Source organism: Papaver somniferum, chromosome 6 (genome assembly GCF_003573695.1).
Source record: "Papaver somniferum cultivar HN1 chromosome 6, ASM357369v1, whole genome shotgun sequence".
NCBI classification, from domain to species: Eukaryota; Viridiplantae; Streptophyta; class Magnoliopsida; order Ranunculales; family Papaveraceae; genus Papaver; species Papaver somniferum.
The window spans coordinates 2,270,654-2,342,304 of NC_039363.1; the positions used below are offsets into that span (position 1 = coordinate 2,270,654).

Genomic DNA, 71,651 nt, shown 5'->3' on the forward strand with positions numbered 1-71,651 from the left:
CAGAATCTCAGTTTTAGTGAATGGAGGACCCTGTGGCTTTTTTAAAGTTGAGAGAGGACTTAGGCAGGGAGATCCACTATCTCCCGTTCTCTTTGTGATTATGGAGGAAGTACTTAGCAGAAATATCTCATCTTTGGTGGAAAAAGGAAAACTGCAACCTATGGTAACAAAAAAAAGTATTCATCCTACACATCTCTTTTTTGCAGATGATGTTTTCATTTTCAGTAATGGAGGTAGGAAGAGTCTATCAAATATGCTTAAAATTCTAGATACCTATCAAGCTTGCTCTGGTCAAGTTATGAATAAGCTTAAAAGTAAGCTTTTTGTGGATGGTACTACACAACATAAGAAATTTTTTATTAGTGAACTTGTTAATATGGAAATCTCTAAATTTCCAGATAAGTATTTAGGTGTGTATTTGTCACCAAGAAAGATCACTTATGCAATGCTATGGCCAGTAGTTGAGTTAATTCAGAAAAAATTGGCAGCATGGAAGGGGAGGTTGCTTTCATTTCAAGACAGGCCGGTTCTGGCAAAATCTGTCTTATGTAGTATTCCCATTTACAATATGTCAGTATACAAATGGTCTTTGTCTGTGATTAAGGTGTGTGAAAAGTTAATTTGAAATTTCTTGTGGACTGGTGATTTTGAGGTAAGAAAGTTTAAAACAGTTTCTTGGAAAAGAGTGTGTACACCATATGAGGAAGGAAGTCTTGGCATTAAAAGATTGGAAACAATCTATAAATTTTTGTTGATGAAACTGATGTGGAAGATTTTAACTTCAGATGAAGAATGGGCTCTATATTTTGCTGCTAAGTTTAAAGACAGAAATGGTCAATGGGCTAGTAATTGGAAACAATCTTCAGTTTAGAAAGGTTTAAAATGGGCTTGGAATACTCTAAAAGAACATATTAGATGGAAAGTGGGAGATGGTTCAAGAATTTCTGTATGGTTTGACAATTGGTTAGGTGGAGGTTCCATAATTGAAGATATTGGGTTCACAGATTATGTGAAGAATCATATTCATAAGAAAGTACAAGACTTAATTCAAGAAGATAACCGGTGTCTAATACCTGAATTACAACACTTCATTTCAGTGCAATCTTTGCCTGTAATAAAAGGTGGTAGAGATAAGTGTGAGTGGAATGCTAGCAAAGATCGCAATTTTTATACTGACATTGCAGTTGAGAAAATTAGGCATAAAGAGGTGAAGATAGCATGGCCCAAGTTTGTATGGCAACATTGTATTTATCCCAGCACATCCAGTAACATCTGGAAGTTACAGCAAGCAATATATGTAGATGACGAGGTTATGAGAAATAATGGCTTTGAAATGGTTTCCAGGTGTTGTATATGCTTGAAATCTCAAGACAACATGAACCACACTCTATGGGAATGTGATTTTAGTGTGGATATATGGAATTGGCTAAACACAGTTTTCTGTTTTGCAAATCCAACATCATTTGTTGATATTTGTGTTGCATCCAAGTATAAAAGTCCTTTAGTCAGGCAGATGTGGATGATTGCTGCTTGTGCAATCATGAAAAATTATGGTTTCAGAAAAATGCAAAATTGTTTCAAGAGAAGAGACCAAATCTTAATGGTTTTAAATGCAGAATCAAGCAACAGGTTCATGGAGGGAGATATAGGCTGAATGGAGTCAGCTGGAATCAATCTTAAGATTCTCAGGTGAGAAGTTTCTTTACAATCTAAAAGTCTTTGCAAAAATGTTTGTAAGAGCTATATTCAGGTTATGGGCTTAAGTGGATTGGGTGTGCTGTTTAATCTTCGGACATGTTGTAAGGAAAGTTGTTGTTTAGTCTTCTTGTTTTTTTGTTTTAAATTTGTAATGACTATAGAGTCAGTCCTTTAAGCTCTTGTTTCAGTTTTTCTATTAATAAAAAATTGTGATTCAGCAAAAAAAAAAATAAAAAAAATAATAGGTACAGAAAATTTAGACTAGCCAAAAAAATCAATTTTAAGCACCGTTAGGAAGCAATATGTTGAAATGGGATCGAACTAGTCTGACATGAATCGTGTCTAAACGCAATTCCCAATAAACTCGCATTTATGTGTTTATAGGTTTCTCAGTTTCTCTACTACGTTCAAATGCGTGTGAGCATGGCATTTCTGCTACCTGGTCGATAATAATTTGTCGTGATATAAAAAGTAAAGGAAATGATCATGTTTTATCACACCTCAAATACAATTCGATTTAATAGTATTCCAACTACAAAATATATATGATATATGAAGTAAGATGTTCGAGGAAACTGGATCTTTTAGTTTTCTTCGGTATATTTAAATTATAAATTCAGAATGTTAATAAAGGCATAAATGTTTGTTCCATTTTAGTACTTGAGATAGACTTATGATCCATAGATTTCTGACTTGTCTCCGATTTCTGTTTAGTTGTCCGATAAGTTTTGTTTAGTTTTTCACAATCTTTATTTCTTTTTTATATTTATAGCATGACAATTGTATCTCAAGACGAATATCTTTGCACCTTAGACTATTCTTTTTTAAGTTTCCTGGCCATAATTTTCATCAATATTAATAAATTGATTACTAACCCAAGTGTTTATTTTTGTTTATCAGATCTAATCCCTGAATTGTAAATCAAATTATTTGATATTTTCTATTTGTCTTGAATCATATACTAAGTGTGCTCAACTTAGCTAACTATGGAGTTGTCTGAGCCATATTACTTTTCAAATAAACTTTTGACCCATTTTACCATCTTATTTTTCTGGATCGCCAGCCAAGGCACGACGACATACCATACAGCTCTTATAAACCACTCACCAAATGGTGCTATACCATGACCCGATGAGCCAGACTCACTGACCATATTGTCAAAAATAATCACTAAACTTCACCAAATTTGAATCAACAGCAAGATAAAACTAAAATATTGATCAACAAAAAAAAAACACTGGGATTAGTTACATATAAATTAATAATTATTACAAATCTCTCATCACACGCATCTCATTTACATAGTAATTAGCAATCTACCTTACTTCTTAGCTATCCTCTTCTTGGTATTTTCGGCGGCATTAGTAGCATCAACTTGCATCTTAGCAATATGAAGATCGGCCTCACTTAATTCTTTCTCATTTCTTGCCATCAGTTTCATTGTGTTTCCTACAACAAACGCTTCCACATATTTGAGACCTTTTTGCACGGAAGCTGTGAATGATACAAATCCATTTCTGATTCCAGCCACGATCATCTGATAACAATGTTTAGCTAGTTACTTATCATTCTTTGTGGTGGTGTTTTCTGTAAGATTTTTAATAGCGTAATATCCAAACAAAGATGCTTTGGGTTACTTTTAGTACCTGACTAATATTCAAATGGTGCTCTACTGGTCAGTTCTTAAAAGTGAGCCAACTACATTTCTAATCACTCACCCGTCAACTAATCAAAATAAGTCATGGCATCTAAAATGGGTCAAAGATAGAATTGTTTTTTTGTTTATTTTTGTTCACTAAGTGCAGATAAACAGACATATCCTTAATAATCACGCATAACTTAGCCAAGAGAACAACTCCGGCATGCAATAGATAAGAAGCAAAGGTGTTGTCCACGTTAATCATGTCTCTATGCATTTCTTCAACAAATGAATTATCATACTCTTTTACGCTTTGGTAGTTTGGTTTGTCTAGTACTGTTTCCCAATATGTGTGAGCGTGACACTAGAAATCAAATGTTTGTTAGCCTGTGTGTACATTTTGTCCTTATATATATGTACCTGAAAACAATTAGTCTTGATTTAAAGGTAGAGATAGAAAATGATTCAAATTTCTCACATCTTATTAACCATGCATATTATAATATTTCAAATCACTAAATATATGAAGTAGGATGTTTGAGGAAACTGGAACCTCTAAGCTCTAAGATAACCCGTGGTACTGACAATCACATATGATATAAGTTATGGGATTGAGGAAACTGGATCCCCTAATATTATCAAGAATATTGGGTAGGTTCATGTCAGGTGAACTTTTAAGGGCACTTTAGAATTTGGAAATGCAACTGAAGTTGTGTTTTTGTTCCTTCCTTAAGTACCGTTAAATTTATATCAAATTGATCTTTGTTCACTGAGTTCGGCTCCAGTTGGATTGAGAAAATTTTTGATTGGGGTGATTTTGGATGGGGCATGGGGGATTAGTAAAAAATTGTCATTTATCAATAAATTTTCTAACTAAATACTCTTACGATTTTTATAATAAGGGTGTTTAAGGAAACATAACTGGTTAGTTTCAATTTTTTTTTAATACTAATGAAAGAAATAGCGAATGAGGAAAGCCTCTCTTCGTCTCCGTGGGTTTATAACATAGAACAGGGAAAAAGATCAAACAGGCGAAGAAAATCTAAATGACTCCAAGACTAAAGTTTTGAGTTGGATTTGGAATTTATTTACTAATTGTTCTTTACCGATTCTAAGTATTGTTTGTAATATGAAAAACTGTAATGTATAATTAAGAGATTAGGTTTTTACTTTTATGATATTAGATTTTGATCCTGACAGATTCTTTGATGCCAGCAAAGTCCCGACAATCATTAGTTTTGCCGTGATATTTTCTTTCTGAGATCAAAGAGTACACCAGTAAGCTTTGCCTTGCCGAAAAGATTGAAATATATGTTAATTTTACTTCTCCATTAATGGTGATTATCATCACAAGACGGTTGTTAATGGTAATAGAAATATCATCGGTGGTATTTTTAATTTTCTTTATTTTATCAAGGTCTTCTCTCTGATTATCGTTAATCAAATTAGCATGCATTTAACCTTTTTCCTATCAAAAAACAAAAACACCGGAGAATAATTAAGATTTTAAGGTTTATTAACTAGATAAAATCATTTAATCAAGATTGACAAATGACAACTTTTTAATGATCCCCCATGCCCCCATCCAAAATCACCCGGGTCAAAAATTTGGCTTAACTCAGCTTGCTAATTAAATTGTTTACCCATTGTATCATCATTTTTCCTAGATAACTCTATCCATATCATAAGATGTTCCCAAATTTCTCGTAAATAATCGCTAAACTTCACACAAGATTACTGCTTTCATATATCATTCAAGCTTAAAACCAAACCATCGAGATTAATTACACAATTAGCAGCACAAATTAGTAAATAATTACAAAGCTCTCAGCACACCGGCCACATCTACAGAGTAAACAATCTACTTATTCGCTAACCTTTTCTTGGTATCTTCAGCAGCATTAGTAGCATCAACTTGCATCTTATAAGTATGAAGATCAGCTTCACTTGATTCTTTCTCATTTCTTGCCATCAGTTTCATTGTGTTCCCTACAAAAAAAGCTTTCGCATGCCCAAAACCTTCCTGCACTGAAGCCGTGAATGATAGGAATCCATTCCTTCCTCCACACATGATCAACTAATCCCAATAGCAGCTGCTAGTGCTTGTTCACACTTTGCAGTGGTGGTGACGGTGGCAGCCGTGTCGGTGTTTTGCGGATGATTTTTCACAAATAATAGAAGGTATTGGGTTATTTTACTATTTCAGTAGTACATGTTACCGATCAAATGGTGCTCTCTACTGGTCGGTTATCAAAGTTGCGCCAACAACATTTCTAATTACTTATCGGTGGGCATCCCTCCCTCCTAACAACTGACTAGTGGGTACAAAAGGATCATGGAGTCTAACTGGGACAACCGAGTCAAATTCAAACCGAGTCATGAGACTCAGTGCAGACAAGTGTCACAATCCCTTAAAATGGATCCGAGATTAGATCGAGTGAGATCAATCTAGATAAAACTAACATCAAAATTAACATTTAGGTACTCATCAAAGATCAATGTGTGTCGTGTTGAGCCGTGTTTCAGGACGCGTTATGATGTGCCGTGAATATAATAATACTGTGCCGTGCAACGTTGTACCTCATACATTTATTTTATATTCTTCAAAGTAAATCTTTTCAAGATATTTAGACGTCGTGTGTTGTTATAGAAAACCTCAACATAACGAAGATAAAATATGAAGAATTGGCTAGAATGTACACTCTTTCTTTGAAATATAAATAAAATATGTTGTATTGTACATATTTTTACTGTTATATGTACGTGGTGACGCGCTTTTCTAATATGTTGTGCCATGTGTCATGCTTTGCCAATCTGCCGATCAGTATAGCCCAGTGCAACACATGAAGCTGTTGTATTGTGCCCTGTTAGGCTAAGTCACATGTTTAGATGTGTTGGGCTCAAATTTAGCATCCTGGGCTGGACTATGCTTGTGTTGGCATGGCCCAACTTACACCTCTACGGCTCTATGTCACCGTATCAAATTTGGTACTTCCAGTGAGTACATTCATGTAAAATAATGTTACCAATTTTTAAGTGAACTTATCTCGTATAATTCTCGTTTTCATTGTTCTAGTTTTTGCATGCACCGAAGGCGCTAAATGAAATTTTTTTGTATGCACGGAAGGCGTTAAATCAAAAATGAGAGTATAAAATGATCAAACACGCTTTCAGGTCTTTTCATTTCCACATCCAGAGGTTGCTCTTGTATGTTTTTCCATATCTTACGGATAGAATAACCCTAAGAGCTGAGATGTTCGAGGAAATTGAGTTGAAGACTGGTGGCTTATTTCAGTTGCAGTGAATACGACACTCATGTCTCTCTATGGTCCAACTTAAACTTTACAATTCTACCAATGTTTCAAGAACTAGAAAATCCAAAGTAAAAAATCACAAAGAGATTTAGAGTTCAGTGTTCCCTCAAAATTTTAAAACGCAACCGGTGTAAGCATATTTCTTTTATAAGTATCAAATATCTCAGCTTTCTCTAGAAACAAAATTAAAAATGTAAAAAGACTAAACTCAAATGTATATTAGGAAAAAAAATAGTATGGGTTGAGATCTTAGTCATCTTTCGATTAGTTTCCTCCAATGTTTTAATTATCAAACTCCAATTTCCGTCTTTGCATTCAACTCCAAAATATAATCCTTTAACCAAATCTCTTTTAACAAATTAGTAGTATTTATAACAAAGGGAAAGATGTAATGAAACCCAATGTTCATCAATACTTTGGGAGACTTAAAGCTGGATTACAGGGAAACATGAGTTGGTTTTCATCTTTTACTCATGCATGGTGTTCATCAAATTCTGGAAAACTTATATGTTTTAAGAACTTTAGTCTATAATGTTGAAATAAATGTAAAGCCTGTCCGAATTGTTTGTCGCAAAATCCAGGCCAGAATGACTCATTAAATAAAATTCAGTATAAGCCAATCGCCACAGTAAGAATTTTTTTTTGATCGGTCAATAGGAAAGGATTCATTGAAAAAAGGTACTTAAAGGTACCTCAACTCAATAAATAAACCGACACTACAAAAGGAGACCGATTTTTGGGATCGATCACCCAAAGAAGAGAAAAACGAACAAAGAGCCAAAAGAGAACAATAGAAAAATAAACACCAAAAGTCTCATATCCAACTCAAAGAGGCCGGTAGAAATATGAGTCCCATAAAGCTGTCACCATGTTAGCCGTCAAGCCCAACATTTTAGTATTTGACTCCGCTCAAAAATAAGCTTGAATCTTTATCTCTCGAATTTGACTTTCCAAATTTCTCTTATTGAGATTGAAAATTTTAGAATTCCTTTCTTTCCAAATGTACCACCATATTGCAACCAGTAAGTTGTTCTATATACGGTCAAGTATTTCATCACCTCAATCGTGACTCCAAGTTTTTATAGTTGCCGAAATATTGCTATTGTAGCTCCAATTGAAGTTGCATCTGTCGTAAAAATAATGCCAAACTCTTTGTTTGCCAACAATCATAAAATAAATGGAAACTTGTTTCATCTTGTTCTTCACAAAACCGGCACACCCTTTGAACATCCATACCTCTTCTAACAAGCTTGTCCGTCGTCATCAACCTTTCATGGTAAAGAAGCCATAGAAAAAAATTTACTTTTGCACGGATAATGACGACTCTAAATAATCTCACTTGGGAAGCTAATATCTACTTGGTCACAAAGAGAATAATACCCGCACTTAACCGTATAAGCATCAACCATATTGTCTCTATCCACCATCCATAATCTTGAGTCTAAGACCTATTCTTGAATATTCACCACTTCTTGTAATGAGTTTAAGGAAGCAATTTCTCTCATTATGGCTTGAGAATATCTACTTCGGTGCATGAACTTCCATTCGATGTCGTTACTCGAAATCTCATATAATTTAGCCACAACTTTCCCTTTTGTTCTTGAAGCTTCAAAATCCAATGGAAATCTATTGTATAAAGCGACATCTCCAATCCACAAATCTTCCCAAAATCTAATTTCATTTCCCGCACCGATCTTAAATTTTACATGTTTGCTGAAATCCTCTAGCTCATTATAAATATTGTGCCACATATTACACCCCTTAGGTCCTTTTGGTTTAAAATTTCTCATCCGGTTGATGATTCTCCAAATTTCTCCATAATCATCTTCCTCCAAGAAGCATTCTTTTCCGTTCCAAATCTCCACCACCACTTTTTGGGAAGCGCCGAATTCATTTACTTAGACTTCCGGATTCTAATACCACCACCTTCTCTAGATTGTACGATTATGGACCGCCCGCCATTATGAATTCTTTTCTTATTAGAATCATCATCTCAAAGAAAGTTTCTTATTATCCTATCATTCTTATTAGTAACGGAGCATGGTTCAAGAAAGATTGATAAATAATAAATGGGTAAACTAGCCAAAACACTTTTGATGAGAGTCAACTTACCTCCTCTTGATATCGTTCTCCCGTTCCAAGAGGAAAGTCTCGAATAACATAATTCAATAATCACTTTTGTGTGCCATTATCTTTATCATCCAAAGGAAGACCAACATAGATACTTGGAAAATTTGACCTCTTACACCCCAACATATTAGAAAATTGATCAATGTCTTCAACAAGAGATACTTCAAACAAACAACTTTTATCAATATTGATTTTTAAACCTGAGGTTAACTCAAAACATAAAAGTAAATACAGAAGAGAATCTACTTGTTCACGCTTCACATCAAGAAAGAAAATGGTATCATCGGCAAATTGGAGATGATTAACTTTAGTTCCCTCGTTCTTCACCGAAAAACCCGATATTTTACCAACTTCTTGTGCATTACTCAACATATGACTCAAAACCTCTCCAATAATGGTAAAAAGACAAGGAGAAAGAGTATCACCTTGACGAGTGCCCTTCTCACTACCAAAAAACCCATGAGTAGTACCATTCACAAGAACCGAAAATTTCGAATAAGATAAGCAATTCCATATCCAAGCACGCCAAACCCCTACAAATCCCATTTTCAATAAGACTTCATTTAAGAAGTTCCAATTCACATTATCAAAAGCCTTCTCAAAATCTAATTTGAATACTAGTACCGACAATTTTTGGCGGAGTCTAGAATCCACACATTCATTTGCTATCAAAACTCCATCTTTTGACGTCCCTTAATAAAGCTAGATTGATTGGGAGAGATTAGAATAGGAAGATATACCTTTTGACGCTCCGCTAATACTTTGGAGATAATTTTGTATACGTTTCCTATAAGGCTAATAGGCGGAAAATCCTTCACCTCCTCCACACCAATCTTCTTACGAATTAGCGCTATAAAGTTATTCTTTACAGAAGTATCGAGAATGTTGTTATCATGGAATTCTTGAAACACCTTCACCAAGTCTTCTTTAGTGAACTCCCAACTAACAATATAAAATTTCATAAGGAAGCCGCCGTACCTGGAGATCTATCCACTCCCAAATCAAGAATAGCTTTCTTCACCTCTTCTTCATTAAAAGGCCTCTCTAACCAAACTCTAGCATTCTCGTCAATACTCTTTAAGAACATATTCTTAATTCTCGGTCTATGATTAGAAACTTCCTTGAAAGCTAACTCAAAGTGATTCATATTGCTCAAAATCCAGTATTTCATGAATGAACTAAGCATATTGAAATGAATTGTTATTTCGTTCGTGAAAACCTACTTAGTGGATTGATTTTGCCTAAACATCTTCAATCTGCTGATGAACTTGCGGATGTTTTTACGAAGCCGCTAGGAGCTCCACAATTTGGTCATCTGGTTGGCAAGTTGGCGTTCGTTCTGGCTCTACCGCTTCAACTTGAAGGGGTATTAAATCTCACGTGTACATACATATTTTAGATACGTGCAAGTTGTTATAATCTTCCCTGGTGCTCCAATTCTTTTGCTTTGAAGTCCTGTTCTATAGCTGTTTAGGTTTAGTCTGGTTGTAAAGTATGCTTCTACTGATGTACCTATTCTTTAGAGCAACTGCAGTGGTGCGATCAAAACCAAAGATCAAAGATCAAAAAAAAGACCAAATTTTGGGTTTAGTCCGTGTTGTGACGCAACGGTACATGATTAAAATTTCGTCAGGCGGACTTTAAAAGTCCGCCCCATTTTTTGTAACTTTCATCAGGCGGACTTTAAAAGTCCGCCCCATTTTTTTTTCGTAAAATTTCATCAGGCGGACTTTAAAAGTCCGCCTCATTCTTTTTCTTTTTTATTTAATATGAATTTTCATCGGGCGTAATTTAACTCTCCGCCCGTTAACAAGAGTACTTTAAATTTACGCCCAGCAACAAGCGTACTTTAAATTTACGCCCGACTATATTAGAATTTGGGATTTGGTCGCGACCATATTTGGTCTGGAATTTGATCTTTGGTTGGGATTTGATCTTTACTCCGTCCCACTGTGTTACGATCTCATCCCAAATTTTTGGTTATACTCGCCCACTGTGATGCTCTTAGTTAGTTCTGTTTTCGTTTTCCCATCTGTATTCTCATGTAATTCATATAAATACTCTTAATGAAATCAACCTCATCATGTTGTGAGAGAAACTTCAAACCAGTATTTGTTTAATTGGAAAATGGATCATTTGTCCAAATATTTTTAAAACATGGTTCAAATGGACGAGTAAAAATTAGTATGGGTGAAATGGACAAAAAGAAAACAGCAAGGATGAAACTGGATTCATCATGGCTGAAATTTAAAAAATAACAAGGATGAAACTAGATCCATCCTGTGTAAATTAAAAATAAGAAAAAGTATTTGAAAATTGGCAGGATGAAACTGATTACATCCTGACAATTTTTAAATTTTTGGTCATTTAAACAGTATCAAAAATCTAAGTGTCCTTTTCACCCAAAAATTATTGATTTTGGTCTTTCTAACAAATTTTGTGTTGTTTAATCGTGGACTATTTTTTTTGTTTTGAAGTATTAAACAATTTGTTGGGGTCAAAGTTACCAAGTTCGCCTTCTTCTGGACTAGCTAGAATAATCAATATCATCTTCACTATCCTGCAATGGTTGAAAAAAGTTGGAAGCAATAGCAATACACTTGTAAAATTTGATGTGCTCATTAGCATTGAATCGATAATTATCACACACAACCGACGTATTCTATTTTTTGAGCTTTGGAGGATCTATCATGCATGCGCACGCACATTTAGTGTTTAATCGTGAGACCAGAAACTAATAAAATTCGTATGTACTATATGTCATATATATTCCGTTAACCAGAGCAGATTGGGGAAATTGATCCAAACTCCAGATTCTTCGCACATTCCATATTACCGTATATATGTATGATTTTTAAGATTATAATAATCTTTGAAGTTTGTGGATAAGATGTTCGAGGAAATTCAGTCCTTAAAATATCTAACATTCAGTCTTGAGACGAAGTATTGTTCTTTGTTAGAGGCGAAATGTTGCATGTCATTAGCGGGATGTGATACAAAGAGTTGACAATATTTAATTGTTATTAGCAGCATACGATCCAAAGACATGAATCCCTCCGTAGCAATGAAATGTATCACTTCTTGCTGGTAATTCGATCCAAAGACATGAATCCCTCAGTAGCAATGAAATGTATCACTTCTTGCTGGTAATTCGGTCTTTTTTTCCTACTTCGATAGTATATAAATCCCCAGAATGGGCTAGCTTTCCGTTTTAATTTATAAATCAATAAATGATTTTGAACTGCAACCAAACAAAAGTTTCTGTTTTACTGATCTGCTGAATCAAAAATGTGACCAAGTCCGACTCGGTGCCCAAAATGCCCAAACAATAATCACAAACAGTAATGATTATCACCATCTTAATCTGTAATAAACACCAAGATCAAAACTAAAACATCGTAGATGAATTTCACACTTAGTACATAGTTACAGATCTCAAATCACATCTCATCTACATAGTGATTAGTAACATGTTTTCTTTCTTAATTAATTTAGTAAATCTACTTATTAGCTAACCTCTTCTTGGTGTCTTCAGCAGCATTAGTAGCATCAACTTGCATCTTAGCAGTCCGAAGATCAGCTTCACTTGATTCTTTCTCATTTCTTGCCATCAATTTCTTTGCGTTTCCTACGAAAAAAGCTTTCACATGCCCAAAACCTTCCTGAACTGAAGCTGCGAATGATACAAATCCATCTTTCATCCCAGACATGATGATCAACTAATAACGGTAGCAGCTACTCGCTTGTTAAGATGTTCTACTATGGTTATCTGAACTTTGTGCTGATGGTGGCGTGTATGATTTTTATGCACAGTGTACATTTACATGGTCCCTGGAAAAACTTACACGTGTGTCTTGGGTAAAGTGATCTCGTATGTGTCGTTTTTTTAAAGGTGTGGTGGTGTGGTTATTCTAGTACTCGTCACTCTTCCACTGGCCAGTTTTCCTTCAAATGTGAGCTAACCACATTTCTTATTACCAGCTGGTGGTCCTTCCTTCTTACCACATGTCACTAGTGAGTAAAAAGAGGCCAGTCATGTCGACTAATATGTGCCAGATGGAGGTGTATACGAAGTGTAAGCAAAAATTCGGTGTTAATTACCTGAAAAGCATAGGGCACTAAAATAACAAAGCCGGTGTAGATGGTTCACAAATTCTACATGAAAAAACCAGCATTTAATAAGAAAATATATGGTTTATTCCTTTTTTAGGTGGTCTTGTCTGGTCCTTTTAGAAATTATTTTTTTTTGGTGCATAATTATTTAAAAATATTAAATAGATCAAAATATCTTTATGCATTAATTTCTATTTATTTTTTGTATTTGTTCTTTCGTCAAAATGAACTCATGTTAATTTTTACTTATTTTTCAGAAATCACCTTTTATTAGGAGTTCATTCGTCAAAATAAACTCCTGATAAAAACATATAAACCAGAGATCATTCGTCAAATGAACTCCAGATAAAAACCAGAGTTCATTCCAAAAATGAACTCCTGATAAAAACATATAAACCAGAGTTCATTCTAGAAATGAACTCCTGATAAAAACATATAAACCAGAGTTCATTCCATAAATGAACTCTTGATAAAAAAAAAACTATATAACCAGAGTTCATTCCAAAAATGAACTTCTGATAAAAACCTATATAAATCAGAGTTCTTTCCAGAAATGAACTCCTGATAAAAACCTATATAAACCAGAGTTCATTCTAGAAATGAACTCCTGGTAAAAACATATAAACCAGAGTTCATTCCATAAATGAACTCTTGATAAAAAAAAACTATATAAACCAGAGTTCAATCCAGAAATGAACTTCTGATAAAAGCCTAAAAAAAAGTTCATTTTTTTGTTTGCATGAACACCTAATAAAAAGATGTAATATAGAGTTCATTCTTCAAATCTTTATCATCTTCAACAACATCAACAGTAGCAGAGAACAAGAACACAAAAGATCATCATCATTCACCATCCTCTTCATCGTCAAAACTTAGAAAAAACGGAAGAAGAAGATTTTTTTCATCGTCGTCTTCATTATCACGTCATCATCTTCATCATTATCGTCTTTGTCATCTTTAACATGAGTTCATCTTCGATTTTTATAATCAAATCAATATCTCCGTACTTGAAAATCAAAATCTTTAAAATAAATAACCAAATTGGTTTCTGTAACCAACTTAAATATATCTTCATCCTTAATCTTAAACAGTAGCAGAAAAAAAAAAAGTAGATCTGGAAAAAAAAAAGAGGTGAGAGAAATTATAAATCTGAAAATTATTCTCTTGTCTATATATATGGTCCCTATTAAAAGAGTATTTCTGCCACTACCATTTGACAATTACCTTATCCATGACGTCATCCCGCCTGGATATTACTCATCCTAGAACCAAACAATAATTTATTGGACAAAACAGTAATATATATTTAAAAAAAAAACAGATAGTTGACTAAGTCAACAGGACCAAATTAATTCTAATATATTATTTTTAGGACTAACTGGTATTGCCATCCAGATAAGTTGTAAAATAGGCTTGGCCCTAACTCGGGAAGTCGGGCTAAACCCTAGTTTAATCCCACCATAAAGGTCCGGTTTAAGCCCACCATAAAGGTCCGTCCGCGTGTCAACCTTTATGACCTCCGGTCATGTAAAATGTGCTGCCACTTTTTATGTGGACTTATCTCATACTATAATTAAGAAGGTTATTATTGGGGCGTGACACTTCTTTAGAGGGGTTTCACCTAATAAGATAAAAACGGGTCATCCATAAGTAATATAAAAAATCTTTTATTTTAAATAATTTTGTAATGACCAAACAACCCTTATTTAGTTAATTTTAATCTAATTTAATTATTATCTAATCAAAATTAAGAAGGTGGATTTTGTTATATATTTGTGAATTCTGATTTTGTGGGAAAAAACTAGAGAGAAGAGGAAAAAGAAAAAAAGTGAAGATTTCTTTCGAAACCTAGATTTTTTTATTCACTCAACAAAAATAGATGAAACAAGTTATCAATTCTAGATGGGTGAACCTCTGTATGATAGAGAAAACAAGTTTTACATTCCTCATGTTGGAGACCAAGAGATGGATGATTTGTTAGATGGTAGAGAGGGTTTAACACAAAGTGATGATGAATCTCAACCAATTGAAGAAATAAATCAACAAAATGAAGAACTAATGGTTGAAAATCAACAAATACACCTCTAAACTATCTCCCACGGGTTCGATTTCGTTCAAAACTAGCTTAAGTACACAAAGAGTTTGAGATTTTTAGACTTTCATGGAAAATTACGGTTGGGTTTAGCTTCATTGCCAACCGTAATTTAGGTTTACGTCTAGGTTTTGGAAGAACTCCAAACCGTATCTGGTTTCCGATAGGACAAAATTGAATTACGGTTGGTAATATGTCATGCCAAACACTTCAAAAATCCAGACGTGGGAGAATACGTCTGGAAAAAAATTTCACGAACCTAGACGTAGAAGATTACGTCTGGAAAAATTAGAACCTAGACGTAATCCAATTTGAAGCTTCTTCTAAAACATCCAGGAAGAATTACGTCTAGGTTAGCCTATGAGATAAACCTGGACGTAAATTCATTTTCTACGGTTGGAATTAAAAGGAACCTGGACGTGATTTCAATTTCTACGGTTAAAATGAAGAGAAAGCTGGACGTAAACCAACATGCAAGCTAATTCTACGGTTTGAATTCATCCAAACCTGGACGTAAGTTCTTGAAAAACTGAAATTACGGTTGGTGAACCTAGACGTAATCGCAACGATGAAGTGAATTAAAGTTGAATTGAATTGAAATTACTGAGAAGAAAGAGGAGCAGTTTTTTGTGAATTAGAATAAAAAAAATTAGGTTTTAAAATTTTTATTTTTGTTCAAGGGTAATCTAGACATTTTGTTTATGTGTTAGGATATCCCATATCCTTTTTTTTGGACAATAAAAATCCAAGTGAAGCCCCTCTAATAGAGTGGGATGCCCCAATAATAACCTTCATAATTAATTCTCGGTTTCATTGTTGCACTTATGTGTGCAATAAGGCGCTAAGTGAAAAATTAGAGTATAAAATTATCAAGCACAGTTTCAGAACTTGTATGTTTTTCCATAAACTTTATAAACCAAATAATCGAGATGTTCGAGGAGATGGAGTTGGTGATTGTTGGATATTTGGTTGTACAGACTACCATACACCTGATTTTCTGTGTCATCCAATGTTAAGCTTCCTATTTCACCGATGTGTTTTTGAAAATAATTTGTCTAGGAACTAATAACGTCAATTAGTAACAACCATTCCAAACATAACTTGGAAAATAAGTCATTTGTCCAAATATTTTTAAAACATGGTTTAAATGGACGAGAAAAAATTAGTATCAATGAAATGGATACTAAAAAAATAGCAAGATGAAACGCTTGACTTAAACTTAAAAAATAGTAAGGATGAAACTGCCTGATGTAAATTAAAAATAAGAAAAAGTATTTGAAAATGGGTAGGATGAAACTGTTTATATCCTGACTATTTTTACATTTTTGTCCATTTAAAAGTATCAAAATCTAAATATTTTTTTCACCCAAAAATTGTTGATTTTGATTTTTTTAACCAATTTTGTATATAAAACTCCCAATACAGTTAATTTTACATAGATGCAATACATGACTCCCTGAATTTGTTCGGAATTATTGATATTTAGCAATGACAAGTTGTAAGCATTGCTTATTTTATTTATTTTTGTAATAGTTTTTGCGTATTGTTAAGTGTCTGGCCAATAGACATGGTATACTTCTGTTAGATCAGGTTGATAAACTCCTAAGTTTCTCTCGACCCCTTCAGTCTTTAGATTTTCCTTATACATGGAAAATATGTATGTCTCCAAATCATGGCGTGGTCTCTTTGGCGACCCTTCGTTTATGAACAATGTGCCAAGCAGATTAGTGATATACATTTCAGCATTTGCCACCGTGGCTATATCACCGTTCCCAGCTGAAGGCCAACCAGTTTCAGTCACGACGATTTGAACTTTTTTGTCCACCAGCCTTTTCCAGAGCCGAAATGACGGCATCAACCATGGCGAAAAACACATTCTTGTATTGAAGGTCTCCGTCTTGAACAACAACATCACTAGTATTGAACATTGCATAATCAAACCTAACCTGCTCAGGGTTATTAGCATACGCAAAATAAGGATAAATGTTAGCAAAAAGAGGGTACTGATTTGTTTCTAAGAAAGCTGTGATTGTTCCCATTATTGAGACAGAATCGTTACTAAACGCCCCTGCAGATGGTGGAAATGACAACCCCAATGTAGGGGTAAAATATCCGCAGAGCCAGGTGGCAGAATCCTAAGCTAAGTTACACCAGAGACCGAAGGAAGAAAATCACCGAATATACCAGGCACACTCGAAAGAAGAGAAACCACGTGGGTCGAGTGTGACACCCGCCCAACTGTGGGATGTGACTGGTCGGCAACCCTCTGACAGAAGTGACAGAAGAACAAAAGGTGCTCGGTCAAACAAAAGGGGGGACGAGTCCAAATGAAAGGACGAGAAAGGAGAAAACAATATCGGGCCAAATAACATCGGGGGGTCGGCCTCGGGCACCAATTCATCGGGAAGCTGGATCGCGCCAACCCAATCCACTAGTCAGAGGAACATCAAGGTCGGCCCAAGGAGAAACAGCGAGATGGATACACCAGGACTTGCACTGTAATTTTGTTGTATCTCGGTTTAGGCCTATAAATATAAGGGCTCGGAGAGAGTAAAAGGCAAGTCGTAAGAGAGAGGGGAAATGGACCATACTGAGAGAGAGAAAAGAAACCCTGGGAGAGAAGAAATCACCACTTTGTAACTTCACTTGAGTAATAGTAATCATCCGTTTCATCCCCTGGACGTAGGTAATCATGCCGAACCACGTATATCCTTGTGTTCATGTTTGCCTCTTGATCTTTATCTTTCCGTAGTGTAGTTTTGATCTTTGGATGTGGTATGCGATTTTATGCATCTACATTCTGGCGCCGACTAAGGGGACCGTCTAAGTTCTCCGAATACCCTGTTTTCGTCCACTAAGTAAGACAGTCCAAAGCTCCTAAAAACACCTAGTGTGTTAGTTGAAGCTAGGATATCAGCTCTGTGGGTGTGACTCTTTCCGTCGGTACATGTTTCTTACGCGACCAAACTCTAAGATAGCTCCCTAGTAACACCACCGGTGTTTGGTTATAGCCATAGCAGAGGCGGCTCACTTCGAACAGTTGTGAAAAGACCTAAGTTTATTTGGATTTGTTTTAGTTTTTTTTTTTTATCTTTGGTGTAAATGACAGACTGAAAACGGACTTCCAATATGCTCCCTGATGGCATCTTTGATGCTGGGTTGTAGTCATAAGGAGTCCCAAGTCAGCGCTATCAGTTTTTCTGAACTTCAAAAAACCTATTCCGAGCTGGTCGACTCTAAGTCATGGAGCAAGATCGGAGATCCGGGAACAAAGTGATTGGGAGGCCAGGAGTTCTGGGCAAGACATCCCTATGAATTCCTAGGAAACCGCTGCGTTTTTTTTTATTAAGTTGAACCTTCTCGGCCGGTACGGGGCCAATCTTCCAAAAGAGTACGGAACTCCAGCGATTGGAAGCATATGGAATGTAGGACAAACAATAATTAGTACGGCACTGAAAACAACTCATCATAAGGTTCAACTTGAGAGAACTTAGAGTTAGGATTCGATAAAGCAGTGGGTCCAGTGGGGCCCGAACCTCCGGAAGTTTTGGTTGATCAACAAATATTCGGGTTTGAGAACGCCCTAGGAAAAACGGATCCGATTTGGATCGCCATGTTTACGGAAAAACCGCAGACCTTGAAAGAAATGAGAACAATGCAAGAGCATTATATCGCCTTAGAATAAATACAAGAAGAATCCCGAGATCGAGGAGTACAAGAAGCGAGTGCAAGAATTCCCACGACCGAAGGTGAGCCCTCTAGGCGATCCGAGAAAAGACCTGGGCCACTGCCACGAGGAACCGGGAATGGAGGAGGGATGGTCCGAGGAAAGAAACCTCGGTGCGAAGCAAAAGCATACACACCCCTGAACTCACCCCTGGAAGAGATCTTCAAAGAAGTCGAGAAGAGAAACAACATCATCTATCCCAGTTCGAGAGGGGTACAATTCGAGGGAACCAAGGATCACCCCGAATACTGTCACTATCACCAATTTTGGGGCCATTCCACTAACGACTTCCGAGAAGTGAAGGACATCGTACAACATCTCATCCGAGACGGGTACTTAAGGAAGTTCGTCCTACATGTCCCACCGGTACCCACCCCGCTAGACGCTCCGGTCAATCAGGTACGAATCGATAAATCCACCCGATTCGTCTGCAACACCATCTCACACTCTACCATGCAAGAGTATGACTTGGGCCCAGGGATCGCCTCCAGAATTCACAAAAGAGACCATGATGGAAGAGAAATCTTTAGTGTGGCCAAGACCTTGCCGATGGAACCATGGATGCTGCAACCCATATCATTTTGCGCCAAAGACGTCCCGATGAATGGTCAGTCCCACGGAGACCCTATGATCATCACCTTATTGATCCAACAGTGGGGGGTGAAGAGAATACTGGTGGATAGTGGAATCTCGGTCGAAGTACTTTTCTATGACACCTTCAAGAGGTTGGATTTATCGGACGACATCCTCATCCCATCGACGTACTGCATTTACGGTTTCAACGGGGCAATCACCGTCCCAAAAGGCGAGGTAGCGCTAAAGGTATCGGATGGGGAAGGTTATCTTGATACACTTACCACGTTCTGCGTGGTCGATGTCGCCTCACCCTATGAAGCGATTATCGGAAGACCGTGGATAGCAGGGATCAAGGGGGTGGCGTCGGCTTACCATCGAAGGTTGAGATTCCCAACCTACAAAGTAGTGGTGGAAATCGTCGGGGACCCCCAGGACGCCCGAAAATGCATGAAGATTGATATCCAGCAAAATGAGGAGAGGCGGGCACGAATAAGGAGAGAGAAGAACAAGTCCAAGGAGGCCGAGGCGGTGCTAGAATTGGAACAAGTAATATCCAAAGCGGTCGTGGGATATGAGGCCACTGAGGGCGAAACTTTATAGCAATCACAGGGAACGGCCCCGACAAGGGACCAGAGAACAAATTTCTTGGCGATAGAACCCACTCGGGAGATAAACTTGGGAACCAACAATGATCTGAAGGTGCTAAGGATCGGATCGTTATTATTAGAAGAACAAGCAAGTCAACTCATATCCCTTCTCAGAGAAAACTCGGATGTATTTGCATGGAACGCGTATGAAATGGAGGGAATCGACCCGAATGTGTGTAGTCATCACCTAAGAATAGACCCGAGCTTCAGACCGGTGCGACAAAATATGAGGCGAATCGCCCCAGAATTGCAGGCGGCGGTCGAAGAAGAATTGAAAAATCTAGAAGCGTCTGGAATAAATAGGAAGTCTCAATACCCTAGGTGGATATCAAACATGGTAATCGTATCCAAGTAGAAAGAAGGGGTCAGGGTATGCATCGACTTCAGCGACCTAAATAAGGCCTGCCCGAAAGACAGCTTTCCTCTGCCAAGTATCGACCAATTAGTAGAATCGACAATGGGGAACGAGGCGATAACATTAATGGACGGTTACTCGGGGTATAATCAAATCCCACTAGCTCCGGAAGACCAGGAGCATACCTCGTTCTTCACACCCAGGGGCCTGTACTGCTACACAAAAATGCCATTCGGGCTAAAAAATGCAGGCGCCACGTACCAGCGACTAGTGGAAGAGATGTTCGAAGATAAAATCCATGACACCATTGAAGTGTACGTGGATGACATGCTAATAAAGAGCAAGATGGCAAAAAACCACATTCGGGATCTTCAGGAAACCTTTTAGACGATGAGGAAGTTCACACTGAAAGTCAACCCGGCCAAGTGCGACTTCTGGGTTACATCGGGAAAGTTCCTAGATACATCATCACACCCAAGGGAATAGAGGCCAATCCCGACAAGGTAAGATCCATCCTCGAGATGCCCTTGCCAATAACGGTGAAGTATTTCCAGAAATTGAATGGAAGCCTGGCAGCGCTAGGACGATTCATATCTCGGTTATCGGACAAGCGCAAGAGCTTCTTCGGCACACTCAAAAAAGGAGAAAAATTCAAATGGACGGATAACTGCGAGAAAGCCTTCCAAAACATCAAGCTGCACCTCGCCAGTCTCCCGGTGCTGCAGAGGCCCGAGCCCAATGAAATCCTAACCCTGTACCTAGGAGCAACCCCATACGCCATAAGCGCTGTGCTGGTAAATACAGAGGAAAAGGGAGAAAAGCCTATCTACTTCATTAGCAAGACGCTGAGCCCAGCTGAAAAGAACTACACGAGAATCGAGCAAATAATCTTGGCACTGACATTTGCCACCCAGAAGCTGAGAACTTACTTTCAGGCTCATCGCATTCGGGTGTTAACCAAATCACCACTTGAGGCAGTCCTGGATGGCGTGGGGCGATCCGGTAGGATATCCAAATGGGGGGCCCAAATCAAGAAGTTCAACGTCTTTTATGAAACACAAACAGCCGTCAAAGCTCAAGTGTTTGCGGATTTTCTGGCCGACTTTCCGTTAAGCGATGAAGACGAAGTCGAGGACATACCAGGCATGGAGGAAGACTGAGAAGATCCGGACGATCTTTTAGAAACATATAGTCCGACACGATGAGAAGTATTTGTAGATGGATCTTCTAATCGGGAAGGTTCGGGTCTCGGAAGAGTCTTTACAACACCGAAGGGGAGGAAGATAGTCTATTCGTTCAGGCTAGAATTTAAGGTAACAAACAACGTCACCGAGTACGAGGGAGTAATTCACGCCCTAAGACTTCTCGTCGAGATGGGCATACAAGATTCCAGGATAACTAGTGACTCACAACTGGTCATCCGACAAATAACCGGACTATATGCGACACACAATCCGCTTCTGCAAAAATACTGGGAACTCTCCCAAACATACATCATCCAAATCCCAAATATCGTATTTCGTCATATATGCCGAAAAGATAATCGACACGCCGATGCCCTATCATTCATCGCCTCGATGTTAACGGAATCGAGCGTGGAGGGAATTCGCGTCACAAGAATCCTCACACCCTCCGTATCAGAAAGACCTGATGTACAAGTCCACGTAGAGGAGACCATGGCTGAGAGATATAGAGAGGGTAACGGGTGAGTTACCCCGAGGTCGTCCAGAAATAAACAAGATCAAGAGAAAATCGTCTTCCTATGAGCTAAGAGACGGCGTTCTCTATAGAAAGTCCTATCTGGGACCGCTCCTGAGATTCCTGAGTAGAGAAGAGGGGCAGTCAATCTTGAATGAGCTCCACTATGGCGCCGCAGGAAATCACAGTTCCGGGAGAAGCCTAGCAGCCAAGGCAAAAACAATGGGATATTTCTGGCCTTACATGAACGACGACGCAAAACAGATGGCCCTCGTCTGTGAAGAGTGTCAGCGATTCGGTAAAAAAATCCACTCGCCAGCGGTGAGCTTAAACTCGGTGATTAGTCCATGGCCTTTCTCCAAATGGGGGGTTGACATCGTGGGACCCCTGCATCTCGGGTCGGGGCAGAGAAAATATCTAATCGTGGCTACGGATTATTTCACCAAGTGGGTCGAAGCAGCACCCCTAAAGCACATCCGAGATAAGGACGTCTTCAAATTCATTTGGGAGCACATCATATGTCGGTTCGATGTACCAGCAGCCATCGTATCGGATAACGGAAAGAAATTACAAGGGAAAAATATTGATCTATTATTCAACACCTACAACATCCGGAAGAGTAAGGCCACCTCGATCTATCCTCAGAGCAATGGGCAAGCCGAAATCACAAACAAAACGATCGTTGATAACTTATAGAAAAAGCTGGATGGAGAGTACGGAGAATGGTGTGAAGAACTTTTCAATGTCCTATGGGCATACATGACAACTCGTCGGGAGGCCACCGGACTATCGCCCTTTATGCTCACCTATGGGACGGAAGCCATACTTCCAACTGAAGCAATGATACCCACCACAAGAACAGAGGCGTGGAGGCGAAACGTCTCGGCCGATCTAATTCTATCCAAGCTCGACGATTTGGAAGAAACGCGTGAAATGGCGCTGCAAAAAATGGAGAATTATCAAAGGAGACTACAAAGAGAATATAACAAACGGGTCTGACTGAGGGAATTTCAACCTGGACAATTGGTACTGAAGGAATTACCCAGTTACGAACGCGACAAAAAAGGAGGTAAATTAGCGGCAAGATGGGGTGGACCCTATACAATCGTGTCAAAGGTGGGCGAGGGAGCATACCAGATGCTGAAACCCGACGGAACACCCGAGCCTCTCCCATGGAACATCCGCCACTTGAAACTCTACCACCCTTGAAGGGGCGAGCGAAAACCGGATACGATACACTGTCATTTCCTTTCGTAAATGCGCGCGGGATGGAAAGGAGGACATAAGAGACTAATGGTCATTCGAACTCGGGGCAATGGAAGTGAGCAAGTGCCGAGGTGACTTACACTCGACGGGATATTCGAACTCGGGGCGGTGGCAGTGTGCAAGTGCCGAGGTAGCCTAAGGGTTCTGGTGGTTGGAAACGAGTTCCAAAGGTTGTTAAGATACAGATTCTTCTCAACCAGGTAAACTACTTACACTCGAAAGGTTACCCCCATCGCAAGTGGCCGTGACCACTTTCCCGAGAGGGTTCACCGATAACCCCTCGGGAGCGACTGACCTAGCATTTAGGCACGACTATCATACTTCCGCTAAATCCACGAGATTAATGATGAGATGCCTCGGGCGGGACATGGCATCGGGCCCGATGACCCTCCCTACCGAGAGCGTTCAACAGAAATGTCTTAGTACTAATCAAACATTATGGATAACAAAAAATGCAGAACATAGGATACTAAAAGCGTCGAGAGGAATTTGGAAATAAACAACGTACAATAAACCAACATACCCCAATGAAAATGGGAATTGCGAAATGTAAAGAACAGAAAGAAAATTGTGAAGTGTCAAGAAAAGAAAGCAACCATGAACACGGCGACGCAACACCCCATCAAACAAAGGATATAAAACAGACGGGTCAAAGTGTTTAAGCGAATTACATCCCGATACTAGGGGCAAATGAGTGGCGCAGCACTACTAAAAACAACATCACTCTTGAGGGGGAGTAGCTTTGGACCCTCCCTTCTTCATAGCGATATCCTGGCGTTTCTTCTCAATGTACTGATTAACACCAGCGGTAACCCTTTCAGCAATCTCGGTTTGATGGGCAACTCTCTCCTCACTGATCTGTCGGCACAGCTGCTGAGAAGCCGCCTCGGCAGTAACAATATGCTCCTTAAGCTTCACGACCTCTTGCTCGGCAGCAGTGGCTCTCACCTTAAGACCAGTCTTGTTCTTCTTCAGCTCCTCGATTTCCAGCTCCAGGCTTCGGACTCGGCCTTGTTCAGCTGCAAAACCACCACAACAACATGGTCAGTTCAAGGACGCTACAACCATAGAGATGAAGATAATAAGCTATCCTAGACTCAAAGACGACCCAACTCATTCCCAAGAGACCTGAAAGGGCGGGTAGAACCATCTGTAGCGACTCCACTGACTTAGTTAGCTCATCCTCCGCCTTCGAAAGTTTCATAGTCAGTTTATTATAATGTTGTTCATTGAATTCATTGCTGGGGCAATACTTCTTGTGGTCACTCCAGTCGGACTTTTGACGATCATGAGATATCTGAAGGGTCGACAACTGGGCTTGTGTCCAATATAAATCTTGGGTTACCTTTTCGAAACGCCCGACCTTATCACACAATTTCTGATTTGCCTGCTCAACTTCAGCCTTCTCCTTCAAAAGCCGTTGTCGATCCACACGTAAATCCCGAATTTGAAGCCTCAGTGAATGAGTCTGACTTTCCAGATTATCGGCCAACAACGTTTTGTCAGCAGCGATTTTCTGAAACTTACCCAGATGGGCCCGTAGTTGATCCATCTCATCGGGCACATACTCAAATCTCTGACATCGTTCCAAATCCCCCTTCAATCGATCGATTTCCTCCTGAAGGCGATCTATCTTTCCATCCTTGTTGGTTACACGCTGAAGAAGATTTTCTACATGACCCTTCTCAATATCCCACTTCCTGTTCATCAGGAGGTATTCCGAAGCAGCATCTAGATCTAGACTAGCTATCTCGTCTAATAGGATAATTCTGGACTCAGGTCTCTGACGCAAAAAATTCACCCAACAATTGTAAGACTTGAAAGAAACATACCTTACGCAGAGGCGAGCTTGAGCTCCAGCCCTCGAGATCGCTCCTTCTCCAGCTGCAGCTCAAGCTTGACAGCCTCTATCTGCTGACCACTTTGTCGCCGAAGGGAAGCCTCCAACCTCACCCGATTCAGGATCGAGCGATTCATCGCCCAACAAAAAACGAGTCAGCCAAGATAAAGGAAAATAATCAAAACACAGGAGGCCGACCGGGGCACTCACCAGGGTGTCAAAAGTGACAGAAATATCATTGTACTGGGGCAGGGCAGTAAGCATCTGCTCGTCAGTAAAGGATCCAAAATTCAAGGAGGTCAGCGCACCGAGCGAGTTGCACACGGGGCCTGAAATGGTAAAGGAAGTATGCACACCGGAGGAAGACCCAACATTATCCTAGGGCAACCTCGACAGCACCCCGGTCTCAGCTTCCGGAACCTCATCCACCGCAGGAGCGATAACCGGCACACGATCGCCAGAGGATGAGCCCGAGCCCGCCACCACGGCAACCTCACCCTTCATCGTCTCCTCCTCATCATCAGCACTAAAGATATCCTCGTCGTCATCGTGATCAGATATATTGACCACGATGTCCATCCTCTGAGGAAGAATTTCCTCGGCAACAGACTTTCCCCGAGAGGGGCCACGCCTCAAGTTCAGCTCCTCCGTCTGAGCGGCAGCACCTACAACGACAAAAAATAAGGTATTAGAATACCCTCACCAACTACTCCAACAAAAACACAAAGGATAGCGCCGAGTTTCAGATTCCTCACCGCCCGGAACATCGGATCCTCCAGCAACTTCTTCGCCACATCGGGGCATTTTCTGTACGAGAATCTTCGTCAGCACAGGTGAAGGCAAAAAACAGGGCAAGTACATGTACTTAATACTGAAAGTAAGATGTTTGTTACCTTCCCCTGATCTTCATCGATTCTCACACTAGCAACCCTTTTCTTAGAAATAAGGGACGACTTAGTAGAGTCGCCCCGAGGCTTAACCTTGTCATCATTAATAACCCAAAAGGAATAAGAATCGGCAGAAACATCGGATGGAGCAGAACTTCCAAACAATATCGGCCCACGAAAAAGAAGGGGAACTCGGTCCCAGCAAGGGTCGTTCGTATGACGATCTCGCCTGTTAGAGCCTTTGCCGACGGGATCGGCGTCCATCATTAGCCGAGCAACGCCATCAGGAAGAACCTTATGGCGATGAGGGCTAGCGGCGAATCCAGCAAGGTCGCCATTGGTGGATGTGCCGCTTCGATAGTTAGCCACAAAGCTAGCAGAGGTATAGGCGGGGGCATCCGACGGTTCGTAGGTTGACCATTCGGCCTCAGTACATCGGACCTCGCCTCGCCTTTTCCACTCATTCATCAGTCGGAAAGTATTATTGTTACATTGAGTGAGACCACGAGGAGGGCGAAGCTGCGATAACACCTCATAATAGAACGAGTTCTCAGGATTATAGAGCGGGAGGTGAAGACCAAGCTCAAGATGTGCCTTTGTAATGATAACTTCCTCATGCGATTGCTTGAACCTATCCACATCGGCTTTCTTCAAAACACCGGTCTGGCCCGAGACGAGAGTCACTTCATAGCCCTGAAGACCAAACTCTTCCTTCAGCTGCTCGATGAACTCTGCATCATACAAGTCCCGTAGGACCCTCTTGTCAGCCCTACATAAAGGAGAACTATCAGGAAAAAGGGAATTCATGGCACGGTAATCATGGCGGAGGGACTGTCAAGCAAAAACAAAGAATCAATAGGGACAGAATCACCATCGGAAAAAGTATCACTCACGCACCTCTTTTCAGTCATGGAAGGAGATGAAGACGCCGTTGCAGGAAAAAGGACTCAGAAACTAGAACGACAGGAACAAAAGCTTGAAACTTAAAAGCAGAGGAAGAACACTGAGAAAGAAAAACAGACTAACCACGACAGTTGTTGTTGACGAAAGGATCACTGAAGGCGATGGATACAGCAGAAAGATCAAAACCGCCGGAGATATGAACGGAAGAGAAGAAGAATAGGAAACAACGAAGAGAGCTCAGCGAAAAGTGGGAAGGCGTGAATGAGGATCGACAGTGGAGGAGAAAGATTTTATACTGAGGAGAATAACGGCTGCACGTCGTAAATGGAAGTTAATGGGAAACCGCATGGCGGGATTTGCGGCATGGAAAGAGACGTGGGAAGCCGTACGATCATTCTTCCACTCGTGCACACGAGTGAAAGAAGGGGCATAAATGTAGGGGTAAAATATCCACAGAGCCAGGTGGCAGAATCCTAAGCTAAGTTACACCAGAGACCGAAGGAAGAAAAACACCGAATAACCCAGGCACACTCGAAAGAAGAGAAACCACGTGGGTCGAGTGTGACACCCGCCCAACTGTGGGATGTGACCAGTCGGCAACTCTCTGACAGAAGTGACAGAAGAACAAAAGGTTCTCGGTCAAACAAAAGGAGGAACGAGTCCAAATGAAAGGACGAGAAAGGAGAAAACGATATCGGTCCAAATAACATCGGGGGGGTCGGCCTCGGGCACCAATTCATCGGGAAGCTGGATCGCGCCAACCCAGTCCACTAGTCGGAGGAACATCAAGGTCGGCCCGAGGAGAAACAGCGAGATGGATACACCAGGACTTGCACTGTAATTTTGTTGTATCTCGGTTTAGGCCTATAAATATAAGGGCTCGGAGAGAGTAAAAGGCAGGTTGTAAGAGAGAGGGAAAAAGGACCATACTCAGAGAGAGAGAAAAAACCCTGGGAGAGAAGAAATCACCACTTTGTAACTTCACTTGAGTAATATTAATCATCCGTTTCATCCCGTGGACGTTATTGCTCTATACTAGCAGGAAAGCTGTCTAGGAGCCGTCCAATTTTTCGATTCTATATAGAAGTAATTATTGAAATTGCTCAGTATTCATGAGATGTGTCGTTGTCTCAGCTGAGAGACTACACATCTACATATACTCTGAGAGACAATATTCCCAGTCAGAGATTTCATGGCACGAGCTTTCATGCTTCAATGAGAGACATGAGCCTCGATACTCATCTGATTGCTGGATCAGGAGCATGTGTAATTATGGTTTTACGATTTTAACCTTTGTCGAAAATCCACCATCTACATTAAGTCCCCTGCTTAGTGAGGGACAGTCATGTTCCTCAGTCAGCACTGAATGGTGATTTTCTTGTTACAGTTACAGCCGAAAATAAGTAGTTGAACTTAGTCGTAAAATAAGATATTACCGGATTTTCGACTGCATGAACGGACCATGGCTTGAACGAAGATCCCACTGACATGATAGACCGTCGTCTACTGAGCCTAAATTGATGTAGAACCGCTGGCTTGGTGATGAAACCTTGTTTGATTTAGGATTCATGGGTCCGAGCCCACCGAACCACGTATATCCTTGTGTTCATGTTTGCCTCTTGATCTTTATCTTTCCGTAGTGTAGTTTTGATCTTTGGATGTGGTATGCGATTTTATGCATCTACACCCAACACGGCTGATGAAACAACGGTGCTAACGGGAATCGTTCGTCCAGTTGATTTAATAGCAGCGTCAAGGTTCTTCAGAGCTTGAGGGAGAGAATTTGCTAGGTCACTAGGGAATGGAATTTCATTACCGAATATTATATAACTGAAAGTAATATTTGGGTACGCCCCAATATTGGTGTTGACCCATGTTGCTGCAAAGATTAGGTCACTTGCAAGTTTTGTAATATCGTCGTTGAGTGTCCCAAGCATGATTTGAAATGCAGGGTTACTGTTCACGTATGCTAGAATATCAGGATCTGGTTCAAAGAGTCGGACTCTATGAACATGTCTCTCTTGTAACTTGCCGAATCCTTGTGCTGGAGATGGAAGATTGTCACCTTTTGTTCCGTACGCCACACCAATTGACAGTGCCCCTGTAGGATATTAACTCCGATATGAACTTCGAAACCATACACATGCAAAAATGAAATTAACCTGAAGGAGTGATATGTTGGGATTGTTGGTTAAACTTCAACATAGAAATCACTAACAAGCTGGTTAGGACAAGATTAGGAAATTGATGTAATCCTAAGGGAATTAGAAGTCATCTAGTTCTAAGAAAAGGAAAGACATGTAATAAGGTAATAGGATATTAACTCCGATATGAACTTCGAAACGATACACATGCAAAAATGAAATTAACCCGAAGGAGTGATATGTTGGGATTGTTGGTTAAACTTCAACATAGAAATCACTAACAAGCTGGTTAGGACAAGATTAGGAAATTGATGTAATCCTAAGGGAATTAGAAGTCATCTAGTTCTAAGAAAAGGAAAGACATGTAATAAGGTAATAGGACTAGGAAAAGGAATTCATAATTCTATATATATATGATCACCAAAGTTGTGGTTGATCATATGAGCAAGATTAGAGCTTGTGTTTAGTTTTGAGAGATTTTCTAAACATCAATAAAGAGAGTTGTCTTTATATAAGCGTCATCTTGCAGTTGCCATTAGGGATATGAAGAGAGAAAAACAAACAAAAACTATGAAGAAAATATTCATTGGTGCAATGTGAGCGAGTAACCCGATGGATCGGATTATGCGTTTCAGATGAATATGAAGAGATCAAAGTTTTGCGGAGATATATAAGGGAGGGCCTAATATATTCTCTTCATGGCCTCATAAGGTAAAAATTGATCTTCTGTGATTTGCTGTGGATAAGTAGTAATTTACATCTGGTATCATCACTTTAACGAGATCTTTTTAAAGATTTTGCTTGGAATAATGGTAGTACGCACACCAAGAAAAAATCAACTGAATGCACAGAATAACCTTTGCTGTTTATTTAACCCCATTATAAATAAGATTCTCAGTTGGCAGTTTTTCATCGTAGATCTGGAGAACATTACATTTTACTTTGGAGAATAAATAATTTTTCATGTCTCAGTGGTTCCTAACATCCGAGGATCCAGTAGGCAGTAACATTATACACCTCTAGTAGCCCAGCTGATTGTGTCGAAACAGAAAAACAAATATGATACACCTCTGTTAAGTCCGGTCAGTTTCCTGACTTCAGCAGTATAGTGATCATATAGTTGATGTATATTTTAGCATGTTACTCCACCGGGGATGTGCATATGTATATATGCATTTGTGAAATTTAGTCATCTATGAACTTGGAAACAAAAAACATAGATGTTTTTAAGGTTTTGTTGTAGATATTTACTGATTTACATTTGGTGCACTGACGGACCCACAGCTGGGCTAATCCGGGCTATATCCCAGGTAGTCGTCACAGCCCAATTACCTAAAAATTGAAATGCTATATTGGGCCAAGGCTATTAGCCCAGGCTGAGAAAAAAAATTAGAACTTATTGGATCCGTCCCTGATTTGGTGTCTTCAGTTTGACAAAATCTTAGAGATTTTCCTGGAGTAATGACACTACACACATCGAGATAAAATCCATTGAATGCACGGAATACACTTTTGCTTTTTATTTAACCAAAGATATGTCTAGACATTACATTGTGGTTTGCGGTATAATATAGAATACATTGTTCTTTCAAATATCACTTAATCTACAATATTACCCAAGTTAACTGTCTCATTCCATTTAGGCCAGTCTACGTGATATACTTCTGATAGGTCCGGTTGATAAATTCCAAAATTTCTTTCAACTCCTTCAGGTTTTAGATCTTCGTTATACATAGCAAATATATACGTCTTCATAGGGTATTGTGGTCTTTTCGGCGTTCCCGATTTCATAAGTGTAGCAATCAAATTGTTGACATACATCCGAGCATGTTCAACAGTCGCTATATCACCATTCCCAGCAGAGGGCCAACCAGTCTCACTCACCGAAATCTGAACATCTGGTCCTCCTGCTTTCTCTACAGCCCAAATCATTGCATCCACCATAGAGTAAAATAAATTGCTGTATTGAAGATCTCCATCTTGAACAACAATATCAGTAGTGTTGAACAATGCGTAGTCTAGCCTAACTTCTGCAGGGTTATTAGCGTAGGCGAAATAAGGGTAAACATTTACTAACAGTTTGTACTGAGGGCGGTTTTGTAAGAAATTTACGACGCCTCTCATTACCTCCATGGCATCCTCCGTGAACACTCCTGCAGAAGGTGGATAGGACACTCCGAGTACATTCATAGCCACCGCTGTGGTTACTTGTATATTCTGTGTAGTACACTCCTTTATAGCTTTCTCCATGTTTATCATGGCTTGAACGACAAAATTACCTATTGGACCAGGGATTACTTCATTGCCAAGCACAATATGGGTAAAAATTGTGTTTGTCCAGGGGACTATGTTGTTTTGTACCCATGAATTTGCATAGTTTTGGTCGTCCGCTATCTTTTGGACATCGTCATTGAGCGTCCCCATAGCTACAGCGAACGTATAACCTTGTGTTGGGTAACTTCTGTTAAGATAATCTAGGACGCCATTATCCGGCGCGAATATACGGAGTCTCCAAACGTAGTGCACTAGAGGGTTTAGCGCTTTATCTGGTGTTGGAAGATTGTTTGCTTTTGTTCCATAATTCAAACCAAAAGCCCCCGTCATATCGTATTGCTGCGCTGCAAAGTAAATTGGAAAAAAAAATAACATGTGAATTCTAAGTTATGATAAGTATATACACAGGGATGAATAAAATCCAGAAAGAAAATGGAAAACCAAAGGGGAAAGAGATGCAGATTATATAAAATGTACCTCTTGTAATACTAATGTACTGAGTGATGAACAGAGAAAATGAAAAACAAATAAGAAACAAACTTTTCATTTTGCTGCTATTTTTTTTTCCTGAAACGTATTACTAGAATTTTGGGGAATTTATATTTAAAATCTAGTGAAAACTTAGAAAGAAAATTGAACCTAAAAACGATTGACTTTGTCATTATTAATTCTATTTAATTCGGAGAATCTGATTAGTCTTTAGTGCATTATACTAAGATTACACAACAATTAATATTTACTTTTTACTTTTAAGATTTTTTTTTTTCCTTTGTATGTAAACAGCAGTTTTGAAACAAGTTCATGTCCACAGACAATGAACTTTCAGTTTTGGTAACCCATCGTAAATAAGATTTTGCATGGAAAGGACACCAACAATATATTTTACCATCATAGTAAAAAACATGTATTTATTTTAAGGAAGCTAAGTTTTTGCCCAATGCTAAAACATTACAATCGTGGATTTGGGGTATAACATAAGAAGGAACACATTGTTATCTCAAATATCACTTGTGTAAGATATTTTCTAAGTTACAGCGCCCACTCCATTTAGGCCAGTCTACATGATATACTTCTGACAGGTCCGGTCGATAAATTCCAAAATTTCTTTCAACTCCTTCAGGTTTTAGATTTTCGTTATACATGGAAAATATATGCGTCTTCATAGCGTGTTGTGGTCTCTTCGGTGTCCCTGATTTCATTTGTGTAGCGATCAAATTGTTGACATACATCCGAGCATGTTCTGCAGTCGTTAGGTCACCATTTCCAGCCGATGGCCAACCAGTCTCACTCACAACAATTTCAACATCTGGTCCTCCTGCTTTCTCCACAGCCCAAATCACTGCATCAACCATAGCATAAAACAAACTGTTGTATTGAAGATGTCCATCTTGAACAACAACATCAGTAGTGTTGAACAATGCATAGTCTAGCCTAATCTCTGCAGGGTTATTTGCGTAGGCGAAATAAGGGTAAACATTTAGAAACAGTGGGTAACCCCAGGTTTGTAAGAAATTTACGACACCTCTCATTACCTTGATGGAATCTTTCCTGAATATCCCAGCTGAAGGTGGGTAAGATGTTTTAAGCACATTCATGGCAACCGCTGTGGTTACGTATTGTTAAAACTTTGGTAAATTCCTTTCTTAATATATACCACTTACCTTATCAGTCTCAAGTTCGTGACTGATATGGACAATACTTTCCATAGACTGACCACTACGGTCTTGGAAAGTATTACCACTTTCCTTAATACCCCCCTCAAGACGGAGCATGCAGGTCACAAATGCCCATCTTGGACAAAAGACCTTGAAACTGAACTCGGCCTAATGCTTTGGTGAAGATATCCGCCAACTGTAACCCCGTGGGCGTATACGAGGGAGAAATAATTTTCTGTACTATCGCATCCCTGATGAGATGACAATCCACTTCTATATGTTTAGTTCTTTCGTGAAATACGGGATTCTGAGCAATATACAATGCCGACTGACTATCACAAAGAAGACTCATTCCCTGTGTATGACGAATTCCCAAATCACCTAGTAATTGCTTCAACCACTTCAATTCACAAGTAGCTGCAGCCATAGATCTGTATTCTGCTTCAGCTGAACTCCGAGAAACTGTGTACTGCTTTTTAGTCTTCCAAGACACTGGTGAATCTCCAAGAAGCACAAACCATCCTGTCAACGATCGTCTAGTCAAAGGACAGCTTGCCCAATCTGAATCACACCATCCTTTTAAACTTAAACTACTATCAGAGCGCAACAAAATTCCTTGCCCAGGATTCTTTTTCAAATATCTAACTACCCGAAGTGCAGCTTCCCAATGTTCTTGTCTTGGATGCTGCATAAACTGTGACAAAATATGCACAGAATAAGCTAGATCCGGTCTAGTCACAGCCAGATAAATCAATCTTCCGATCAATCAACGATACCTTTCTGCATCACTCAACAACGGCCCTGTTGCTAAAGCCAAACGATGATTGGTTTCCATTGGAAACTCTGCTGGTTTTGCTCCTAATAACCCCGTCTCCATAATAATGTCTAAGGCATATTTCCGCTGACAAACATAAATGCCTTGTTTACTGCGAGCTATCTCCAAGCCCAGAAAATATTTTAATTTTCCCAAATCTTTCATCTTGAAACACTGTCCCAAGTATGTTTTAAATTTATTTAGCTCCACTATATTATCTCCTGCAACAATCAAATCATCCACATACACCAAAACATTAAGTTGCACCTTTCCTTTTATCATAGTGAAGAGAGAATAGTCTGAATAAGATTGCCGAAAACCATAATTCTTCAAAGCTGTTGATAGTTTTGCAAACCAACAACGTGGAGCCTGTTTCAAACCATACAATGATTTCTTCATTCTACATACCATATTAGGATTTCCTTTCGCAAATCCAGGTGGTATTTTCATATACACCTCTTCCTCCAAATCTCCATGTAGAAACGCATTGTGTACATCCATCTGATGTACTTCCCAATTTTTAACAGCTGCAACAGCTAGAAAAGTGCGCACTGTTGTCATTTTTGCTACCGGTGCGAAGGTCTCTTTGTAGTCTAAGCCTTCCACCTGATGATTTCCAAAGATCACCAATCTTGCTTTTAAGCGAACCAAATTCCCATTTTCATCATACTTCTCTGTATATATCCATTTACTTCCTAGTGCTCTCTTGCCCTCCGGCAATTCTTGCAAAACCCAGGTATCTTGTTCTTCTAATGCTCGTATTTCTTCTTCCATTGCTTTCCGCCATCCTGGATGTCTCATTGCTTCTTTAAAATGGCGAGGTGCTGAACTCGCAGTTATAGCTGCAAGAAATTTCTTATATGGTGTAGAAAATTTTTCACAACTAACATAATATGTCAAAGGATACGGCGTACCTGAGGAGGATGATTGTGATGTATGAAGATGAGATGGACCATTTTCTCTAGTGGTGTGCGTCACAAAACCCTTAAGCCTACTCGATGGAATTTTCATACGCTTTCCTTTACCCATATCACCTTCTACGGCAACACTATTACCCGGACTGACTGCTTCAGCAGATCTCTCTTGGACTGCTACACGTTCTTCTTCCGTCGCAGTCATATCTTGAACTATTTCACCATCTCCGTTTGTCGCAGTTGCATCAGGTATGCCTACAGCGTCTCCTGCTGTTGCTGTTATGCCTACAGCGTCTCCTGCTGTTGCTGTTACGCTTGGTACTGCCACACTCTCACTTGCTGTCGCTGTTGCTGTTAACTCTTCATCATCGCTCCAGTCAAACGCTGGATTCAACTGAGCAGTCTCAGCTAATACACCAATCTCCTCGGTCTCAATATAATGACCAGGCTGATCACTCTCGGTGCGAGTTGCAACTGTTGGCTGCTGCACCACAGACGTTGCATTCTTATATGGGAAACTATTCTCACAAAACTGGACATCTCTTGACACTAAGAATTTTCTTTCATCCAAGTCATATACTTGCCATGCCTTTTTACCAAATGGATATCCAAGAAAAACACACCGCCTTCCTCTACTTGCAAATTTATCCCCTTTGTTATTTTGATCATGCACATAACACAGGCATCCAAACACTTTCAACTGATTATACGGAGGTTGCTTTCCAAACAATATTTCATACGGCGTTTTATTTTCCAGAATAGGTGTAGGAGTACGATTAATCATATACGCAGCTGTCAATGCGCATTCTCCCCAAAACCGTATTGGCAAGTTGGCTTGAAATCTCAAAGCCCTTGCCACATTCAATATATGTTGATGCTTTCTCTCCACTCTTCCATTTTGTTGCGGAGTGCCTACACACGATGTTTCAAAAACTATCCCATTAGTCTTAAAATATCCACGTAATGAATTAAACTCGGTACCATTATCACTTCTAACAACTTTGATATCTTTATCAAATTGTCGTTTCACAAGAGCAATGAAATCAAGAAACGTTCGTTCAACTGCCGTTTTATTTGGAAGTAAATGAATCCACACACCTCTTGAAAAATCATCTACTATTGTTAAAAAATATTGTGCTCCACAAGACGATGTAGCCCTATAAGGACCCCATAAATCTATATGAATCAACTCAAAAATACAACTGGATTTACTTAGACTACTAGTAAAGCTACTCCTATGCTGTTTCGCTCTTGGGCAAATATCACAAACTTCATTATGCTTCTTCAATCTACTCACACCCGGCAACCTTTGCAATACTTTTTCTGATGGATGTCCCATTCGTCGATGCCACAGCTCGTATGATTCTCCACTGACTGCCATAACTTCAACTCGAGGCACACCACAGAAAATATACAGTCCACCTTGTCGTTCACCCATTCCAATCACCTTCCTCGTCAACCGGTCCTGTATAAGACATAAACTGTTAGTACATTGTACCGTACACATTAATTCATCAATAAGTTGTGTGACTGAAATTAGGTTACAAGTTATTTGAGGCACATAAAGCACATTATTAAGTCTCAAACCGCCCTGCAGAATAATAGTCCCTATTTTCTCAGATTGTGCATATTTTCCATCTGGGAGTCCAACAGTACACTCCACAATATCTTTCACATCAATCATGTCATCTCTTCTACACGTGACATGATTTGTAGCTCCCGTGTCAATAATCCAATTCGGTTTAGTTTGCTTACCTTGAAGTTGGGACGTATTTTTCTTTGCATTCAAAAACTCAAGCACCTGTCTGAGTTGTGTTGCGGTTACTCCCATCAAATCTGAGCCGTCTAAGGAATATGGACCATTTGACTGCTTTGTCTCTGATATATTTAGATTATGTGCTCGAACCTGATTGCCCGTTCCTTGTCCTCTACCACCTCTTCCATTCGCAAATCCTAGGTGATATACTGGATTCTTCTTTTGCGTATCATAATCTATATTCTTGTCTTTGCTTGATTCTCCATCTCCACCCATTCTCAACGATTTTTTTTTTTTTTCAGTTTTCAACCGGCTCGTGATGCCATGTTAAAACTTTGGTAAATTCCTTTCTTAATTTTATTCATAGTAGTTCTATAGATATTTATACATGACCGATAACTTGAGACTCAAAACTTTCCTAAGACACGGATTTGAGACTTTCCTTATAAGTCTCAAAATCATGACTTACATGGACAATCCTTTCCTAGTATATGACCACACTTTCCTAAAATATCACTTACCTTATCAGTCTCACATTAATGACTTACATGCACAATACTTTCCATAGACTGACCACTACGGTCTTGGAAAGTATTACACTTTCCTTAATACCCCCCTCAAGACGGAGCATGCAGGTCACAAATGCCCATCTTGGACAAAAGACCTTGAAACTGAACTCGTCCTAATGATTTGGTGAAGATATCCGCCAACTGCAACCCCGTAGGCGTATAAGAGGGAGAAATAATTTTCTGTACTATCGCATCCCTAATGAGATGACAATCCACTTCTATATGTTTAGTTCTTTCGTGAAAAACGGGATTCTGAGCAATATACAATGCCGACTGACTATCACAAAGAAGACTCATTCCCTGTGTATGAAAAACTCCCAAATCACCTAGTAATTGCTTCAACCACTTCAATTCACAAGTAGCTGCAGCCATAGATCTGTATTCTGCTTCAGCTGAACTCCGAGAAACTGTGTACTGCTTTTTGGTCTTCCAAGACACTGGTGAATCTCCAAGAAGCACAAACCATCCTGTCAACGATCGTCTAGTCAAAGGACAGCTTTCCCAATCTGAATCACACCAGCCTTTTAAACTTAGACTACTATCAGAGCGCAACAAAATTCCTTGCCCAGGATTCTTTTTCAAATATCTAACTACCCGAAGTGCAGCTTCCCAATGTTCTTGTCTTGGATGCTGCATAAACTGTGACAAAATATGCACAGAATAAGCTAGATCCGGTCTAGTCACAGCCAGATAAATCAATCTTCCGATCAATCGTCGATACCTTTCTGCATCACTCAACAACGGCCCTGTTGCTAAAGCCAAACGATGATTAGTTTCCATTGGAAACTCTGCTGGTTTTGCTCCTAATAACCCCGTCTCCATAATAATGTCTAATGCATATTTCCGCTGACAAACATAAATGCCTTGTTTACTGCGAGCTATCTCCAAGCCCAGAAAATATTTTAATTTTCCCAAATCTTTCATCTTGAAACACTGTCCCAAGTATGTTTTAAATTTATTTAGCTCCACTATATTATCTCCTGCAACAATCAAATCATCCACATACACCAAAACATTAAGTTGCACCTTTCCTTTTATCATAGTGAAGAGAGAATAGTCTGAATAAGATTGCCGAAAACCATAATTCTTCAAAGCTGTTGATAGTTTCGCAAACCAACAACGTGGATCCTGTTTCAAACCATACAATGATTTCTTCATTCTACATACCATATTAGGATTGCCTTTCGCAAATCCAGGTGGTATTTTCATATACACCTCTTCCTCCAAATCTCCATGTAGAAACGCATTGTGTACATCCATCTGATGTACTTCCCAATTTTTAACAGCTGCAACAGCTAGAAAAGTGCGCACTGTTGTCATTTTTGCTACCGGTGCGAAGGTCTCTTTGTAGTCTAAGCCTTCCACCTGATGATTTCCAAAGATCACCAATCTTGCTTTTAAGCGAACCAAATTCCCATTTTCATCATACTTCTCTGTATATATCCATTTACTTCCTAGTGCTCTCTTGCCCTCCGGCAATTCTTGCAAAACCCAGGTATCTTGTTCTTCTAGTGCTCGTATTTCTTCTTCCATTGCTTTCCGCCATCCTGGATGTCTCATTGCTTCTTTAAAATTGCGAGGTGCTGAACTCGCAGTTATAGCTGCAAGAAATTTCTTATATGGTGTAGAAAATTTTTCACAACTAACATAATATGTCAAAGGATACGGCGTACCTGAGGAGGATGATTGTGATGTATGAAGATGAGATGGACCATTTTCTCTAGTGGTGTGCGTCACAAAACCCTTAAGCCTACTCGATGGAATTTTCATACGCTTTCCTTTACCCATATCACCTTCTACAGCAACACTATTACCCGGACTGACTGCTTCAGCAGATCTCTCTTGGACTGCTACACGTTCTTCTTCCGTCGCAGTCATATCTTGAACTATTTCACCATCTCCGTTTGTCGCAGTTGCATCAGGTATGCCGACAGCGTCTCCTGCTGTTGCTGTTATGCCTACAGCGTCTCCTGCTGTTGCTGTTACGCTGGGTACTGCCACACTCTCACTTGCTGTCGCTGTTGCTGTTACCTTTTCATCATCACTCCAGTCAAACGCTCGATTCAACTGAGCAGTCTCAGCTGATACACCAATCCCCTCGGTCTCAATATAATGACCAGGCTGATCACTCTCGGTGCGAGTTGCAACTGTTGACTGCTGCACCACAGACGTTGCATTCTTATATGGGAAACTATTCTCATAAAACTGGACATCTCTTGACACTAAGAATTTTCTTTCATCCAAGTCATATACTTGCCATGCCTTTTTACCAAATGGATATCCAAGAAAAACACACCGCCTTCCTCTACTTGCAAATTTATCCCCTTTGTTATTTTGATCATGCACATAACACAGGCATCCAAACACTTTCAACTGATTATACGGAGGTTGCTTTCCAAACAATATTTCATACGGCGTTTTATTTTCCAGAATAGGTGTAGGGGTACGATTAATCAAATACGCAGCTGTCAATGCGCATTCTCCCCAAAACCGTATTGGCAAGTTGGCTTGAAATCTCAAAGCCCTTGCCACATTCAATATATGTTGATGCTTTCTCTCCACTCTTCCATTTTGTTGCGGAGTGCCTACACACGATGTTTCAAAAACTATCCCATTAGTCTTAAAATATCCACGTAATGAATTAAACTCGGTACCATTATCACTTCTAACAACTTTGATATCTTTATCAAATTTTCGTTTCACAAGAGCAATGAAATCAAGAAACGTTCGTTCAACTGCCGTTTTATTTGGAAGTAAATGAATCCACACACCTCTTGAAAAATCATCTACTATTGTTAAAAAATATTGTGCTCCACAAGACGATGTAGCCCTATAAGGACCCCATAAATCTATATGAATCAACTCAAAAATACAACTGGATTTACTTAGACTACTAGTAAAGCTACTCCTATGTTGTTTCGCTCTTGGGAAAATATCACAAACTTCATTATGCTTCTTCAATCTACTCACACCCGGCAACCTTTGCAATACTTTTTCTGATGGATGTCCCATTCGTCGATGCCACAGCTCGTATGATTCTCCACTGACTGCCATAACTTCAACTCGAGGCACACCACAGAAAATATACAGTCCACCTTGTCGTTCACCCATTCCAATCACCTTCCTCGTCAACCGGTCCTGTATAAGACATAAACTGTTAGTACATTGTACCGTACACATTAATTCATCAATAAGTTGTGTGACTGAAATTAGGTTACAAGTTATTTGAGGCACATAAAGCACATTATTAAGTCTCAAACCGCCCTGCAGAATAATAGTCCCTATTTTCTCAGATTGTGCATATTTTCCATCTGGGAGTCCAACAGTACACTCCACAATATCTTTCACATCAATCATGTCATCTCTTCTACACGTGACATGATTTGTAGCTCCCGTGTCAATAATCCAATTCGGTTTAGTTTGCTTACCTTGAAGTTGGGACGTATTTTTCTTTGCATTCAAAAACTCAAGCACCTGTCTGAGTTGTGTTGCGGTTACTCCCATCAAATCTGAGCCGTCTGAGGAATATGGACCATTTGACTGCTTTGTCTCTGATATATTTAGATTATGTGCTCGAACCTGATTGCCCGTTCCTTGTCCTCTACCACCTCTTCCATTCACAAATCCTAGGTGATATACTGGATTCTTCTTTTGCGTATCATAATCTATATTCTTGTCTTTGCTTGATTCTCCATCTCCACCCATTCTCAACGATTTTTTTTTTTTTCAGTTTTCAACCGGCTCGTGATGCCATGTTAAAACTTTGGTAAATTCCTTTCTTAATATATACCACTTACCTTATCAGTCTCAAGTTCGTGACTGATATGGACAATACTTTCCATAGACTGACCACTACGGTCTTGGAAAGTATTACCACTTTCCTTAATACGTATGTACCATGTCGATTCCCCCAATTCTTAAGAGCTTTCTCCATGTTTACAGCCCTTTTGGACCAGGAATTACTTCATTGCCAACTACAATATGGCTAAAAATTATATTAGGGAAAGCGATTATGTTGCGTTGTACCCATGAATTTGCATAGTCTTGGTCGACAGCAATCTTTTCGATCTCTTCATTGAGGGTTCCCATAGATATAATGAATGTTCCGTCTGTACGGTTAAAATAATTTAGGATAACGGTATTTGGCGAGAATAGACGGAATCTCCAAACTACTTGTCTTAGAGGGTCTAGACCTTTATCTGGTGTTGGAAGATATTCTGCTTGTGTTCCATAGTTCAAACCAATGTTGCATTCGGGATCATAGGCCCCTGCTGAGTAAATTGAGAAATAGATGACAACATGAGTTTAGGCTAAAAGTATAGATGCAGTGATAAAAATTACTAGGTAATAGATACCAGTAACCTAAATTCTAAACTCTCAAAAAAAAAAAATTGTTAAAGATATTTGTTAAACAAAAACAAAAGGAAAAAGAGATGAACATAATATGAAATGTACGTACCTCTGGTGAAACTAGTGTACTGAGTGATGAAGAGAGAACAAGCAAGACAGATAAAAAAGAAACTTTTCATTTCTGCTGTTTTTTTTTTCTAATCGTATTATTGATCGTGGTTTAATATGAAGCAAAGGTATGAGAAATGGGGAATTTATATGTAAAACTTTACTGAACATTTAGAAAGAATAAAAAAACGTAAAAACGTTTGATTTCGTGATTAATTCTTATTAAATTTGGAGAATTTGAATAGTCAGCTAGTATTTAATTTGGAAAAAATAATGCCATTACTTTGTTTCTTATAAAGGAATTTGGTTGAAGAATGTATCCAACAGTTTCAAAACAAGGCAATGAATTTTGGTTTTGGAAATTCATCATGAATAAGATTTTTAGAGATGATACCGTGCTTAGAAAGAAAGATCATCGCCAACATATTTTTCCATCATAGTCACAAGAATATGTAAAGAAGAAAAAGGAATGAGTTGTAATTTAAGAATTTAAATATCTGATTCCAAATATGAAATTCAGATCCTTTAACTAGTTTTATAATCCAAACTAATATGGAGTTACCAATGGCAAATTATTACTATGTATTGTATTTTTACGCATGGCGAATATAAGTTGGCTAATATTTTATTTCGTGCGGCCAATAAAAGTTTGCTAAATTAGCAAGATAACTTGAATCTTTTTAATTGGGAAGATGAAAATATTTATGAGTTTTCATATACTCTTGGTCCTGTTGGATAAATCTTGATTCCAACTAGTCCATTTATTTAACTAAACTCTTTAACTTGACTTCTTGCAAACCTAGCTAAAAATCCGAACTGAAGGACATTTGAGGGACTAAGCCAGGCTGCGGTGGTCACCTGATTAGTTACCTTAAAACCATATTTTGAGGACCACGGTTTTTTTTGGAGGGACCATGATTTCAATTTTAGGTGGACATTTAGAAATAAAGTGAAACTATCCCTTATCACATATTTTAGTTAATGATCAAAACACCCTTGTGTTATTTTAATTTTATTTATTATTTTAAATAATTTTTTTTGAGAATACTTTTTTTTAAACAAAAATTGTAACTTTTTAGAAATTCTTATTTTTCATTTTTTTAAATATTTTCTATAAGAATAGGGTTTAAAGTTTTTAACAAGAAATTGGCGGGGAGCGTCGCTACAAATTGCGCTTCAACATCCTTTTTTAAAGAACACGTGATTGTAGGACATAAAAAACAATTGGGGAAGTAATTTGTATCCCCCGATTGGTTTTTATATCCCTCAATATCGCGTTCTTTTTAAAATTTTATTTTTCCAATTTCAATTTTTTTCCTCTTTTTTAATAGCTTTAGTTCGACATGTGCAAATTCACAAATATTTTTTGTGCAAAACCTTTAGCTATATGGAAATTCGGAGGTATTTTCCAACAAACCTATTGCTTTTAATTTATTTTTGATTGAAAAAATCGATTAGAAATCATCAAATTAGGTTTGAAATGTTAGTTACAGAGTAATTTTAGGTTAGGAGTAGTTTAAAAAAAAAAATTCTAACCGAATTCCATGAGACATAAAACACCAAGAACACGATCGGTTTGAACGGAAAATTTCTAGTTCGGTCCATTCGCAATTTTTTTAGAAAATTTTTACTTAGCCAAACTCCTATCTGAAATACACTGAACAGGGTTCGGTTATATTCATAAAAATCTTTGCATACCGAACTTTCAGTTTTGTGTGTTCGCAAAAGTTTTAGAAATCTTTGCATACCGAATTCCTATCTATAAAGAGTCTTTTATATATTTTCTCTTAACCGAACTTCAAGTTCGACTAGATTTTATTATTTTTCCCTTAGCTGAATCACATACAAAAAAATCCAAAAAAATAAATAAATATTTAAAAAAAGATACTTAAGAAATTTGAAAAAAAATAAAAAAAATAAAAAATAAAAATTAATTAAATATTTATTTAATTAATAAAAGGGTAACTTAATCATTTTCAGCTTTTAGGTCACCCCTTATAATCATAGGGAAGGTGGCCTAATCAAATCATGGTCCCCTCAGAAAAGTCATGGTCCCCAAAAAATCGTCCTGCCTACCATGAAGGCATTGTTGAGTTACCGGCTTGACTTTTGATTCAGCCCACGTAAGACTTGCTTAAGAGGCTTCCTAAGACCATCGTTCAATAGTTGTTTGAGAATGGTTGTTTTACCTTTAAGAATCTCCTCACACTTTTATTCCAACACTATTTCACACGTCATTTTTATAAATAAAAATAAAACGATTACGAATTTGAAGGTAATATTTTTGGGAATATAATCCTCTTACAAAGCTCTATAGTATCACCAAAAATGAGTTTATTCCGAAATGTATAACAATAAAGTTACCAATTAGATCTATCAATGTTGATTTTTTTGATGAGAGATTTACTTTCAAATCTAGAAATAGTGATGATTCTATACCTAGTATTGATTCTGAAACTAGATCATAAGAACCTAGAAGTGAAGAAACTAGGCTCACTGAAGTTGAAAGCAATAAAAGATCTAGTACTAAGACACAAGATCCTGATTTTTACTTTTATGCAATAGGAAGAACCTTGTAATTTACAAGAGACATTTAGTTCTTTAGAGTCTAGTTTCTGGAAAGAAGCTGTAGATAATTAATGAGATTTTCATATGTCTAACGGAACTTGGCTTGAAAATGAAACTCAAACTTGTGGGAACAGTAGCTAAGTACAAGGCTAGATTGGTTGTTAAAGGATTAGGCAACGAGAGAACGTAAATTTTTTGATACTTATTCTCCTGTTACTAGATGAACTTCTGTACGTGTTTTTTGATTGTTGTTGCTCATAATTTTGGTATTCACCGAGTGGATGTTAAAACTGTTTTTTTAAATGGCGTACTACAAGAGGAGATTTACATGGCACAACCTGAAGGTTTTTTATTTCATTGACAAAAAAAGAAAGCATGTAAGCTAGAAAAGTCTCTTTATGGTTTTAAACAAGCTCTTAAAAACTGACATGAGAAATTTGGTAACTTAATGACTTAAAATAATTTCAAAAAAAATGAGGGTGACAAATGCATCTGCTATAAATCTGAGAATGATGTGTGTGTAATTGTTTACTTGTGTGTAGATGATTGTCTGTATCTGAAAAGGACCACAAACTTACGTTTATCCTATGAAAGGTATCCCGCAGTCCTTCAAGTGTTTTGTGATATGCTGATTGGAACATCCTTTCAGATGATTCCAAGAACACCGGTGGATATGTTTTCAGCATTGCTGGGGGCTATATCTTGGAAATCAAAGAAACATATAATAATATCCCAATCTACAATGGAGGCTGAATAGATGTCACTTGCAGCAGCTAGCAGCTAGTGGAGAGGTGGGATAGCTGAAAAGTTTGTTATGGGACATTTCGATAGGGAAAAACTGATACCAACAAAAGTTTTTGAGATACCAATCGACTGTCATCTGGGATTTAAATGTCTGACAATTCACTAAAATGTCTTTTATTGCAAATAAAGCATCTCAAAAGAAAAAAAATCAATAAAATTGAACTTGTATTTTCTTGATGCGTAAAAGCAAGATCCTTTCGGTTTTTTCACTAACCACATATTTTATGTAGATATATTTTTTTTCTTTAAATAGAAATATATTATTGGAAACAGAGCTGGCTAAGATGTATGTAGACATTACAGTCATGGTTTTGCGGTATAATAAGAAAGCACACATTTCTTAAACATCACTTGATTTATATATTTCCTAAGTTACAGCGTCCACTCCATTTAGGCCAGTCTACATGATATACTTCTGATAAGTCAGGTCGATAGATTCCAAAATTTCTTTCAACTCCTTCAGGTTTTAGATTTTCGTTATACATGGCAAATATATGCGTCTTCATAGCGTGTTGTGGTCTCTTCGGCGTCCCTGATTTCATTTGTGTAGCGATCAAATTGTTAACATAGATCCGAGCATGTTCTACAGTCGTTATATCACCGTTCCCAGCGGATGGCCAACCGGTTTCACTCACAACAATTTCAACATCTGGTCCTTGTGCTTTCTCTACAGCCCAAATCAATGAATCGACCATCGCATAAAACAAATTGTTGTATTGAAGATCTCCATCTTGAACAACAATATCAGTAGTATTGAACAATGCATAGTCCAGCCTAATGTCTGCAGGATTATTAGCGTAGGCGAAATAAGGGTAAACATTTATAAACAGTGGGTAACCCCCGGTTTGTAAGAAATGTACGACGCCTCTCATTACCGTCATAGAATCTTCCCGGAATTCCCCAGCTGAAGGTGGGTAGGACGTTCCAAGCACATTCATGGACACCGATGTAGTTACGTATATATCATGTCCAGTACACTCCTTTATAGCTTTCTCCATGTTTATCATGGCTTGAACGACAAAATTAGCTATTGGACCAGGGATAACTTCATTGCCAACAACGATGTGGCTAAAAGTTATCTCTGAGAAAGGAACTATGTTTTGTTGTACCCATGAATTTGCGTAGTTCTGGTCGACCGCGATCTTTTCGATATCTTCATTGAACGTTCCGATAGACAAGACGACTATGCCGCTGTCAGAACTGTTAAGATAATTTAGGATAGCATGATCCGGCGAGAATAAACGAAGTCTCCAAACAACTTGTCTTAGAGGGTTTAGTCCTTTGTCTGGTGTTGGAAGATTGTCTCCTTGTGTTCCATAATTCAAACCAAAATTGCACTCCATGTCATAGGCCCCTGCAAATTAAATTGAAAAATAGTTTAAATCTTAAAAAAAAAAAAAAAAAAAAAAAAAAAAAAAAAAAAAAAAAAAAAAAAAAAAAAAAAAAAAAAAAAAAAAGGAAAAATCAACAAGTAAACAAAGGATCAAAGGAAGAAGAGATGAAGGTACCTCTAGTGAAACTACTGTGCTGAGTGAGGAAGAGAGAAAATGAAAGACAAATAAGAAAGAAACTTTCCATTTCTGCTGTTTTTTTCTGAATCTTAACGACTGTGATTTAGTGTGAACAAGGTATGAGAAATGGGGAATTTATAATATGAGATTTACAGAATATTTAGAAAGAAATTAAAAACGTAAAAACGATGGATTTCATAATTAATTCTAATTAGATTCTAAGAATTTGACTAGTCATTTAGTGTTTTGTATTAAAGTTACACAGCAATTATTATTTATTTTTTTCGTATGGAGAAACTTGGCTGTACGTATACAGCAGTTTCGAAGCAAGGTCATCAGTTCATGACTAAAAGCAATGAATTTTGCTCATAATAAGTAATAGAGATAATGCCGAGCTTTGCATAGAAACTAAGTTCACCGCCAACATATGTTGCCATCATAGTCAAGAGAATTGATTTATATAAAGAAGAAAAAGGAATGAGCAAAGTTTGTACAATTTAAGAACTTAAATATCTGATTCCAAATGTACGAGATTCAGATCCTTAACTATTGTTGTAATCCAAACCCTAGTTAGCAATTCGTGGTACGGGCAGTAGTTTGGGACGGCGTACTATGTGAATTATAAGGATTCGGATAAGTCGGATTTGGTAAAAAAAAATCTTATAAAGGGTTCGTTGTTCGGACAGTAGTTCGGAACGGCATACATACGTGTACATTCATTTTATAAATGTGGGTTCGGCATTTAAAATTCGGCTTATATATATAATAAATTGATAAGTATTATAACCTCATTGCGAGACTAATTTTATTTGTATATGATTTACAAGATGGAAAACAATATTGTAGCGTGATTATTTAACAAGAAGTAAATAATTTAATCGCATAAATATATTATAAAATTAGTTTATAGACTTTTAAAAAGAAATCAATGCGTAAAATACTTGTTAAACAATTACTAATAGAAAATTTTAACTGAATAATTGTATTTAGATATAAAATATATACAAAATCAAACAAAAATCGATCAACAGAATTCAGGTCAGAGAGTTACCTATCGGAGTTCTAGTTCGGAAATATCATTCGGATTCAGTCAATTCGGATACGTTCGCGGATCATTCGTGAGGTCCATAGAATCCGCTAACTAGGTCCATAGTTCAAATAGTTCAGAAATGTCATTTAAATTCGGTCAGTTCGGATACGTTCGCAAATCATTCGTGAATGATTCCGAGAATTACTAACTAGGGTCCAAACTGATAAATTCCTTCGCCATCTTCATGTGGATTATCAATGGCCAATTATTTAGTACCAATGTATTCTTACGCGTGGCCAACATAAATTGGCTAATATTTTTATTTTAAGAAGAAAAATAACAAGGGCTGTAATATGGAAATATATGAATATCTAATTGGAAATGTGGTTCTGTGATATCTAATCCCAAATATGAGATTCGGATCCTGAATTGTCATAATCCAAGCTGATTAAATGCCTTGGCTATGCTAATACAGAATAACCAATGACAAATTACTGCGTATCTATTCATGAAAACTTCCTATTAAATTACCTGTTGAATCAACTTTTGAATCCAATTAGTCCGTTTATTTAACCCACTAAACTCCTTAACTTGGATTCTTGAAAACTTAGCTAAAAAGTTCGTCGAATATGCCCGCACAAAAGGACATTTAAGGGGCTAAGCTACGGTGCGTAGGACAACTCCTACGATATGGAGGTAAAAATATCCATAACTTAAGGAGTATCCATATATATGCGGACCATTGATAATTAATGTAGTTAAAACCCATTATGTGGAAAAGATCAAAAAATTAATCCAGCCGGTCCCTTGTCGTCCAGATTTTTGGGAAAGAAAAAGAATCTCTAAAGATTCATCCAACTGCTCCATGAACAGAAGAGATGAGTTTGAATGTAATTCCAAATATTTGCAGTAGCAACGCTTATGGCTGTTGCAAATTTATCAGAAACCGTTGCAATAGCTTAAGTGTATATATAATTATATTCTTCGTAAAATTTGGAACTCCTGTCCGGTTTTGGAGTGGCCGGATGGAAAAAGACACTTATTACATCCGGTCATTAAGTGACGGGATGGGAGAAAAATATATAAAAAAAAAGTTAAATCCGGATATTTAATGTCCGGATGACATATCTGGTCATCCAGTGATCGGATGGACTACTCCACATCATACTCCATACATAAGTGGAGTACCATATGGATTTCGGAAAGGTATGGACCTAAATTCTATCCACAGTAGCATTTTTTATCCATAAAATGTGGATCATCACAAAGATATGAATGATTTTTTGCTCCATAGGAGTTGCCCTTATCTGACTGGTTCCCTATCCTGTCCACCACCATACAGGCGTTCTTGAGTTGTGGGATTGAATTATTATCTCAGCCAACGTAAGACTTGCTTAGATGGATTCCTAGGTCCGACAACCGAAGCCCTTTAGTGCTGAGCAAATCAGGATAAGGCTAGAGACATCCTATCTCGCAGACAGCCTATCTCATAAAAGTATAGCAGATTTTATGCCGGCTCGTCAAGCCTGGGCAACCTACACAAGGCATGTACAAATCCTTGGAACATTCTGTGCCGAGGGTGGAACCAGGAGTTGACATACTATTCTAGTAGGATTTATCCGTTCGAGAAAGAAAGATCCAGGCAGCGGGGTTACAGGGGAGTCCCCTTTCACGATCTTGCTGCCTGCATAGCTACAGGAGGAAGTTCCTTCCTTCATAATATGCCAGTATTGTTTTATGTTTTCACAACTTCGAGGGACAATGCTCGATACTTTACCCATAGGTAGGTGTATGAACCAAACGAGTTATTCCTGGAGATGAATCTGGGAAGATGCTGAAGAGGTAATCGGGCTTGTCGTTCGCCGCAAGAAACGTATTGTCTATCAAGAAACGGTCGTCCCTTGTAGAACAAGCCATCCAAGCCTTTTAAGTCCAGGCGAGCACGAGCACCATGTACAAGTTGTTCCAAGAGGACATGATGTGCGCGAAAGATCTATCTTACCGACGATAGGTAAGATTAATCAACAAACCTGGGGAACACCACTGATACCTTCGCGATAAATAGGTAACACAGGAACCAAAAGGGAACACTGGACAGACATGAGAGGCAGTAGGGCTTGTCGTTCTCCGCTAGGTGTGGAGAGCGAGCAAGCACCCAGTTACCAAAAACCACTCATACGCCAACACGTATTGTCCATTGAGCAACAACCGTCTCGGAAAGAACTAGCAACTCAAGTCAGTGATGACAAGAGAAACACGAGCTCCCGATACATATCATTCTGAACGGGAACGCTGTGCGCGAACATATGACTTCCTAGGTCCATCGTTCAATAATGTTTTATGATCATTTTTGTTTTAACCTTTATATGTGAAAATGCTTTTGAAATATGAGTTTCAGTAATTTTAATTTGCATTTTGCTGACTCTTAAAGGAAACTTGTAGTTTTTGGCGTGTTAAATGGTCAAATTAAATTTTATAGGGTGAGTTAATCATTGTTTAATGTATAAGAGTGTGACTACGAAGGACAGATACCGTTGTGAAATATAGTAAATAAAGTTGTTGGGTGATGATATCAGCGACCTAAGTTCGAAACTCATCACCATTAGGGTGTGAGGACTTTTTCTGTCTATTCCTAGCTACCTGCGCTTTTAAGTAATAAATCTTTTTGAGATTTAAACTTTAACATAACCTCGGGGCTTTAATCGAGTTTTTCTTTTAAACAATATCCGTGCAGGGGGGGGGGGAAATTACATTAACTCGTTGTTTTCTGGAGAGAGAATTTGCAGAAATAGGTTATAAGAGCAAGTTCAGTAGGACTTGGCAAAGAGGTGTTCACGTGGATGGGAAAACTCGATTTCGAACCTCTTTATATCTCCAAAACCAAGCTATCAGAGAAACTTTTTCCACCGGCTAATTTTCTTTTGCTCAGATCTGCTTCTTTGGAGCGGATGTTAGCAGGTGACCCCACTGAATCCTTTCAATCTTTACCTTTTTGCTCTGATATTTCCTTTTAACTGGTTTAAGTACTTAAATATTAGGTATTAGTTTGGATTTGCTTGTATTTTTAGATCAAATCTTATATATTTATACTTCTTTCATTGATCTAGACTTATTTAGGTAGCAGTCTTAGTTTCTATTTTGGGTTTTTTTTATTAGGTATTTTACGTTCGGTTTCTTATGAAGTTAATCAAGAACAACAACATCAATGGATTTTCAAAATCAGTAGAAAAATCATCATTAAAGTCAATAACAACAACAAAATTACCAAAGACACTAGCAAAAACAAAGCCTCCGACAAAAAATGGATATAGAAAACCAACTTTAAGACACCGATTCATCCCGTTTCCTGCCCAAAGGAGCCGATTTTGCGTATTTCTGCTACTTGTATTACCTTATGCTTAATGAAAACCGTGATTATTGGTGGAATCTATGAGTTCCTTTATACCACTATCATTTGTGTTACTATATTTATGAAAAAAATCTTGAGAAATGGTTGGGTCAATTGATCCTAACATCTCTGGTGTATGCAGATTAGTTAAAAGGTGTGTATGGCTTAACTTTATCCTAAACCAGGCCATTTAAACATTTTATGAATAGGCATGAGGTGGTTAGATGTCTTTTTCAGGTTAAGAATCGTATCTATGTTGATGTATGGTCCGAAAGTGTATGTTGTCAGGTTGATGATTGTTGTTTGTTTGATTTTACTAATTCTGATGAATGTATTTGGTTCGATCCTGTAACTTCTGTAACTCATCTGATTCTAAATTGGATTATTATCAATATTAAAGTTTGAGACTAGCCTCTTTTATATAAAAAAAAATGAAAAGGCAAACTTGATTTCTCATAATATAAAAATAATCTTTAAACACCGTTTGAGTCTCGAATTCCTTCAGTCGAGTCAAGTTCCAATGATAACAATTATTTTCTAGCAACAAAAAAGTTGCTAGATTTTCAATCCCTATAAGTAACAAATTTCTTTAAGCACTCAATTCACACCAAATTCAATTTTTTGTACAATTTTTCTCCACTAAAGATCCTCGTATTTGTTATTCAACTTCTCTAAATTTCTCAATAAAAATGTCTAAATCTCAAAATATTTGGTGAAAAAAGAAATAGAAAACCACTTAGAAAGAAACCTAGTCTACCTATACCGACGACACAATCAATTATTGTCAATAAATTTCCCATATTGAAAACATCATAACAATTTTTATTTGTATCATTGGAACATTGGTGTTATATTATACACACAATATCACGTATTTTGATTATAGTTTACATGTAATTAACACAAAGATATATATGAAATAACAATGTTAATGTCTTTAAAGGAATAACATCATTAGTTTCCTGTTTGGAATAACTTGCATATTGGGAAATGATATTTCATCTGACCAAAAATGTTTGGTCAATAAAAGACGGATTTAGATATATGAACTTTCACGGTATTTTCTTATTACAAGAGATAAAGAACAATAATTTTGGAAATGGTGGAAGTTTGAATCCGAGTTTAGAGATATTTGTATAAAACCAGTTACTCAATAATAATCCTGATTCGGATATATATATATATATAAGGGGCGCAAGACGGAATAGATGTTGCGAAAGTTTCCACTTTAGCTTTTCACGATCGAAAATGAAAAAAAATGCAAATTTAAAATGAGATCCAATATTTACACATAAAAAAAAGTTGTTATCCGGTGTTATATTCGTATATCAAAATTATTAAAAACATCTCCAACACCAAGGGTCATTTTAAAAGATATGCCACTAATGATTGAAGGATTTTTGATGCAAAATTTCATCTAAAGCGTAAGGATACTCTTTATTACTACTAAATAGTAAATATAATTCCACTTGCCTAATCTTAATGGCGCATCATCAAATCTGTGTACAAATTTAATCCACTTAAGGTAGTTTTTAACTAAAAGAGTCAAGTTGGTAGACAGTTAAACACGCACGAATAGTCCACAAACAAAAAGTTCTATTAAGACATCGGCTTAGGAATTTTGTTAACCTTACCATAAGATGTTACGAACTTACAATCATCGAAACACCTTCACCCCTTGGGCCTTTTATTTAACCGTAAATCTGGAGAACATTACACCGCGGTTTTGCAGAATAAACAGTTTCACACCTCTCAACGATTCCCAATATCACAAGATGCAGTAGGAGGCCAGTTAACATGATATACCTCTGTTAAGTCCGGGCGATAAATCCCGAAATTTCTTTCCACTCCTTCGGCCTTTTTATTTTCATTAAACATTGCGAAAATATGCGTCCTCATAGCGTGTTCTGGTCTTTTTGGTGTCCCTGATTTCATCAATGTAGTAATCATATTGTTAATGTACATTTTAGCATGTTCTACCGTGGCCACAGCTGTGTTCCCAGCTGAAGGCCAACCAGTTTCACTCACCACAATCTCAACATTTGAGCCACCTGCTTTTTCAACTGCCCAAATCAGCGAATCAACCATAGCATAAAACAGATTCTTGTATTGAAGATTTCCATCTTGAATAACAACATCAGTAGTGTTGAATAATGCATAGTCCAACCTAATCTTGGACGGGTTACTAGCATAGGCGAAATAAGGATAAACGTTAAGAAAGAGTGGGAAACCCTGGTTTTGCAAGAAACTAACGATGCCTCGCATTATTTGTATAGAATCGGTGGTAAAAACCGCGGCAGAAGGTGGATAGGACACCCCGAGCACGCCCATCGCCACCACCGTGGTCACTTTGATAGACTGCGGGACACCACTTTGCTTCACAGCAGAGTTCATGTTTATCATGGCCTGAAGGACATACTTAGATACATTTGTACGTATCATTTCATTCCCGACTACTATATAATTGAACTTTACCCTCGGGTACCTAACTATGTTTGTGTTCACCCATGCTTTTGCAAAGTTCGGATCCTTGGAAAGGTTTTCGATATCCTTATTAAGTGCACCAATGGCGATTGTAAATATACCTTGTGTACTGTTAAAATAATTTAAGAGGTCAGGATTTGGATCGAAGAGACGGAACCTCCGAACTCTCGTTTGTAGTGGGTCTAATGCTCTGCTCGGAGGTGGAAGATTGTCACCTTGTGTTCCATACGCCACACCGATGTTGCAATCAATATGGTAATTCCCTGAAATATATAGATCGAAAAATGTAAGTAATGTAAACAAATTCGTCGATATCCTACGTGTTTAGAATCTCGTCGTCTTTAAGAAAAGAACAGCAAAAAAAATTAATGTATAAGGAAATAAAGTGTACCTGCAATAGCAAAACCAGTAAAGAAAGAAAATGAAGCACAGATGAGAAAGAAAGCATTCATGAATCCCATTATAGCATGTATTTTTTCGAACAAAATAAGTAGCAATGACTGATATGTAAATCAAAGTTAAGAATTACGGAATTTATAGATAAAAAACTAACGAGAAATTAAATTACATCTGAAACGTGTCTTGGATTCTATGACTACTGGATCAGAGATTTCAATTATTCATATATTGTTTTATGCCAATTAATACATTTGTTTTCTTTGTTCAAAAGAAAGTTGTTAACAGTTGTTGTTCATTGAGAAAAAAAATTTCCAATGGCGATTAGGTGACCAAATGTGAAGCTGTTTATGGAACCCGATTTAAAAATAATAATTTGGACTTTTAAAAACCGTTTTATATATCTTTTACCCTTGAAATTAGATTTTTAGCAACTATTTTGGCCAAACGACTCGTTGAGTCCCACAAACATATCACGAACATAATATTATTAACCGTTGACTATTTCATTTAAATGACCCAGTACTCCGGTATATTTCTACTGGACAGTCAAAAATTCTATTGTTGACCGTTGATTAAATAGTGTCGATTGTTGTTGACCATGAACATGAGTTAAGTTGACTAGTCAATATTTCGGATGCACTATTAATGCACTCCAAAAAATGTTCCCACTGCATTCATCGTGCAGTCGTGTATAGGGACATCGGCGTTATTTTTTTTATTATATTTTTTTCTTTTGATAATGTATGTTGTTTTTGGAATTAAGCAATATGTCGACCATGTACGCAAAATTGGACAATTTTTAGGTCTTTTTTTGACAAAAAACTTCCATCTAGTTGATGAGTCTGAAAAGCTAAAATAAGAAGTCTTTGAAAATTTGTTAATTTGGCGGTAAGTTTATTTGGAGCCAAATTTTGCTCATCAAATATTTATCTTCATTTTCCAAAATTTATTTTGAAACGCATGATTTCAAATTGATTGTGAAGAACATTAGGAGCGCGAAACGTTGAAATTTTTTATGAAATATTATCAGTGATAAAACGATAATAGAATGAAAATCCCTCTCTTTCTGAAATTGCTTCACTCTACCGAATGTAAGATGAGCATTGATCTAAAATGATTAACGCTCACATCGAATGCAGTCGTTCTAAATCTAGTTGATCATATAGCTTTATCTAGACTGTAAATAACTAAATGCCATGATAGTTTAAACTCCGTGATTTCTAAACACGGGTAGGAGTTTCCACTAAAAAATGAAAGCGTAATTGGAGGATACCTCCACAAATTGTGGATACTGAAAGTTAAAAATGGGTTGTATTTTGGTTACGGGATCCTTTTTTTAGGTGTGAAATAGATATATATCCTAACCCTAATAAAAATTTTAAAAAATAAATTAAAAACCTAGTATTTTTTTAGTATCTACGCTTCACTTTTCTTCTCCATCAAAAAATTCACACAAATCATGATGAATGACTTTTGATTTGAGTTAAAAAAAAAATCATTTTGAGTAGCGATACAAATTATGATAATAAAAAAGATTTGTATCAAAACCATCTACGTTATCAAAAAAGAATCGAAATTTTATTTAAATAAAAATAATCGAATTTGAATTTCAGTAGAAGGTTAATGGTCGATATTGTTTAGTCGGATGAATAAAATACCGTAAGTCCAGTCGGTATTGTTTTGTCGGATGAATATAATACCTATTGTTTTGTCGGATGAATACAGTACCAAAAGTTCAGTCGGTATTGTTTTGCCTGATGAATGCAATACCGACTGTGGCTCTGTGAACGTAAAATTTGATTGACTTAGTCTTTGAATTGAGATTTAATTTGGGTTTTTTCATAGATGAAAGTTTGATTCTCTACCAAAGATTACAGATATGAGTCATTAAAATCACCTTAAGCACCTTCTCATATCATACAAATCTTCCAAATTTGAACTTCTTTTTCATCTAATCAAACACACTTGGATAATCGGCATTCCAATTACTTCATAATGTATTTTTTTTAGTATCCTCAATTTATGAAGGTATCTCCAATCCTGCCTTTTAAAAACAATCTTTGCGGTTTATTGCTCTTTCTCTTCGCGATATACTTGTAATTGATATCCTTATTTGTATTAAAATTTTGATTATTTTGATATTATTATGTATTTTCTATTTTGATTTGAATGAATTAAAATTTGTTAATTGACCCAAAAAAAAAATATATTCGGAATTTAATTTGCTCCCTTAATAAAGAATTCTTGACATGGAGTGAGAAATTGACAAACAATTAATGTCAGGTCTTCCACTCCAATTCTTCACCAAGCTTATGTACCTTCCTTCACTTCAAGCCCCGCTAACCTTCTCCACGGAAGTTGACATGACTGGGCCTGTTGGTCCGTCGCACTCAGCTCGGATTGAGGACCACGTCACAAATAAATTCTGCATTCACATTTTATATGAACCAAAAATGTACAGCAACGATTTCCATCTTTCTCGAAGTCGGCGGTATATTCAGATGAACTCGGGCTGTCCTAGAGCAACTCACATTCACATTTACATTTCATCTCAAAATCCTTATCAGCCTGCCTCCATTTTTCAAAGGAGTACGGTCCGTATGTTGGACGTGATACATTATAATGGTTGAGAATTTTACACGTTTCCCTTCATTACACGTCATAAAATTTGATTCGCACAGCTATAGAGTGACCGAAGAAGATCCGAGAATGGCATCATGTAATACGTCACATAAAATCGGCTTACAAATTATAGAAAAAAAATGAAATAATTCTTCACTGGATTCTTCCTTGTCACCGGCACACACTCTGTATATACACCTTGTGTCTGGACTCGGCAGAAATAGAAATAGCAAAAGAAATCTTAACCAGTCAAAAACGGCGTTACCAGCGACGGCAGAGACTCTTATCAAGTTCACCTTTTTGATGTTAAACAAGGAGCTAAGTTGCTTGTAAAAGAACATGAGACTGATAAAAAATGTTTGAATAAGAGGTTATTTTCCGACCTCTAATCAAAAAAGGTCAGAAGTATTTTTGTGAACACAATTTCTAAAAGTCAACAGTTGTGAAGATATTTTTATATATATATATACATATATTTTTATTTATTTATTTATTTATTATTTATTTTTTTCGCATGACTGGCCTAGTGTTCCATATGCCACGCCGACATTGCAATCATTACCTCTTTTTCTTTTTTCTGATTGATAAAACATTACCTCTTCACACTGATACTTTTCAAGTATATAGGAGAGCTCATATGCATCGTGTGTGTGTGTAACATGTGAAATGAGTATTGATCTGGGCTATTCGTGTATAACAAACTTAAACCGTGAATGTCATCATCAATTGAACAGTACGTCCTCAAATCAGAAGTTAAGTCATGAATATGATTTCCCTTGGAATTTTTCCCGGTTGTTTCCCTTTTTAATGGAAACCAGATTTTGTGCCCGTGCTACGTTCGGGTATTTTTGTTTTTTTAGTCATATTTTTATTAAGTGTCGTGAGGTTTATGCATTTTTTATTTGGTATTGCATGGTTTTGCCCCGCCTGTAGCGTTCCTTTTTGATTAGGAGTGGTTTCGTCTCGCCTTGTTCCGATTTGACTTGGTAAAGTTTTGTTTCGCCTCTTCTCCTCCCGATTTGATTTGTTAAAGCTCGGCTTCAGCTTCGCCTCGCCACGTCCCGATTTGATTTGGTATGATTCGGCTTCGCCTCACCCTGTCCCGATGCATTTGATGAACCTAGTAATCGATAATGCAAGTAGTAACTTCTCTTGGGACATCATAATCTAGACCGTGTGACTTTAATTACGATATGAATCAAAATTCTAACTTTCGTATAAATTACAGAAAACTATACTGACTTTTAAACAAATCAATATCACAGATAATGCAATATCATATATTAGGAGTGGTTTCGCCTCGCCCTGTCCCGATTTGATTTGATAAAGCTTGGCTTCGCCTCGTCCCGTCCCGATTTGATTTGGCAAAGCTCGGGTTCGCCTTGCCCTGTCCCAATGCAGTTAATGAACCTAATAATCGATAACGCCAGTAACAACTTCTCGTGGGACATCACAATCTCGACCGTGTGATTTTAGTTACGATGCATCAAAATTCTAACTTTCATATAAATTACAGAAAACTATACCGACTTTTAAATAAATCAATATCATAGATAATGTAATATCATAAAAATGTTTTACTAAGGCCAGACACTATCATTCTGAACCTTTTCCCTTCCCTGAACAGTCTCCAGGTAATTCCAAAAACTGTTGCTACTGTTTTACCACTCCTATCTTGGACTGCACCTTGTACCTGTAAGATGCTAGTGCATTTAGAATTTTTATCCATCAGTAATTTATCCGGAGTTGTTTCCTCATTTTGATGCCAGAGCCAAACTCCACTTATACGCCATCAAATAAAAAAGAGGAATGCGTCTTTGCTATCCCGGAAAAACCGAAGGATTCTTCAAGTTTTTCATATATTGGTATGAAGGAAATGAACAGAATTTGTTATCCCCTCCCATTAAGGACGTCAAAGGATAGTGCTACTGCCAAACTTTGAAACAAATAAAACGGATTATAGGTGCGAGGGGGAAGTACCTGATACCCTATCTCTTTTGCTTCAATTATCACATCAAGTCTAGAGGACTCTTGTGTAATCTGCGCACATCACCAGCCCTGTAGTGAATACATACATAGAAGTAACGATCTCTTTATGATTTTTTCTCATTTCAAGATGAGAAATTACGACACCATCACGATCTTCTCTTGTATTCTAAACCGTAACTGGACGTATACAACCTGCTCTTCATATAACCCCATACAACCACCACAACTCATGGGAAATACCTCCACAGATAAATTCAGCAACAGCTCTTGCACACAGGCTCAACTAACAACACCTGAGCTTGAAATGGTGATGAAAAGTCATTCAATCATTTGCACGAACATGTAATTCCACGATGTGGAAGTATATAAAACAGAGAAAATATCATATACATGTGATCACGACTGCGTGACTTTCCCTGTGAACTTGAAAGTGGAATACGCGAGATAAAATTTTAAGATGTAATCGATATTATCACGATTCGAGTGAAAAACCCTTTGAAATTTAAGTTTTCTTGCCGCAAGAAAAGAGGAAGAAGAATGATTTTCTCGGATATCTAGGGTCTCATCGTGCATGAGAGAAGAAAAAAAGAGATTGTTTCATGATTGTGCTCCATGATAGTAATAACAGGATCTAAAAGAGAACGCATAAACCGGTGAGCAGAAGGAAGTGGGAGGAAGAGAAGATAAACCGAAGATTTTCTAAACTTCAAGAAGGTGGAGGCGGAGCTAGCTCGAATAATGGAAGAGAGGTTTTGTTTTAGGGTTTGGAACTGTTTTTTTTTAGGTTTCGCAAGAATATTTTTTTCCATTGACCAATCGCGTATCGCCAAGTGTGTTCACCAGGTTTATTGTGAGAACTCTTCTCTCACCCCTCCTGAAATCCAAATTATCTCCTCTCATCGATTGCGGTCCTCGCTTCTCGTTGAGCCTCATGTGAGTTGGGATTTTAAAGGAGTTAGATAGATGAATGAGTGTGCTAGACTGCTAGTAATTCCTGCTGCAGAAACATATTTAGTACTGCACCCGTCTGGGCCTATTAATGTTATGGTGGTGAAAATTGACAAATAATTAAGAAATTCATAAACTGCTCGCATTCAAGACCGCATCAACTGCTCTACAGAGGTTGACATCACTGGGCCTATTAGCACATCTCACTCAACTCTGCTTTTAGAGGACCACGTGACGTTCCATCTCAAAAATCCTTTTCCTTTGAAAAAGATTTCCCTCTTTATGGAAGCGCAGCAGATTCAGAAGAACTCGGGCTATTCTTGCGTTCTCATTTCATCTCAAAATCGTTATGGACGTGCGAATCCTTACATATTTCTTAACGAGCGTATATTTCACATTTCAATCTCTACTCTTAATTTAATTTAAGAAATCATATAATGAAGATCGTGATTCTAAACATAAAGGGTAATGGGACCATCAGTTAAATAATCAACCGATCACAAAAATATGTGAAATATATACTTGTTAGAAAAGTGTGAACAAATTTGGACTCGTCATAGAGTTTGTTTCACACAAGGATGGAGTGACCAAAGAAGATTCCAGAACCGTTTTGCTACATCATGGAATACGTCACATAAAATCGGCTTACAAATTTATACAAAAAAAAAAAGAAAAAATGAAATACGTTCCTCGGTAAAATCTTCCTTGTAACATGCACAGTCTCAAGACTCAGCAAGTAAGACTATGGTAAGACTAAGAGAGAGTAAATTAGTGATTTTTAACCACTCTAATTTAATCTTTTGGTTATATATAATCAACATTCTAGGAATCAAATTTTTACCTTTGATCTTTTGAATCTTCAGAATCCGTACAAAGTTTTAGACGTCCGTGGTTGCATCATCAAACCAACCACAGCCCAAAATTCACATATCCGAATATCTGGTCTGATGACCGCCTTGATCAGACAAGGCCAAAGTTATAAGCATTAGCATGAAATATCTAACTCTTTTAAAATCCTAACTCATATCTCGCTCCACGTTGAATGATGAGTGTTACCGTTGAATTCCTACAATCGCTCATGGAGAAGAGCCATAGTCGCTTAGAAAAGAGGGCCACAGTCGTTTAGAAAAGAATTCTCATATTAAACCTGGAGAGGACACTTGGCGACACTCTATTGGTTGGAGGGGTTAAACCTAAATCTAATCCCATTTAACTAAACCTAAAAGCTTCAATGTTTTTTTCACGCCTGCACTTTTCTTCTCCAAAAAATCACGGTTCTTCTCCACGCCTGCACTTTTGATACCTTTTCCGTGATTTGTTTAACAGGTATACCTAACGTAACCTGGTACAATTTTTGTTCTTTCGCCTCTTTTCTTCTTCTTCTCTCTCTGTTTTCATTCTTCTTCTCTCTTTGTTCTCCTTCTCCGTCTGATTGTTCAGTTTTTACGGCTTTAAGCGATAATCATAGCGATAACACTATACTTGCTACTCCGGATAGTAAAGTCCAACGGTTATCAGTACCATTTCCTTGGACGCAGTTAAGATCGGAGAGGTACACCATCGTCTGTTTATCTTTATTAAATCAGTTAAAACAAATACCATCATATGCACGTTTAAGTTCCAAAGTACCTATATTTTGTGTTGATGTAATCCAACTCCATGTTGTAATAGCACCAGGAAGAGATAAAATATAAGGTGGGTGCATCTTTTGAAAAAATAGACTACCAAATAACCCAACTTTGTTTAACAAGAAGAAACGACCACTCTCAGCTTACACGGTTAAAAGATTGCCTTTACCTACGGTAGCCCCAACGGCCCCTCCCTCGAATCCGATGCTTGCAACTGCAAAGGATAAATATGATACAGATACTAAAGATGAAACACCCACTAAAATTACTTGGTTAACGCGTAATATTTTCGTCTTAACAGTTCTTTTCTGTGAATATATGTATTTCTCTTAGTCCTTTGATATTCAACACTCTGTCATCTTTCTCTTAGCTTTACAGATTACAACTTCCAGGTTCAAGGTACTGTATTCCTACTCCTAAAACTGCAAAATGCCACTTTTTCATTTTCCAGGGATAAGGGTTGAAACTTATTCAAACGATCCAAATGTTGTTATTATGCACGGATCCCAGCAGTGTACTTTAAAAATTTTGTGCGCTTATACTACATGGCATACTACCAGCAAGGACAGTCATGGTATAGGTTCAATGTTTAACCCTAAGTCCTTTGCATGTATCGACGCCGATCTTCTCATTTGAGGTTGAAGATATAAGTAGATTATATGAAGTGGAAGATTTAATAGCAACTGCGAGATGAAACTTAGCTTATATAAAGACAACTCTCTTTATTGATGTTTAGAAAATCTCTCAAAACTAAACACAAGCTCTAATCTTGCTCATATGATCAACCACAACTTTGGTGATCGTATATATATAGAACTATGAATTCCTTTTCCTAGTCCTATTACCTTATTACATGTATTTCCTTTTCTTAGAACTAGATGACTTCTAATTCCCTTAGGATTACATCAATTTCATAATATTGTCCTAACCAGCTTGTTAGTGACTTCTATGTTGAAGTTTAACCAACATTCTCCCTGTTAAGCTTCAACCTTACCCGTGACATATCTTGTACTCCAATCAATTGTCTCATTTATTCAAACTTGATCCGAGCTAATGCCTTTGTCAATATATCTGCTTTCTGCTCAGTTCCTGGTATGTGTTCAACGTTAATAACCTCCTTCTCGATGCATTTCCGTATGAAATGATACCTTTTGTGAATGTGTTTCGTGTTCCCATGAAACACTGGATTTTTAGTGAGTGCAATTGCAGACTTATTATCAATCTTGATGAGAACTTTTCCAGGTTCTCTTCCTTTGATTTCACCCAACAGTTCTTGAAGCCATATTGATTGTTTAGCTGCTTCTGTTGCGGCCATGAACTCAGCTTCGCATGATGACAGAGCTATTGTGTCTTGCTTCTGTGAGCACCATGTGATAGGTGCATCTCCTAGGTAGAAGATATGACCTGTCGTACTCCTTCCATCGTCTTGGTCAATGTTGTGACTGCTGTCACTGTACCCAACAATTCCTTTTGATCCTCCTCGACCATACTTCAATCCACAGCTGATTGTTCCTCTTAGATATCTCAATATCTGCTTTATTACATCACCATGAGACTTGCGTGGACTCTGCATATAACAGCTTGCTACTCCCACAGAGAAAGCCAAATCTGGTCGTGTGTGTAATAAGTATCTTAGGCATCCAACATTTCTTCTATAACTCGTTGAATCAATCTCTGCTTCTTCTTATGCCTTTGAAACTTTAAGTCCAAACTCCATTGGTATCTTAGTTGGATTACAAGTTTCAAGTCCTGCTTCTTTCAGAATTCTCCTTGCATAAGCTTCTTGTTTAATCTGAATCCCATCTACTCCTTGATGGACTTCTATGCCAAGGTAATAAGTGAGTTTTCCGAGGTCTGACATCTCAAACTATGATTACATTTCTCTCTTGAACTCATTGATCACCTTAAGGGAGTTACCAGTCAAAAATAGATCATTTACATAGACTGCAATCACAAGAAGCGTTCCCTTTTCTTCTCTTCTGTATACTGATGTTTCATTAGAGCACTTAACAAATCTGATTTCTCTTAAGATTTGATCTAACTTTGTATTCCAGGCTCGAGGAGCTTTTCTTAGACCATATAGAGCTTTTGATAACTTATAAACCCTATGCTCTTGTCCTTTTACTTCAAAACCTTCTGGTTGTTCAAAATACACATCTTCTCGCAGTTCACCATGTAAGAATGTTGTCTTAACGTCTAAGTGGTGAATTTAGCATGAGTTTGATGCTGCCTCTGCAATTAATAAGCGTATTGTTTCAAAAACTTCATCAAAATATATGCCTGATTCTTGTACATATCCTTTAGCTACAAGCCTTGCTTTGTATTTATTGATAGTATCATCAGCATTCCGTTTTATTTTGAAGATCCACTTAAGACCAATCACTTTTACCCCACCTGTCTTATCAACTAGAAACCAAGTCTTGTTGCTGTTGATTGAAAAAATTTCTTCTCTACATGCTTGTGTCCATTTAGTCGAGACCTTTGCTTCCTGAAAATTCCTTGGTTCATCATTAACAGAAAGTAGCATTATCTCACATTCTTCTGCAGCTTGAAGAACATAATCCTCCAGATATTGTGGCTTTTGTATCTGTCTTGTTGATTTTCGCAGTGGAATGGGTTGAGTTATTTCATCGATCTCTTCTTCTTCTTCTTCTTCTTCTACTTCTTCGTTATTCTCAGTGTTTTCATTATTCTCTTCTTCTTCTTGATTAACATCATTGTTTCCATTGGTATTGATGATTATGGGTCCTTCGCCTTCATCAATTACTTGACCCCATCTCATGTGAAACATTCCTGGATCCCTACTTGGTCCATCATTAGTTTCTTTCCAGTTTCAGTTTGCTTTTTCATCGAATACCACATCTCGACTCACTATCACTCTTTTCGTTGTTGGATTGAATAATCTGTAAGCTTTGGATCCAGGCTCAATTCCTAGATTCACAAGAGTCTGAGATCGATCATCCAGTTTTTTAAGAGTTGCAGAATGAACTTTTGCGTATGCTTTGTAACCAAACACTCTTAAATGATCTATGTTTGGTTTTCTCTTTCGCAAACTTTCATATGGAGTCATGTCTTTCAGAGCTTTCGTAGGTATCCTGTTTATTAGGTATGTGGAGTGTCGTACAGCTTCTCCCCATAGATAATTAGGTACCTGCATATCCTTTAAAGAACTTCTTGTCATCTCCATTAGAGTCCTGTTTTTCCTCTCCACCACTCCGTTTTTTTGTGGTCTATATGGTGCTATGAGTTTCCTTTTGATTCCATTTGACTCACAGAACTTGTTGAACTCTACGGAAGTGAAATCTCCTCCTCTATCAGTTCTAAGCATTTTGACCTCCTCTTTTAGCTCTTTTTCTATCAGATTTCTGAAAGCTTTGAATCTGTCAAATGCTTCACTATTTTCTTTCATAAGAATAGACCACATATATCTTGAGAATTCATCTATAATAACAAATATGTATTTGTTATTTGCAAGGGTTTGTGGTGTAATAGGACCACATAAATCAGCATGAAGAAGCTCTAATGGCTTTGAGGCTCTGAATGTTGTTGCTTTTGGGAAACCTTGACGATTTTGTTTCCCAACTAAACATGATTCACAGATTTTTGCTTCATCATTTATCTGTGGTAGTCCTCGAACCATCTTGTTTTGAGACATTGCCTTTAAAGTTCTAAAGCTTATGTGTCCTAACCTTGCGTACCACTTCCATGTCTGATCTTCCAGTCTCATATTCAGACATTCCAATCATGAGACTTATCTTGTAGAGTCTATTCTGTGAGCGTGAGACTCTAACTAAAAGTCTTCCACTTGGGTCATGAACTGTTAGATAATCTTGTCGCATTCTAACATCACATCCAACTTCTGTAGCTTGTCCTAAACTTAGAATGTTGCTTTGTAAGTTTGGGATGAAGTAGATGTTTGTGACAAGCTTCTGTTCTCCGGTCTTGCTCTGAAATAGAATTGATCCTTTCCCTTCAATTTCTACAGAAGGTCCATCCCCAAACTTCACTTGTCCTTTGATTTTCTCATTGAGTTCAGAAAAGTAGTGTCTCTTACCATTCATGTGATTGCTGGCTCCATTATCTAAATACCAGATTCCTTCTTCTCCATCCTTTGATTCGTAGTTCTTTGGTATTAGGTTCCCTTCGTTTAAGAATACAACTTCGTGCATGAAAAGAGCTGTATATGCTTCCCTTGTTTCATTCTTGTTTGTTTCTTCCATCTTTTGTATTCTTTCAGGGCATACAGAGGAGAAGTTTGATCTATCCTTCTTTTCATTCCCTTGGTTTTGATCATTCTGACTTGTTGTTCTATCTTGTGAGTTAAACCTTCCTCCCCTTCCTCGGCCTCTGTTTCCTCTACCACCTCTTCCACGACCTCTTCCTCTTGTCGCAGAGTTTTGTTGGTAAGAGTTTTCCTAGAGTTTCTCCATTGTTTTCTTCATCAAGGATTCTTTTTTCATATGCTTTCAATCTTCCAATTATATCTTCATAGCTAGTCTTCTTTAAATCTAAGACTTGTTCGAGAGAAGCTATGATATGAATATACTTGGATCTTGGTAAACTATTGAGAAACTTCTTTACCATTTTATCTTCATCAATGTATTGTCCAAGTGACGCAGCTTTTGAGGCTATCTCTGATAGCTTTCCTGCAAAGCTATCAATAGTATCAGTGTCTTTCATCTTCACTCTTTCAAATTCAGACATTAAGGTTTGCAGACGGGCTTCTTTAACTCGATCAGCTCCGAGATTACGTGTCTTTATTGCATCCTAAATTTTCTTTGAAGTTTCCTGTTCACCAACTTGTAGAACAAGACATTCTGGTATTGCTTGAAAGAGTAATCCAATGGCAACATTGTTTTTGTCTAGGTCCAATGTACCAGGATCAATTGTTTCCCAAACTTTGTAGATTTTCATCAGTACCTTCATTCTCATGGCCCATACTGTGTATTTTGTGGCGTTGAGGATTGGAACTTGTATTGATGGTGGCGTGAACTGTTTTGCACCCACAATGGTGGTTTCGTTTTCCATGGCTCAAAAATAAGCTCTCATACCAATTAATAGCAACTGCAAGATGAAACTTAGCTTATATAAAGACAACTCTCTTTATTGATGTTTAGAAAATCTCTCAAAACTAAACACAAGCTATAATCTTGCTCATATGATCAACCACAACTTTGGTGATCGTATATATATAGAACTATGAATTCCTTTTCCTAGTCCTATTACCTTATTACATGTCTTTCCTTTTCTTAGAACTAGATGACTTCTAATTCCCTTAGGATTACATCAATTTCTTAATCTTGTCCTAACCAGCTTGTTAGTGACTTCTATGTTGAAGTTTAACCAACAAGATTAAGTATATGCAGCCGGTTAAAAAAATTTGGTTTTTTTTATTATTATTATTTTTTTATCGTATCTTATGTTGAACTTATTTATCGTCTCTCAATTGATGATGGGTTTTTCTTACTTGCTATCTTAGGGAAACACATATTTCTAATCTATGATTTTTTTTTCTTCCTGACTTCCAGTTTTCTTAATTTGTTGTCAAGAAGTGCAAGGAAGTCTTACTTGAACCCGGTGGATAGATCCTACACAGATTGCATTATATGCAGTTTCAACTTAAGCTGGCGAAAGGCATCTTTCCTTTTTCTCTTCTCGGAGCCTTTGTATTTTTGTTTTTTTTTTTCGTTATCTGATCTAATCAACTTTCATTTTATTTGTTGCAGGGAATAATTTTTGTAAGTGTTTTGTGTCGGAGATAACACCAGAGTTAATAACCAGGAATTGCAATATTACGAAGAAGTGAGGCGCATATATGTAGTAACTTAGGTTTTATCAAGTACAATTTCTCATCACATGTCCTAATCGTTTTTATTTAAATCACTTTGTTTTATATTTTGTAGGTTAAGAGTTACTTCCTTTTTGAATTCTTAGATATGGTTTTGTTTCATTTTTAGCGTAATCATGATTTATGTTATTATTTTACTTTTGGGTTCTCTGAAATAGTTTCTCCATCCCCTACTTAATTTGTCTTCCATAAGTTATGGGTTTCAGGAAAGCAGAGGAACATTTAAATTTTGAGCCTTATGTTTTTGTGCAAATGCCTAACTGAAATTAATGTTTGATGTTCCGTCTTTGTTTGCATAAACCGAGTTCGGTCCATAGTTTTAAGGTTTAAAAAACTAACTGACCACGTCTATGATTATGTAGAATGAAAAACTTGGGGTATGAGATTTTTTTTGTCAAGTTTTATGCATACCTTAAACTCCGATTTCAATCAGTAACAGTATGAGATTAATTCAAAATAGAATAGAATGTGTTTAGTCTATAACCATGTCCAGTAGTTAATTAGCACAAGGTAATTACGTTATAGTACTTATTGCAGGTGAGTACAGGTTGCTTTATGTTTTACATAATATCTGTTGTCTATTATTGAGGTACAATTTTGAGTTGATATGTCTCTGCTTAGGAATTGCTTAGGCATTTGTATATCACTGTCATAGCTTTCCATTTTGAACATCACATCTCAAACTAGCTCAGGTAACGATATTTTCTTTAAATATTTTTCTCCAATATTGAGTACTTGCTATTTTAGCTTAAATATAAGAGCACATGGTTTTCAACCATTTAGATGTGCGGTTCAACTCCCACATATGGTATTCTTATTCATGGATTTTCTCTAAATCTCTAGTTTGTCTAGTGAAGAAGTTTAAGACATGGGAATTGGGGTTTTACATAAGAAAATCATCTTCAATTTCTACTACAGCAAAAACAACTTCACTGATTCCTTCATCACCAATAGCAACTGCAACTGCAAATGCAAAAGACACTACAACCACACTCCAACTGTTACAAAGACACCGACCAGATTCCGACAAGATTTAGACCGACTCGACTCTTTCCAGAAATCAGATACTATGTTAGTTTAGTTTGTTACTTTAGTTTACATAGATTGATTGTCTTAAAAAAACCCTGAGAAATGGTTGTATCATGTGATGATTCTAACAAACCTGCTTCATGTAGGGTTGTTACTTTGCTCAGTTTTGCTTAGGAAAAAACTAGCAGGGATATTTAAACTTGTTTGGTTACTTAGATCTTGGTCTATTGGTAAGTTAGGGTTGGCTTGATTGAAAAGCTGGAATTGGTTGATCCGTTCTCATGAAAAAATTGTGGAGCTGATGTAATCGTGTTTGTTTTTAATCTTGTTGTATGTTTATCAAAGAGATCATGTAAAAGCCACTGTAATAATCCCGATTTCGGATCGGTGTTATCAAGGTAACTGGTATTTTCCTACTCCCTTCGTTCCTAATTAATAGGTTGGTTTTGTTCTTAGAGAAAATTAAGGAAATTAAGAGAACTAATCATTAAAAGTGGTCCTCATGACACTTGTCAATAAAAGAAGTGAAGTGAAATGGTCCCCATGACGCCTGTCAACAAAAGAAATAAAGTTAAATGGTCCACATGACACTTGTCATCAAAAGAAGTTAAGAGAAAAGTGGTCTCATAAAACTAAAATAATATATGACTTTCCCAATTACGAAACCAGTCTATTTTTTTGAAACATCTATTTATAGAAACCAGCCTATTATTTAGGAACGGAGCGAGTATAAAAAAAAATAGGAGGCTTGAAAGCAATACAGACCATACATTGTAATGGTCTTGAAACTTACACGGGTAGGACGACTCCACCGACTCGAGTGATAAACACGACGACCGATGGGGTGACCAAAGAAGATCCTAGAACGTTACAGTTACCTCAATGAATACGTCACCTGAGAACGGACACACGAATTATTCACACACAAAAAATAATTAATAGTAATGACGTTTCCATCAAAACGCTAGCTTCCTTGCTCGCACTCTATATTGTCTATATATACCTTGTAAGATTTACTTTAAAAACAAATTCTTAACAACAACAACTACCCCCAACAACATTCATTCACTGCTTTAAATTCCACAGATTTTATTTCAGATAAAATATCAAACAAACAATGTCGACTTCACCAGAAGAACAATTCCCACAGAAGGCATTCGGATGGGCAGCTAATGATGCTTCCGGTCATCTTTCTCCTTTCAAATTCTCCAGAAGGTATAATATCTTAAACCGGATCGAAGTTTTGCTGTTTTTGTAAGATGAATCTGTGGTTTGATCTGTTTTTATTTTCTTCTTGTTGTTGGGTGCATGGTAGGAATAGTAGATTTAGGAAAATCCATGCAAATTATTTTTTGAATTAGTAGATTTAGATGATTAAAATACTGTTTCATCTACCTAAAAGTGCAAATCTAGATGGATTTGTTTTTTTTGGTTTTTTTATTACACACAGGATTTGACTCGAGAAAAACCCTAATTATAGAAAAGAACATGTGGAGATTCTGAGTAATTCACCAGATTATAGATGAAAAATTCTTTAAAGCAGATTTTCTTATTAAACTTTAGAGGTTGATTTTATTTTATTTTTTGGTCTAGAAGTCATTAAAAGTTCTGAAATCTTAATTAGGAAACAAAACTGGTTTATCTTGTTTTTGCATTACTGAGATACAGAATGAATCTAGTAATTTTCAATTTTATAAGAAGATTTAATCTAAAACTCCCAGAAGAGGCTTCTTGCTCAATTAGCTCTATTGATACTGATTAGTGTTTGATTATTCTTTTCCTAATCTAGTAATAAGTAATGTTTCAGTATCAAAAGACAAAGAAAATCAAACCTTATTCTTTGATTAAATTGGTGGACCTTATAAGCATGAATTCAGAATTGGTTGGACCATGAGAACCCACATGGTGCATTTTTGTCCTATCTGTCACGGGCGGAGCCAGCCCGTTGCATGGGGTTACGATTGCATCCCGCTCAGCCCCTGCTGTCTGCCACCTTCTTGTCTTCTTTGAAAGCTAAAATGGTTCTGGTGTTTTCTGTGGTTTAAAATAGGGCAACTGGAGAAGAGGATGTGACCTTTAAGGTGTTGTACTGTGGCATATGTCACTCTGATCTCCACAGCATTAAGAATGAATGGGGCAATGCAGTCTACCCTATGATCCCAGGGTAATTTACCATATACTCTACATCATTGTGGTCCTGATTACATAGTTCCATTGCCTTTACTTTGTGTTGTCAAATTCTAATCAACTTGGTACTATTTTTTGGTTTACACAGTCATGAGATTGTTGGTTTAGTCACAGAGGTAGGTAACAAGGTAACAAAGTACAAGGTTGGTGACAAAGTTGGTGTTGGGTGCATGGTTGGGGCATGTCATTCATGTGATAACTGCAAAAGTGATCTTGAGAATTACTGTCCTAGAGTGATTTTTACCTATGGTTTTAAAGATGTTGATGGATCTGTAACTAAAGGAGGTTATTCGGATGTCATGGTCGCCAATGAGAGATATGTGGTCCGGATCCCTGAAAACCTCCCACTTGATGCGGCTGCACCACTACTTTGTGCTGGTATTACTGTATATAGTCCAATGAAATATTATGGACTTTGTGAACCTGGTATGCACATTGGTGTAGTTGGCCTTGGTGGTCTTGGTCATGTAGCTGTGAAGTTCGGAAAGGCCTTTGGCATGAAAGTTACTGTTATCAGCACCTCACCAGCCAAAGAGAAGGAAGCAATCGAGCATCTCGGGGCAGATTCTTTTCTGGTCAGTCGTAACCCCGAACAGATGAAGGTAAAACCCGCTGAACAACTTGATAAAATAGCTGTCATGGGGCTTGAAATCTACGTTCGCCCCACATGATGGGAACAATCTTATCTTTTTGTTAATTATGTTATTTTGCTTTGTGTAGGCTGCCATGGGATCAATGGATGGTATCATCGACACAGTCTCTGCCAACCATCCACTCCTACCATTGCTCGGTCTGCTGAAAACTCAAGGGAAGTTATGCATGGTGGGTTTACCAGAGAAGCCACTGGAGCTTCCAGCTTTTCCATTGCTTGGAGGGAGGAAAACGGTAGCAGGGAGTATGATTGGAGGAATGAAAGAGACTCAAGAGATGATTGATTTTGCTGGGAAGCACAATATCACAGCGGATATCGAGGTTGTTCCAATGGACTATGTCAACACTGCAATGGAACGTCTTGCTAAGGCTGATGTTAGATACCGTTTCGTCCTTGACATTGCCAACACCTTACCCAAAACTGCCTAATGCACTCGGTCATCTTGCCGAATCACAAGTTTCACATCTATTTAATATTCTGATATCATATTTTAATGTAATTCTTGATGTTTTCATTAGCATCGTTATAGATGAGAGTACTGTTTGAGGATCCACCATTGTTTTCATATTCAAACATATTACACATTTGATCTTCAAGTTATATCTCCTTACTCATATGTTCCATTCTGAGAATACGTTATGTATGAGTAACCGCAGTATTTGTCGCCCTGACCACATGGAACGAGAAAATATTTCCTTAGACACAAAGATCTAAGTACTGTAACCATTGACAGCCACTAGCGCAAATAGGAATGTAGATGGGAATGTAACACCTTGCTTGTTTTTTCATGATTCATCTGAGTCGTCTGAATCCAGCTGACTCATCCATATCTGACTCAAAATAACAATGTGACATCTGTCTCGAGGAGTCATAGGCCGAGTCAGATTCAGACGCTGAGTCGGTAAAAAAACAAATGCACTCTTAGTTGGTTTCCAAGTGTTTGCAGTATCGGTTTTGGAAATTTCCATGTTTGGTAGGATTCGGGTTAGATGGTTTATTCTTTTGAGTCGAAAAGGTTTAATCCCTAAAGAAAATTTGTAGTCATATTCAACAGGAAAAAGAAAGCAACCACACTTATTCCATCTTCTCAAAGTA

The 71,651-nt window shown here is 37.7% G+C and overlaps 6 protein-coding genes across 6 annotated transcripts; 1 reads left to right on the forward strand and 5 right to left on the reverse strand.

Moving 5' to 3' along the window:
- Nucleotides 1–23,733: 23,733 nt before the first annotated feature.
- LOC113286575 (paramyosin-like) lies at nucleotides 23,734–25,674 on the reverse strand. The gene is made up of 4 exons (XM_026535155.1): nucleotides 25,495–25,674; nucleotides 25,306–25,359; nucleotides 24,384–25,038; nucleotides 23,734–24,274 (listed from the first exon to the last, which is right to left on the reverse strand). Exons 1-4 carry the CDS (start codon nucleotides 25,672–25,674, stop codon nucleotides 23,976–23,978), a joined length of 1,188 nt encoding a protein of 395 aa, XP_026390940.1. The 3' UTR covers nucleotides 23,734–23,975.
- Nucleotides 25,675–30,525: 4,851 nt separating this feature from the next.
- On the reverse strand, nucleotides 30,526–31,850 carry LOC113285326 (putative glucan endo-1,3-beta-glucosidase GVI). The gene is made up of 2 exons (XM_026534237.1): nucleotides 31,781–31,850; nucleotides 30,526–31,647 (listed from the first exon to the last, which is right to left on the reverse strand). The coding sequence occupies exons 1-2, from the start codon at nucleotides 31,848–31,850 to the stop codon at nucleotides 30,629–30,631; spliced, it is 1,089 nt and encodes a 362-aa protein (XP_026390022.1). The 3' UTR covers nucleotides 30,526–30,628.
- A 457-nt stretch (nucleotides 31,851–32,307) lies between these two features.
- Nucleotides 32,308–40,945, reverse strand: LOC113286577 (putative glucan endo-1,3-beta-glucosidase GVI). Its single transcript, XM_026535156.1, has 5 exons — nucleotides 40,886–40,945; nucleotides 38,974–39,168; nucleotides 35,023–35,170; nucleotides 34,798–34,971; nucleotides 32,308–32,906 (listed from the first exon to the last, which is right to left on the reverse strand). Exons 1-5 carry the CDS (start codon nucleotides 40,943–40,945, stop codon nucleotides 32,308–32,310), a joined length of 1,176 nt encoding a protein of 391 aa, XP_026390941.1.
- A 4,178-nt stretch (nucleotides 40,946–45,123) lies between these two features.
- LOC113285327 (putative glucan endo-1,3-beta-glucosidase GVI) lies at nucleotides 45,124–46,429 on the reverse strand. The gene is made up of 2 exons (XM_026534238.1): nucleotides 46,350–46,429; nucleotides 45,124–46,195 (listed from the first exon to the last, which is right to left on the reverse strand). Exons 1-2 carry the CDS (start codon nucleotides 46,417–46,419, stop codon nucleotides 45,198–45,200), a joined length of 1,068 nt encoding a protein of 355 aa, XP_026390023.1. The 5' UTR covers nucleotides 46,420–46,429; the 3' UTR covers nucleotides 45,124–45,197.
- A 6,093-nt stretch (nucleotides 46,430–52,522) lies between these two features.
- LOC113286579 (putative glucan endo-1,3-beta-glucosidase GVI) lies at nucleotides 52,523–53,715 on the reverse strand. Its single transcript, XM_026535157.1, has 2 exons — nucleotides 53,646–53,715; nucleotides 52,523–53,517 (listed from the first exon to the last, which is right to left on the reverse strand). Exons 1-2 carry the CDS (start codon nucleotides 53,713–53,715, stop codon nucleotides 52,523–52,525), a joined length of 1,065 nt encoding a protein of 354 aa, XP_026390942.1.
- A 15,016-nt stretch (nucleotides 53,716–68,731) lies between these two features.
- Nucleotides 68,732–71,172, forward strand: LOC113286661 (probable mannitol dehydrogenase). Its single transcript, XM_026535229.1, has 4 exons — nucleotides 68,732–68,932; nucleotides 69,768–69,881; nucleotides 69,993–70,506; nucleotides 70,625–71,172. Exons 1-4 carry the CDS (start codon nucleotides 68,835–68,837, stop codon nucleotides 70,982–70,984), a joined length of 1,086 nt encoding a protein of 361 aa, XP_026391014.1. The 5' UTR covers nucleotides 68,732–68,834; the 3' UTR covers nucleotides 70,985–71,172.
- Nucleotides 71,173–71,651: the final 479 nt, after the last annotated feature.

Bases quoted from the DNA above. Each gene is read 5' to 3' on its own strand.
- LOC113285327 (XM_026534238.1), bottom strand. From the start codon at position 46,419: ATGGAAAGTTTCTTTCTTATTTGTCTTTCATTTTCTCTCTTCCTCACT. The intron at 46,196-46,349 runs GTACCTTCATCT...TTTAATTTGCAG, and splicing joins GCACAGTAGTTTCACTAGAG to GGGCCTATGACATGGAGTGC.
- LOC113286661 (XM_026535229.1), top strand. From the start codon at position 68,835: ATGTCGACTTCACCAGAAGAACAATTCCCACAGAAGGCATTCGGATGG. The intron at 68,933-69,767 runs GTATAATATCTT...GGTTTAAAATAG, and splicing joins CCTTTCAAATTCTCCAGAAG to GGCAACTGGAGAAGAGGATG. The intron at 69,882-69,992 runs GTAATTTACCAT...TGGTTTACACAG, and splicing joins GTCTACCCTATGATCCCAGG to TCATGAGATTGTTGGTTTAG.
- LOC113286575 (XM_026535155.1), bottom strand. From the start codon at position 25,674: ATGGACATCGTGGTCAATATATCTGATCACGATGACGACGAGGATATC. The intron at 25,360-25,494 runs GTGCTGTCGAGG...ACTGACGAGCAG, and splicing joins TTCCGGAAGCTGAGACCGGG to ATGCTTACTGCCCTGCCCCA. The intron at 25,039-25,305 runs GTGAGTGCCCCG...TTTTTGCGTCAG, and splicing joins CTGTCACTTTTGACACCCTG to AGACCTGAGTCCAGAATTAT.
- LOC113285326 (XM_026534237.1), bottom strand. From the start codon at position 31,850: ATGAAAAGTTTGTTTCTTATTTGTTTTTCATTTTCTCTGTTCATCACT. The intron at 31,648-31,780 runs GTACATTTTATA...TTTACTTTGCAG, and splicing joins GTACATTAGTATTACAAGAG to CGCAGCAATACGATATGACG.
- LOC113286577 (XM_026535156.1), bottom strand. From the start codon at position 40,945: ATGGAGAAAGCTCTTAAGAATTGGGGGAATCGACATGGTACATACGTA. The intron at 35,171-38,973 runs GTAGGCATAACA...TCTGTGGTGCAG, and splicing joins CAGCAACAGCAGGAGACGCT to CAGCCAACAGTTGCAACTCG. The intron at 34,972-35,022 runs GTGAGAGTGTGG...GAGACGCTGTAG, and splicing joins AACAGCAACAGCGACAGCAA to GCATAACAGCAACAGCAGGA.
- LOC113286579 (XM_026535157.1), bottom strand. From the start codon at position 53,715: ATGGGATTCATGAATGCTTTCTTTCTCATCTGTGCTTCATTTTCTTTC. The intron at 53,518-53,645 runs GTACACTTTATT...TATATATTTCAG, and splicing joins TACTGGTTTTGCTATTGCAG to GGAATTACCATATTGATTGC.